Source organism: Genypterus blacodes, unplaced genomic scaffold, assembly GCF_046128005.1.
Source record: "Genypterus blacodes isolate CSIRO-AG114 ecotype Tasmania unplaced genomic scaffold, CSIRO-AGI_Gbla_v1 ptg000043l_1, whole genome shotgun sequence".
In the NCBI taxonomy this organism is placed as follows: domain Eukaryota; kingdom Metazoa; phylum Chordata; class Actinopteri; order Ophidiiformes; family Ophidiidae; genus Genypterus; species Genypterus blacodes.
Genome location: NW_027466856.1, coordinates 278123 through 345718, shown reverse-complemented (window position 1 = coordinate 345718; position 67596 = coordinate 278123). Strand labels below are relative to the sequence as shown.

Genomic DNA, 67596 nt, shown 5'->3' with positions numbered 1-67596 from the left:
GTTATCAATCAGAACTTTACTTAGAAATCCAATCCTCTGTTTGCTGCCAGGATGCTGTGCTATGGATCAGACGTATAGAAATACAGTAAAGATCCATCAAACTGGGGAACAGAGTGAAGCCGAGTCACAAGTCCTCAGCTCTAGTCCGCACCAAGTCATAAATATGATGATTTGCGGCGTTGGTTGAGAGAAGTCGTGAATATTTTCCACTTCAATACAAAATATTCCAAATGCACCTAAACGTTACACGCTTACATCCAGAACCCAGAGTCCAGAACCAAAGTGCTCGCAGCTCAATCTAAAGGAGGCCCAGCTGGGTATTAGGTCCTGGATTTGTCGCAGTAATGGACTTTGTATGTGGAGTGTGTGTGTGTGTGTGTGTAGTAGTAGTAGATTTGCACTATGCATTCTTTATTTTTCTTCGGAATAACCTGTTTTTGAACTCTGTCTCTCTCTCTGTCTCTCCTGTCTGATATAAATGGAGATGACACCTTAGATTAGCTCAGAGTGTAAAGATGCACTCATACGTCAGTGAAAGGCGGTGAACCCTCTAACCCCGCGTCATCGTCCCTCCTGCAATCCCGCTGCGTCTCCATCCTCTCTCCCCCCTCCGGAGCGTTACATTCATGTAAGCATAACCTTTGTGCTTCACAGCGGGGGAAGGCAGATTACTCAGCGACGCTCCCTGCGATGTGTTGCCAGATTCAGCTGATGTATGGCCCATAAAGTCACCGCAGGCACTAAAACAACACCGGGGGACGAGCGATACAAATGTCTACTGTAGCAACACAGAGCGAGACCCTAACTCGCAGCTGTAAAAGCAGACAGTCGGCCACACGCCATCACTGACAGCAGCGAGAGTTATGTGGATTGTATAAATCGGATCAGAGCCTCCTTCAGGTAAACAGTCGCTTTTCCACTTACGCGTCAGTCATTTGCATTTAACTTTACATTGAGGTAAATTCAGGGTCATCGCTGAATAGGAAAGTACAGCCGTTTGGTTTGCATCTATATCATCTCTATATCTCTCTGTGTTCTGAGGGACGAATCCAGGAAGTGCATCTACTCAGCATAGAAGAGACTCCAGATGGAACCAAAGAGGAAACGGCACAAATGCCCTCGCTCAACGTGAAAAAAAAAAAAAAATAGAAGCGCGTCAGCACCAAAATCTTATTATTGGATCCTTGGCCCGTGGCTTCACCTTACCAGGCGGAAATCTGTTTACAAGCGTGTTCAGAAACTCTGTTATAGCTAATTAAGCGACCAACGGCGACCTAAGGCGGGGGGTGGGGGGGCGGGGCGTTAACCTCTAAAGATCTTTCACCACGTCACAATATTAGGATGGGCTCAGGCTCGGCACAGGACCAACTCGACGCTTCACCTCACTTAGTGAATTACAACGAGCGCGCTGCAGCTAATGGAAATGAGTGTAATTAAAGGGATAGGGAGGTGATCTGGAGATATGATGGGCCTCACAATGAGTAGATTAATTAGTCATTTAATAGGAGATGCACAGCAGGCCCGGTGTGTGAATGAAACGGTGATGTCACTCATGTCCAGGAGAGAGTGACGCTCGCTCCGCTAAGGTTATTTTCGAGGTTTTGCTCCTCGGTAGAAATCAGTTTCCAGTCGAACCGCAGACGAGACGGGGCAACCAACAGGTCTGGTTTCTGTTTTGCGCAGGTGGAGAATCCAGAGGAGGTGCAGGTGGAGGAGGAGGTGCAGAAGAGCAAGAGAAGCCTGAAGAACGAGTGATAAAGGTAAACACACTGAACTTGAGAAGAAGGACACGGTGATAAATGTGTTTGTATTGACTCCATTTCCCATAAGACTCAGCAAGGTGACCAGGCAGAGTGATGTACAACCTGAGCTCCGCTTCCCTCTCAACACTGCAAGTTAAGAGCTGGAATACCACCTGAGTCTTTGGTGTATTTCCAGACAATATTTGCGGGGATGAAAGAAGAGGCGTGCGAGTTTGTAGTTTCTTGAGTCCTGGCAGATGAAGAGGCAACGGAGAAAAGAGCAGGATTGTCTTGTTCAGGGATTCCTGCACGTGCCAGAGTATCCACACTCTCTCTCTCAATTATTAGTCATGAACTGTGTTGATAAAGCCGAGAGAGAGAGAGCGAGAGAGGGGGGGGAGGGATGGTCTAACTAACGCAGACGCTGTGAGGAGGAGCTCTGGTGTCATCTGTCATGGTCGGGTCGAAAGCTAGAAAGTCTGATACGGATTAGAGCGATCCCACTCTGACGGGAGCTGTTTTTGCAGTTCATGGAGGGTCTGAGGGAAGAGATAAAGGGATCGTCCAGAGTGTCAGGCCAAGAGAGTAAAAAATGGAATCAGGACAGATAGGAAGTTGGAGGAGAGAAGCCATCCTGGGTGCTTTTGGCTATATACCAGGCACATCCATGGGACAGACTCAGGATTATATACAGAATATCCCGTCCTGGACTGGGAACGCCTTGGAATCTCTCAGGAATAGCTGCATGACCTGAACCTGCCTCCTCTGTGGTCCGGACGTAGATCAGCATTGAAAAATGGAGGGAGAATAGAACAGAATAGACTAATCTGCTCCACACTGTCAAATTGTGTGCCGCTTCTATAAATAACCCCTGGCAAGACACACACACACACACACACACACACACACACACACACATTAGTGACCGGCGTCATCTTAGAGGCCTGCTGACATCGATCCATCCCTGAGAAAAGCCAGCCAGAGAAGCAGCTAATCACTCAGATGGATCTGCCCGCCTGACAGCCGTCATAAACTGCCAGAGCTCTACTGGATCACTACCTGCCAACGCTGACACACTCACACACACACACACACACACACACACACATTGCTATTCCTGCCAGGGCCTGGACTCAGACTCAGACTCAGACCTCCTCTGCATGTTTGCTTAAATCCTAAATGTGCAAACGCTTTAAAAGCAAAGCGGCGGCGTCGGGTCGTTTAACGGCTGGTTGTTTTGGGGGGGAGGGTTCCTGCGTTTACAAGAGTTGAGAAACCTGAAGTGTCAGCATTTGGCAAAGTAATTGTCAAGTCACCGCTATTGATCAACGACCCCATTAAACCGGCTGCAGATATATTATGGTCATTTTGTACCGGTGGATAGTAAAAAAAAAAGAATTTATGAGGTTTGGGTAGCCGGGTTTCTCTCCTGGCTGTCGTCTCTTTGTCACTCTCATTCGTCTTTTCTGCCTCCCTCTTTGTTACCATCACCTCACGCCTTTTCATCTCTCTCTCTCTCTCTCTCTCTCTACTCTCTCTTCCCTCTTAATTCTTCACACTTCCCTTCCTCTCTCTGGCTCTGGCTCCCTCGCCCCCTCGCCTGCCCCGCTCGCTCTGTTTTCGCTCTTCCTCTCGCAGACAATGGGCTCCTCTGTCAAAGTCTGGCCTGGAGGTGAAGGTATTTAAAAAGCGCTCATTAAAAAAGCATTGCAGAGGTCCAGACTCCCCCAGCTGGAGTTACAGTCCTCCCGTAGCCACACCACTTAACCTTGTCCTGTTCCGGACGGCGCCGCTGAAATATTCATCCGGGGCCCGAGCCGCGTTTAGCTGCAAATATGGTGTCGGCCTTGCAACAAAAGTGGCAGTATTCATCCAGCCAGAGGGGACGAATCTCATTTACGCTCCATGTTTCCTCTTTCTATAAAGATATGAAATGTAAATCCACTCCGGCAAAGCAACCCCCCCCCCCAAGCCACACACACACACACCCACACACACTGACACATCCCACCTCCCCTCCTGGAGGCAGTCACCATAGTAACACTGGCATGGGATGTATTTTGACAACATAATCAAGCAATCACTCATACATATTGTGAAAAATCGCACATAAAATAACCTTTGGCTCTCTTACACACACACACACACACACACACTCTCTTATTCATCTGCACACTCCTTTTGATCTTACTGGGAACTTCAACGGCATCAAAAGCAGTTTAAGGTTAATACCACTTCTTCTGAGTGGACTCCTCCAGCATTTTAATAGTGTAGTGTGTGTGTGCGTGTGCGTGTGTGTGTGTAACTGAAGTCAGACACATTCACAAAAGGATAAAAGTCATGTGTGTGTTTCTAATGGAAGCAAGGTTTAGGTCAAAGTCAACAATGCCTCGAACAACTGAACTATTCACACTTCCCTCTTGGTGCTCTCTCCCTCTCTCTCTCTCTCTCTCACACACACACACACATCACACACAAACAGGCCATTGACTCAAAGCTCTCTCATGCTCTCTCTTGCTTCTCACCTCTGTAACGCCTCAGCTTAGCGGGTCTGACAGGAGGAATCATTTATTTAGCGGGGGCATCCATGGCAGCGCGGCCTCTGACTGGACCCCCCGCCGGGCGGAGAGGTCGACTCCGCCCCCTGAGGACCCCGTGGCGGCCGTGGGCAGCAGGTTATCACGCCGGCGGCCTCGAGTCGGAAAAGCTTAATAAGTGCCTGCTGTGATTTCTGCTAGGAAGTGTAGTAAGTGTTTGTGCGCTGGTGTGTGTGTGTGTGTGAGCATTAATATTTATCCATCGCCCCTGACGACCGCAGATCCCCGCATGGATTCTTATTCATCATGATGAGTCTTCCACACACACACACACACACACACACACACACAGAGATAAAGAGCCCCTGCTGAAAAGAATGTTTTGAAAAAGATTTGGATAAAACTGGAATATTTTGAATTTAATGTTTTTATTCAAGTTGCCTCTTCACATTCTGACTTGATTCTCATACAGGTTTTGACCTTTTTCTCAAAAATCACAACATGTTTGAGAAAAAGGTGAAGTTGTTATTAGAACCAAACTCTGAAACAGAAATGTAATTATTATATAGTCCCACTTAACGCTCACATTATTCCCGCGAAGTAATATTACAGCTTTATTCCCGTAACGTTTCAGCTATTTGACGACATTATTCTCGTTAAAATGTCAACCATTATCTTGAAATGTCACAACTTTATTCTGGATCAATCTTTAGAGGATTCTTCTCCGCGTGTTTGGACTTCAGCCTCGGCCCGAGTGTGCGTCACCTCTCTCATCTCTCTGCCGTTCCAAGTGTTGATCTGCTGGATTCACGGTGTGAGCGTCTTCCACCTCCATGCAGCATCCTCACACACTTCGTCTGACGGTTATCGAGCTGCAACGTATAGCGATACACTCCGAACGCACACATGCTGAGATTTCTATTTTGACAGTGACAAATCTGGCTCCACAGGCGAGGTGTGTTTGTGTGTGTGTGTGTGTGTGTGTGTGCGTGTGCGATGGCGTGTATTCAGTGAGACAAACAACCGCGACTCTACCGTGCAAATCGCTGCTCACAATCTTTATGATCTTCTACACACTACACACACATAAACGTCTAGACATCTTGAGAGTGCTTGCACTTACTGTACTTGTACGTGAAGAGCAACACAATGTAGTGGACACCTTCACTTTAGCTGTGTGTGTGTGTGTGTGTGTGTGTGTCACTGTGCCCCTCTGTGTTACTTAGTGGAAGGAGTGCTGAAGCTGCATGTCCTCAGTCTGGGCTGCCATCAGCAATGACAGGAACGTGTGTGGGTGTGTGTGTGTGTGTGTGTGTGTGGTAGACAGGGTAGAAGACAAGGTAATTACCACAGGACCCTTCATCTGGTGCTCAGCTCTCAGGTTCAACAGAGCAACTAACAGGAGCTCTGTCAGCCCACAGCAGAGACACTGAGCAGGTGTGTGTGTGTGTGTGTGTGGCCTACAAGGAAAATAGGAGCAGAATTTTTTACATTAGCAAAGCACGAAGGACCTTTGCGCGCACACACACACACACACACACACACACAACAGGATAGATAAAACACCTGCGAGTGTCTTCTCTTGTCGTGGTCCTCATCTCTGCCTGTGCACCAACAGTGCCGCGTGTGTGAGTGTGTGTGTGTGTGTGTGTGTGTTATCGAGCCAGGTGCAGTTGTCTGCACCCTGCTATGTACATAATGGTTTGTGTTCAGCCTGTTCTCCGCTGCAGCCGCCCTGTCTGCCACCGCTGAGATGCTGTTCCTGATAACTCCTCCCCCTCGATGGAGGCTGGAGCGCCGAGACAGGGCCAAGCAGATGTGAGGAATTTTGCCTCTGTGCAGCCACGCGGCACACACACACACACACACACTTATCTTGTCTCCACCAGCTGCCCCCAGATGTTTGCTTAGGTAATTGAGTTAATGTGACTAATGCGTGTGTGTCCATTTGTGTGTGTACGCGTGTTTATCTGTTCAGAAGTTCAGAAGTTAATTAGCTGCTCTGTACGTGAGGTTGAGATGGGATTCTTTTCCCGTCGTAAAATGTTGTGTTGAAGTGGGCTTGTGTGTGTGTGGGTGTGCGTGTTGTGCAAATTGATGGCCAACGGTCCCCATGGTGACCATATGGCCTTTTAATGTCCTGCTATCCATCATCTGGTGCGAGCAGGACTGCCAGGGGTGTCAAACAGGGACAAAGTGATCCATAAGGGTAAACTTATCTCCACACGCATCCTAACTGTGCGTGTGCGTGCGTGCGTGTGCGTGTGCGTGTGTGTCGCCATGAGATGCTTTCCTTCACTGACCACAGGATGTAATGATCGTCTGCCGCTGAAAACACAGCAGCTATTTCAGGACATAACAGGACAGCAGAGGGACCTTTCCTTTCCTTTCCTTTTCTTCCCTTTCCTTTCCTTTCCTTTCCCTCTCCTGTGGGGTTCCTCAAGGCGCCGTATTAGGTCCATTACTTTTTTCATTCTACTTTGTTTGAAAACAGCCAACAAAACAGAAAGTCCATTGGTAGACGTTTACATTCGTGAATTTATGTCACCTAGACCAGACAAATGTTATGTTTTGTTCTCAGGCTTCCCAAATTACAGTTTTAAGGACTCCAGCCTCTGAGCGTTAATTAGAAAAGTAGATGATGAGATAGTCGATATACTGAATCTTTGACCATAAAATAGTTATGTTCCATGATTTTAATACTTCATTCCCTCTTTACAGCTTAGTCTGCCATCAGTGTGCCGTCTGTTTGTTTGTTTGTCACCAGTCTACTCCACACTGTATGTATCTGATATTATAAAATCTAGTGGCAGAGCTCCGACAGTTCGCTTTAAAGAAATGTGCTCACTTGTGCTGCAGTGCCCTCCAGCAAAAACACTGAATCCCCACCAGCTCAGGTTTTGGAGAATAATACCTCTATTTCATTGTTCATTATCTTCAAAGTAGAGAGGATGACACATTTGAAAGTGTTATAATTTGTCCAACCAAGGGCTGAAATTGCCCATTTGTGTTCAGAATCTAACATCACTTTTGTCCCATCCGTCATTAGATGAAGTGCCACTTTTTTAGATTGGTCGTTGCCTCATTTTGAAGTAAAACACTTCAAGTGATAAACGCTTTTCTGGTGCAATTCATAACGCTAAGTGCCGGCTAGATTGGGGCGTTTTTATCCCAAATGATATTGCTGCCATATGGACAGAGGAGCATGATGGGAAAAGGTCATCTCTGTGAATAGTAATGTAATGTAGTCGTTCCCTGCTGACTAAAGGACCTCCTCTGTCCGTCTGTGTCTGGATCCCGCTGCATCAAGCTTAACAGCAGCTGGTGGTTGGGGTTTGAAGATGTTTGTGCCGGCTTTCACAAGGTTAGGGTTGGAAAAAAAGGAAGAGAGAGAGAGAGAGAGAGAGAGAGAGAGCAAACGAGCAGAGGCAGAGGAGTGAATCTGACGGACGGAAGGTGGTTAAGTGAGAGCGGTATAGGCTGAGTCTGTTGTTGTTCTGCGTTGAACGTCCTGGCCGTGCGCTGCAGGCCGCTATCGATCGCCCGCTTGCTTTGTTTTTCACTCTTCAGTCTCTGCAGCTCTGGGGAACAGAGGAGAGACGCTGTGATTTACGCAGCGTTCTGATACGATTACGTTTGAAATATTCACACGTTTTAAATTGCAAGAGTTACTTGTGCTCGGCCCCGGACGTCTCATTGTAAATCCTGATGTTTATGCGAAGGAAAATTGAATATTTAAAAAGTGAAATACAGTTTCCAGAACAGTAGGGAGGGAGCGTTTTGTGCGACGTAAATTGGACTCAACGCCAATTTCCTGGCACGGCATCCTGGTCCGGGTGGGTAAACATGAGCGTGTGCAATGCACTGATGTTACCGCGGATGATTCACGGCTATTGAAATCAGAAATTCAATATAGCTTCAAATAGCTTCAATTAGCTCCCGCTCACCATCGAGAGCCGCCAAACTTGCAAATGTGCTGGTGCGGTTGTAAACTTCCCTCCTGTTGTGCCGTTTCATGTCGGTCCTGCGTGATTCGTGTTGTTGATACGAGCCCGTCCACCAGATGGGTAATTCTTTATTGCGTGTGTGAAACGACTCGCTATCACCAGCAGACCCCCAGGAGGACGAGTGCGTGTGTGTGATGAACATTTTTTTTCCGAGGGACCAGAATGTCTATCGGAGGCTCTGACAGTCCCATAAAAAATCTTACCTGTGCAAATTGTATTCAAGGTGCTCCTGAGCAAGGCATTCCCCAGCAAATTGCTCTGTGGTGGAGCGGCCATCACAAATGGCTAAGCAGCTCTCAGGTGTGAAGGCTCACAACTCTGAGAAGTCAAGCCGGGCCACTGCCGAAGTGCCGCCAGTGTGTGTGTGTGCTCAGCAGAAGCGCTGCCCTAAATAAAGGGAAGGTTTAAAAACCCTCCCGCTGCCTTGCCCCAGGCGAGCACAGACCATACATTTCATCAATACTGTAAAAGTCTGACTTCTGCAGCCATATCTATGAAAGCTATTAACAGCCTTTTCTCCCAGATCACTCCCCTGCTGCTTCTGTCTTTGCTTTTGTTTGGACAAATTGTGTGCCAGCATCTAGAAATAACCTCCTTACGTTCCTCCATTTTGCCCTGAAAAGCTGGGGAGAAGTGCTATCGTTTAATTTTCGACTGCCGTACCGGCCGGTGGCAATACCGCAATTTCAGCATCGCTTAGCCCGGTGCGGCACCAAGCCTGAATATTGTATGACGCCAATGTCACCCAGTCGAACAGTGAATTGTATTACCTGCATGAATCAAGTTGTCATTTCCCATTTATGAGGGAGCTCAGCATTCCCAGCACAGGGCCGAGCGAGACTCTCCACTGCCAACCCCTCGGCAAAGACCGACTCTGTTTCTTTCGTTGAGGTCGGTGACACGACAAAAACAAACCCAACGCGGCTCAGGAGGGCCGCGCTTATCTGATGGCTCAGCAAACAAAACAAACATTGGCTTTGTAACGAGGAAACGCTGCTGTGTGTCGGCGCCGCTCTCCTTTTCTTCATGCAGCTTATTCACCCTGTCATGCTGCACAGCGTCAAAGCATTCTAAGCTTCCTGTAGCCTTGGACGAGAGGAAGTCACGGCATGTTAGAGGTATAAAGGGTGAAATGTGTCGCTGCGGGGCGATCCACTATTAAATAGGTGTGTCAGATTTGTATGTGGAGACTGTTTCCTACTGTGCCAAACAGACCCAAGGACAATTATGCCTGATTGAAGAAGTGGTGGACTCTAACAGACCCAAACAATGGCAGCAGAACAATGAGCCCATAAACCATTATCGATGCAGTTTCACCTCACATTATTCCTGTTGTCTCCATTTTTCCACCTTCCCTTTGTGAGGCATTGAGGAGCTGATGGGGCGGTGGGATGAGACCTATCACAGCCCCGAGTCCCTGCCTCGGACCTGATCAGACGGAATCTAATTTGGACCTGGCCTGACTCGCTTTGCTGGAACAGAGTGGACCCCCGAGAAGCTTTGAGAGATTTTTTATCGCTCTTCTGCTCTAAGTGAAAACAAACGCTGAGGGCTTTGCTTAGCTTTGCTTGATCTGAATCGCCCCCCCCCCCCCCCCCCCCCGGCACAGTTTAGGCCCCGGGGTTTGCGCTGAACTTGGGGTGGGAGCCTCTTTTTTCAGAGGCCCTCTGTGCTGTAGCCAAATCTGTTGGCCATTATTGATATCCCATTTCCCCCTGTCACTCCTAAGCTGCTTTGCATTCAGAGACTTTGCGCTAAGCTCAGCCCGTCCAGCCTGTGGCCGCTAATACTGACTTTACAGAGGGCTGTGCTCCACAACAATCGCTGAGCCCTTTATTATCCAGGAAAACAAAAGCGGTGCACGCGCCTCACTGGGAACCTTCCAGCCCTGACATTTTAATTGTGCCTTTCTAGTATTAGGTGGAACGCTTACCAATTCAACCATCCCATACACATTAATTCCTCTTTTGAATGTTTAGAAATTGGCATAATGGGTTTTAGCCTTGGCAGAAGATTGGAGGGAAAAGAGGATGAAACGCTGAGCAGCCGACTGTCAGCTTGTTTTTCTACGCGAGCAATTATGAACCCTCCTGTTGAGCTTATCGCATATTGACCAGCGTGAGCTCCAGATAACGTGTAGGAGTGACGGGCAAAGTGTGCTTACGTTTGAAAAGTGAATGTGCAACATGGCGGCGCTGAAGAGTTCTGTTTTCCCCCTCTCAGGAATCTTTTGTTTGTTCAATAACAATGAGAAAACAGAGGCTGTAATTATTTTCAGTTTTCATTTTCCACTTCATACATTCTGTCAAATGTTACACGAGGGGTCGCAGCGAGCTTTCAGATGCCAGGCGGTCCCCGTCGTCGCGCTGCAGTGTAAACAATTTCCAGATGCCTGTGTTTTCCCTCTGCCAATCATGAGATCTGTTCTATTGAGGCGGGCAGGGAGGATGTAAGATGTCATCTCTGAGCTGGGAATAAGATTTATTTACCTTTTAGATCAGCCTGCCCTCTAAAGCTGCCTGGGCTCACACAGATCCACTGTAAATTCAAAGATGGCAGATAGATAGTAGACGGATCAGAGTCCATTAATCTATTTTGCTGATAGACGTCTGTGCTGCGTGCCTCTCTCTCTTCCCCTCTCTCTCTCTCCCTCCCTCTCTCTTTCATACACACACACACACACAGCCATCGCCTCCTTAAGCAAGGTCACTGGATGTCGCACTAATGACTGCAATCAATTATGCGGTGCAACATAAAACAAGACTGAAACTCCCACATCTCTGCAGCCCTCTGGCTCTTTGCTCCACGCTTATCGAGGTCGCTTGATTGGAAAGACAACAGAGTGGATGAATCACCATTTTTTGAAAGTGTGTGCTCTTCCTAGAAATATGACTAAAACCCCAACACAGATTTGGTGGTGTTATTGTTGTTGTTGTTAAGAGTTACTGGCTCTCCAAAGGTCGTCAAGGTTTACGATTGAGTTGATTTTAAATGGTCTATTCAGCGATTGGGCGAATCCTTTGCGACCGTCCTGAACAGTTGAACAAGGTTAAAATTAATTACGAATCTACGTAGGTTAGACCCCTTGAGGGGATCTTGAAAGCTTTTTCGGTGAGAGTTCCACCTGTGGTCTCACACCGACCCTCTGTGTTGTTAGTGACGTCGTTGCGTTCAGAGTCGAGTCGCTCGCCTCCAGTTTCTCTGGTAACAACTTCACACTTTCCTTTGCCCAAATTAGCAGAGGTGTAAATGCGAGGTCTTAGGCGTCTCCTGAAGGCGATGGCGTCGGCGTGGATACGCGCGAGGCGTAATGGAGCGGCGGCCGCTGCAGCTCAGTGTGAGGCTGCTAAATTGACTTCCCAGCGGGGCTGCGTTCAAAACAGTTTAACACTTAATGCTGGCATGCAGCAGATTGCATTCCTCCCCTCACTGTCTCTCTGACTCTCCTCTCTCTCTCCACTGCCCTATGGGTTGTCACAGTGCTGCCATGACAACCAGCTTCAGATCATTAGCACTAAGCACTATGAATGGGCATTAATTATATCTATAATGACTCCATCTTTTATTGGTTTTCTTCGCTTTTTTACACATTAATACCTGCTTTTACTGCAATGTGGAGTTTTTCTGTCATTCTTCCTGCGGCGTACTTTACTCACCTTTTAATCATAATTATCATACACTAATCCAAATCGCAGGGGTCGGATTTAAATCAGGGGAAATGTCGATGCAATGCAAACACCAACTGCTCCGTCCTGCTTCCATCATCTCTGTAGGATGAGAAATTTCCTCCGAGCTACGATGTAAACCAACGACAAGACAACGTGATCGAAGCTACAAACGATATCAATTTAGTCCAGGAAGAAGCCAGGCCCCAGGTCGTAACGCGGCGGTGGCATATTGGTTATTCGGGGCGCGCTCAGCAGTGGTGTGAGATAATGAAACCAATAGACTCTCTGACTTACCAGGATGTGTCGCAGGCGAATAACAGAGCTTCCTCCGGCTGATCGGTAAGCAGGAAGGGGGTATCGAAGGGAGGGCCAGGTCAAGGAAAGGGGGCGAATGCGATGATTGACTGACAGAGGGAGGGAGAGAGCGAAGCGGAGATTAAGCGGCTTTAGATGGACCGAATGTGTTCAGAGAGGATATTGGAGTGCTGCTGGTAGGGCGGAAGTACAACACGGCGACGGCGGCGGGAAATGACACGGAAAACAGAGCAGAGGCGGCTTGTGTGAAGGAAGAACAAGGGAATGCGGAGAAAGTTGATGCGGGGAAGAAGACATGAGAAGGATCAAAGTCCAGGAGAGAGACAGGGTGTGTATGTGTGAAGAAAATAAGAGAAAGACAGAAGAGGAAATAGAGTGACAGAGAGAGAGAGAGAGAGAGAGAGCGAGGTAGTGAGACATGTAAAGATGGATCAAACACCCGCTGGAGTAGAGAGAGTGATTGAGAGGATGAGCTGGAGGAGGTGTGGAAAAGCAGCCGTGATGAGATGGATTGTACTGGACCGTGAGATTGATGACTCCGCTCTGCGAAAAGAGGCGGCGATGGAGTGAAAGAGAAGAAAGAGATATGATGGGGAAAGGAGGAGGGAGAGGGGGGGGGGGGGGGGGGCGTTCACCATCACCACGCCCGCGGGATCCGGAGGTTGGAAATCTGGGATTCAGCCGGCTTCGAATCTCCTTCCCTCCGTCTCGAAGGCAGACGTGGCGATAGAGGAAGCGTGCCGTCTAATCTCTAATGGGATCCGTGCAATTTCTTGTTCGTCATCAGTCACGATTGCGACCAAAAAAAGCACAAGAATAAAGAGAGAGAGAGAGATTATGGCTCCAGCAAACACGGAGCGGAACGGGATTAGATGATGTTTGACGTTCAGACATCAAAAAGCTGTACCCGGGGAACATGAACGATTACGCCAACAAGGGTTTGTCTCTGATATGTGGAGCCATGTCTAATATTTCTCCCCCCTGAGAGAATTCTCCTCTTTCACCTCGTTTCACTCCATCTTCTCTCTCTTTCTCTCTCTCCCTCCCCGTCTCTGGTTGTTTTGCGGGGCCGAGGATAGCATCCAGATAAACATGAGTGAGTAAGCGGGGGAGAGAGCGGGCCGGGCCCAGGCAGAACACGGGGCCCTATCAACACGGGGAACCTTCTGGGATGTGTTTTCTTCAGACGGCGATGAAACGATAAAGCCAGCTGTGGCGCTCTGCTGCTGGACTGATGTTATGAGCTGTAACGAATAGGAGAACACCTAAATCTAGTTAAATATATACCCTGCGTGCCTGTGTGTTATAAATTCCTTTTGCAGAAGAATCTAGGATGTGTGTGTGCTGGAAGTTCCGTCTCCTGCCAACTTGCTTATCTAACTTTAGGGATTTCGTCATGCATCTGCAATTAATTTAGCTCCTGACTATTTCTCTCTTCTTTTTTTAGATGCTGTCAACAGGAGGCTGAAAGCATCGCTGTGAGCTGCCATGGAACTCAGCGACGCTGTGGCCACCATGAGAAATCTCCGCGGCGCTCATTTCCAAGTGGAACACCGACACTAGACCGTAGCGAGGTCCATTATCTAAAATTAATGTCAAGCGTGTTGTGGAGGCAGCCTCAAGCTGCGCCGCCAGAACTAGGACAACCCGTGGAGGCATGGCCTCGCAACGCTGCTGCCACCGCTAACGCCAGCCAAGTGAACAGCGATGCCTTCAAAGGTCTCCTGCCTGTACGTACTCACAGTGGTTTGCTGGGCTAGCGCTCTGTGGTACCTGAGTGTGTCGCGCCCCTCCACTTCCTTCTTGGGTCAGGTCACCATCCCCATCCGCAAGACGCCCACGCAGCAGAAGAACGGCACCTTCAGCAACATCCGCACGCGCTCGCTCAACCCGCACGACTTCGACTACCTCATCAACGAGGATAAGAAGTGCGAGCCGGAGGCCCCTTTCCTCGTCATCCTCATCAGCACCACCCACAAGGAGTTTGACGCCCGGCAGGCCATCAGAGAGACGTGGGGCGATGAGAGCACCTTCGCAGACGTGCGCGTGGTCACGCTTTTCTTGCTGGGCCGCAGCACAGACGGCGTCCTCAACCAGATGGTGGAGCAGGAGAGCCAGATCTTCCACGACGTGGTAGTGGAGGACTTCATCGACTCGTACCACAACCTGACCCTGAAGACGCTGATGGGAATGCGCTGGGTGGCCACCTTCTGCTCCAAAGCTCAGTACGTCCTCAAGACGGACAGCGACATCTTTGTCAACATGGAGAACCTCATCTTCAACCTGCTGAAGCCCGCCACCAAGCCCAGGAGGAGGTACTTCACCGGCTACGTCATCAACGGCGGGCCCATCAGAGACATGCGCAGCAAGTGGTACATGCCCAGAGACCTGTACCCGGAGAGTAAGTACCCTCCCTTCTGCTCGGGCACCGGGTACGTCTTCTCAGCAGACGTGGCCGAGCTCATATACAAGACCTCCTTACACACCAGGCTGCTGCACCTGGAGGATGTGTACGTGGGTGTGTGCCTGCGTAAGCTGGGCATACACCCCTTCCAGAATAGCGGCTTCAACCACTGGAAGATGGCGTACAGCCTCTGCCGCTATCGCCGCGTGGTCACCGTCCACCAGATCTCCCCCGAGGAGATGCACCGCATCTGGAACGACATGACCAGCAAGAAACACCTGAAATGTTAGCAGGACCCGTGGAGGATCCTGGCGAGGAGCGAGCGGCGTCTCATGAAAGCGTCCAGGCATCTGCGCCGTCTGTGCAGCGCCAAAGCAAACTGCTGTGTATTATTCCTTCACTTAAGTGTTTGTAAGTGCTCCTAGCGCAGAGATAATTAGGCCCAAAAGCTGAGACGTGATTTCAAATGTGATCAAAGCGGATGGCTCAGGTGCCGGTAAGAACATTCATCCCAGAACACAACCTGCTCCGTGCAAACACACCCACACACACATATTTTATAACACACTGTTTCGCCCTCTCTGTGTTATCGTCGGCTGTGCTGTTCGTCGCCAGGATCACGGTGAGTTTGGGAGCGTAACGATCCCCTGTAGGTCATTGAAACCACGATGTCGGACACACACACCCACACACACGCACACCCCCCCCTCCCGAGTTGTAACATATTCTTTTCAGAATCAGACGTATTTTCGTACAGATGATATTTGTATGGTGTGTAGATTTGTGTGAGGGGGAAGTCCGTCTTCTTCAGAACGAGCAGCTCTTCACTCCCAGACATCTGGAGCGGCGTGAGAACGTGCTGTCTGCTCGCGTTGGCAGGTGTGACTTTTTACGTTCACGTGTAATGTGCAGTTATGTGTCCCGGGTGGCGAGAGCAGGCGGCAGACTGCTCGATTTTCTATTACTTGAACCTGAAGAAGAACAGAGAGCAGAGGTACGATCAGTGGATGTGAGTGCTTTCTTCTTTTCAATTACTTGATTAAATAAACTGCTTTTGTAAGACTGATATTTGTTCTCAATGAAGATAATTACACACACGCACACACACACACATGCCTTAACGTGATGTACCTGATTGAATGTATGGAAAACATGATTACACTGCAGAATGAAACGCCGGGAGAAGACGTGGAGGTGAAATAAAAAGCGGCCTCATTAGCACCGCCGCTCGCTGCAGCAGCTGTGCTCCGTGTGACAGCGACGCCTCGGCAACAGCACTGACGGGTGAACACTGGATGCAACACGGCCGCACTGTCATCCCTGCAGGTGTGTGTGTGTGTGTGTAAAGGCAGTGATTAAGCTACAGTAGATGCAACAACTGGCTGCTGAATGATGGACTTTGATGTTAACTCGCTATGTTTTTCAGGTGAAGAGCTCGAGCTTGAAGTGTGTGTGTGTGTGTGTGTGCTTAATAAGGGGTGCTGCTGGATGTCATATTGTGCTACACTGAGTCAGCACTGGGCAACATCACTGTAATTAGGTTGCTCTTGCCTCTGATGCCTACAGGTGTGTGTGTGTGTGCGTGTGTGAATATTGGATATGTGAACTCTGTTTGGGGCGACGCTCCTTCGGGATGAGCGCGAAAGGAAATGAAAAATGCCTCCTGCTCAGCTCTGGCGGAGACAAACACGAAGGCGGCGTGTGTTTTTCACCGTGTGCGTGTTCTCAAACAGCTTTGTCTGGAATCTTTCGGGAGCTCGTCGGCAGAGGAAGCGGCGCTCCCGCTCTGATTCTCTGGTAATAAACAATTCCCAGTCGGTGCCTCGGCATCAAACGTATCCTTCAGCTCAGACCGGAGACGTTTTGTAAGCTTGTAACAGCTTTAGACACATTTATTTCGTAGCATTGTTGCAGTAACGCTTCATGTTCTCTACACGCTGTAAAACCTCCACACGTAGGCCGACATGTACACCTGGAATTATTGTCACTTGCAGCTTTTTCGTCCTCTGTGCTGCGTTGGCCGTTCTTCTGATCACCCCCTATGGCAATTTGATACAATATGCTGAGTAATAGAACGGCGGCTCTATAATTGGCTAAACAAACCCAGTGGTGGAAGCGTTTAAAATGGCTAAAGCTCTGGGAAAATGAAACAGGAGTGATTATTCCGGGGATTGTGGTAAATGAAGCTCATAACGAGCGAGGCGGAGTGCGAGACAATGGGGAGCGCTCCCATTTCAAAACAAAGGAGGAGAGAGCAGCCCGTGGCGCCCCGAGGAGAAATTGATGACGATAAATAATATGAGGGCGCTGGGCGGGCGGGGGCGGGGCGAGGCGAGGCGGGCGGGCGTCACGGGTGAGTAACACGTAGCAGAATAACACGCCAAGATGGAAATATGGGAATAGCTGGGAATATATAAACCATGACTCCCTGTATCCTATATTCCTGTGCGGAATCTTCCTCCTGGATCAGTTTGACCTCTCCCTGACCCCCACAACACAGATGGGGAGCTGCTCTTCTTCCTCCTCCAGGATCGCCACGGGAAAAGGCAACCAGGCAGCGAGTCATCCATAATATTAGCTCCGTCTGTGTGCGTGCAGGTATGGACTTTGTGTGTGTGTGTTGTACATATGGACTGTGTGTGTTCAGGTGGACCTCACAGCTGGACTCTTTCACAGGCTCAGAACCAAATCAGCCAGCTAAAGGTTCCACACCTGGGAAATACTCAACCAGAGGATTTGCACGGTTCACTGAAAGGCGCTTCTGTCTGCCGGCGTTTGAACGTTTGCTGAATATGAATCAGTCCTGAAATGATTCCGCCTCTGACAATGTTTCGATTTGATTTCTCTGCAAAACAAACATGGCCGAGCGTCCCCGTCTGAGCGGCGTTCACCTTCTCCTCCAGCTTTAATACGAAGAAGCAAACCTGGATATTGATACCTCTCATCTGTATTGATAACCGTCCTTGTCCATGCCGGCATTTCAGCGGCATGAATTTCCTGTCATCCGCAGTAGATGGATGGGATTTAAATAGGAGGCATAGATCAGGACGGGACAGCGACGTCCCACATCCAGAACCGAGCCGTAAATTAACTCTTAATGTCCAGGGATGGATGAGATGTTTGGGGACTGATGGAGGAGCGGAAACCCCCCTGAAAGCGGCGGCAGATTCATATTTATGACCAGCTGTGAGCTCGCACACACACACACACTCACACACTCTCCAGGCTTTCACACAGCAGCATCTGCATACGAGTGTGAGCCCGGAGAGGAGCTCATAAATACTTGATGGGTTTCTGAATAACAGTGTTCATAACCATAATTCACTCCAGAAAGCAGACGGCGGAAGGCGGAAGGACGGAGCATTTAAATGTGAATCTAAGGCAAAGAAGATTCTAGATGAACTTAACGGCCTGAAATATCTACAACATCTATCAAAATCTAATCACCCAGTTTCTTGTTTATCAGCTCAACAAATGAATTGCTTGTTGTAAGTAATTCTTCCATTTTAAACACGGACATAAAGTCTGACAAACATGAAATGCAGCTGAATGAAGCAACAAATAAGCCAGAAGTATTTTTACATAATGTTTACACTTAATTATTCTTTTTTATTTGAGTGAATAGTAATTGGTTTTGGTGAGTTTGTAGTGATTTGTTTTCATTTTGAATTGAAGAATTTACCTTTGTGGCACTTAATGTCATTTATTTGTATCCATTTTATTTAAATGTTATGTTTTATAAATGTAGAGTACAACATTTCTTTAACAGAAATTTATGTAGGTAAGTATTACATAATTTTTCAGAGTTTTTATTTTATTTTAATCCCTAGTTTTCACCGTTGCACTGCGGTACATTCACACTGTTATAGATACAGGACATATGGAGATGAGCTGCAGTTACTCTGCATATGAAGGCCTGGCTGTGCTTCAGTATGGAGATGGGGAGCTGGACAGACATGTTGGATAGGTAAGTCTGAAAAACACAATGTGTCGCTTTCAAAATAAAAGCCCTGGCTGAGCAAACACCAGGAATTATAGGAAACGGTGAACAAACAAACGTAAAGAAAAAGTAATGTCCGTCGTTTGGATATATATGGTGAATGTAAGGTAATGGTTCTGTGTGTGTGTGTGTGTGATTCACTACTACACACCGAGGCTTCATTATCATACATTAACCGCCTTTATTACTGCAGTGAGGTGCTGCATTTTAATACGGCGTGCTTATTCCCAAACTGTCCTTGTTCTTTGCCGGTCTAATTGTGTTTGTCCACTTTATTTGTCCTTCAGCTGCTGTGATGGGAGGATATTAAATCCTTGTTGTGTTAATTACATCTTAGTGAAATCAAAGCACTGTGGCCTGCTGGGAACAGTTTTAATGAGTTATTATTGCTCACACTTAGCGCTAATTTAAAAACATCAGCCCTGGAACAGCTTCATCTGCTCCATCTTCGTCTTCTTCAACACCGCAAGTGGACTTCTGCGATTTCCCGGAGATCGCTGACTAATTAATTCGTGATCTCCGTGCAGCGGGCCTCGTTTCTCTCCGATCGCGTGATAATTATCCACCGGTCTAGAGACAAACGCGTTGACAGAAGGTTAAATTTGTTAAGATGCGTGTCATCCTACGGCTTTGTTCTCTCTCCAAACTCCCACGGTTCAAATCCTGTTCCGGTCTCTACCCACAGTCCAGAAACATGTTAGTCAGTCTCTCCGTCTCATCTCTGAGTCGGCCTGGTGATGCTCCACCAATCGCAATGAATGCTGGGATAGGCTCCGTCCTGCGTTTTGATCTGACCTGCCTGCTCATTCATGCGTCCCATCGCGCCCCCTCACCAGGACGCTTGTTGCATTCTACGCATGTTCTACCCTCGTCTACCTCCCTCTCCATCCGTCTGTCCGCAGGCCTGTTGATCTTTGCGTTAACAGCGGGTCATTGAGTCTGTCCAGTCTTCCTCACAGCCGAGCGTGCAAAGTCTTTTAGCATTGATTTATCGTGCTGGGGATGCCTCGGCCCGTCCGGGGTTACGAGGGAAATCCGCTCCTCATTTGGGACGTCATTAATCTCCATTACAGTCACTTCCACCTGTCTTCACCTGACCTGCACCTCCATGCTTCACATTACAAAGCCAGTGGTGTACTTAAGGTAGCAGACATACAGAACAGAGAAGAAGAGGGAAATGAACCTGTTTTTGAGGTAAGATTCCCCCAAAATTGGACAAAGGAAGGAAACAGGAAATAGACGGAACAGTAGGAAGTACAGTCTTTCTTCTGTTCCGTTTGCTTGGTGGCGCTGGTCCACAGACTGGGGGTTCTATTTGTTGTCTCGCATTTCGTTCTCGTTCATCAGCTTCAATCGTCTCCTTCCTGTCAGTTTCCCTCTGCTGCGTTCAGGTACACACGGATAAAAGAAACTGGCAAACGTGACGCCTGAGCGGATGACAAATCCGGCGCGGTGTCGAGGCCGCCGTTATGGAAAATTCAATCAAACCTCAAGTGTGCGAGAGATGAATGGCCACCATTATTCACTCTTGACTCAAAGGTGCTCAGCGTGCGTGAACGTGAGAGATGAAGACGTGGATGATGAAGTGGGTTACGTCTCTTTCGGATTTTTTTTATTTATACACAGAAATACCAACGCCAGGAAACTGCATTACCCAGAGGGCTTAGAGGCAGGAGAGGTTGACGGAAAGACAAAGTCAACTACTCCTCTACAGTTCGAGGTAGAGGAGTAGCAGTAGAGGTCGGCTATTCCTCCTCATTCCTCACGCCTATCGCTTCCAATTTACTTAATATGGCAGAAGTCTTCCTCCCCGCGCGCTCACTGAGAGATAATCGAAAATGAAATTAAGCAGCGGCGGCGGCGTCTTGTGCCAGAGCGGAGGATGACAGCTGGGGGCTGATGGGAGATAATGGTCAGACACTTTAAGAGCTGCCAAGAGAGTCGCTCGGGGCGACGTTATGGTCCTAATAACGATACGTTCAGTTAGACACACACACACACCTGAACACACACACACAACCGGCACTTGGGAGTGTTTACTTTTTACACTGCAGCACTCTTTCCAGTGTGTTTAGAATTTTAGTTTGCTAGTCATGCTAACGTCTCTGTGAGGCCGCCGCAAGATGACTGCAGCCCCAAACCGTAAAGCTCTTCCTCCTCATCTTCCTCTTCCTTTTTTGGGGGCTACTCTCCCTCCACAGAGGCTTGTACGTCGTAATTCCGTCTTCTTAACACGTCCTTGACGGCGATTAGCGTGGAATTAAGGCCACAACAAAGCGAAACGATCTGCGTCTGTCTCTGTCTCGACCGTCTTATTCCTTGACGATTCCTTCTAATTTGGTTTTCATTCAAATCAAACACCGCAGTGTCGTGTCACTCTTTTCAGGACGGCTGCCGCTCGATTCGTCCTTTTATCTTTCAGCCGAGGAGCGAGTCAGGAAGGAAAATGGCTGATTGTAAGCGGCTGACGCATTATTATCACAAACATCTACAGGGAGGGGACGTGTGTCGTTAGAGCAGTCGGACCACGTTCCCGCCTCCTGATATCGAGTCCCCGAGGTCTGAAAATCTGCCAGAGCGGCGAGACGTTTCCAATACTGATCACTTTTGTTCTGTAAACAGCGTTCTTCTTCTTCTTCTTGCGTGCTTGGCAGAAAAGTTTAATCGAGGTAATAGTGGTGTTTTTTTTACACGTTTACTCGCAGAACAATTACAGTAAATCTGAAGCACCTTTAACTTTTAATTAGAAGTTTTTACTCTTTGGAGGATTCTTTATGATTCTTCTTTATCATCATGGTCCGAGCGACTCGCTGAGCTTCGATTTGTATTCCAGATGAATCTCGTCTTGTTTATTCTCTGTAATATGTCGCGGCTGCAGGTTGAATATCGAATGCAAATGCTCAATATCCTTTTTTTTTTCAGGTTTTATATTTAGAATTAGAATTTGTAGGACCGTCCACCAGGCAGCAAACCTTTAATAGAGACGAGATGATAAAATCTTGAGATATGAACTGTAGAATCACCTCCAGCTGGTCTCCTCTCCCTCCCCCTCCTCCTCTTCCTCCTCCTCCTGCACCTTTAAAGCTGAAACTGTTTGTTTTCAGGTGCATCTAAGCGAATCCGAGCTGCAGATTCATGTGTTGAACTAAACTCCCCTGCTTGTGTTTACATCGATTAGCTTTGCATCGGAGTTACGCGGCACAATGTCAAACAGTGTCACACACACCCCCACACACACACCCTCCTCTCCCCTTCCCCTTCCCCCCCGCTACTGAGTGAATTGGCAGGAGAAGACGAAGAAGAAGGATAAGAAGAAGCCGAGGGAGATTAGATTGCATCGCAGGAATGCTAATTTAGCCGGCGACCGCAGGCCTGGAGATGTTGTGATTAAAGACTCAATTTCCCAGAGGTCAGCGTGGTACGATCACATATTACCACTAACTGATGGAGTGCCTCTGACATCTGCACTGCCACGGTGTGTGTGTGTGTGTGTGTGACGTTTCCGTCAGTGCCGTTTCGTTGGGTCGCAGCGTTCTCCAGAAAGTAATGGAAGACACCTGACATAGAACAGCTCAGTCTTTATTAGAAGAAACATATCATCCTCTGTCACACAACAACCTACAATCTGACAGCCACACACACACACACACACACACACACACACAATCCCCAATATGGTCGTAAGTTAACAGCAGAAAATATAAACAAACATACATTTTCATATTAAATCCTGTAATCTAATTAAAGCTCCACCCATTGAAGGGTTTCAGAAATATATGAAATACTAGTTTCCAACATTTTTAAAAGGATTAAAGGAAAATTGACACAATAATTCATCTCATCAAACCACCACATCCCTGTTCCACCCAGAAATAAATACAGTGAGAGTGGGCGAAGGTGATGAGCTCAGACGCCGCCTCGCTCGTTATGGAGTCTGATCTCTGTCTCCTAACGTCCTCGTCCCCCGCCGGCCCGAGCTGTTAGCTGATGGGTGCTCCCGTGGTAACCAGCTTGTAATACGCCCCCTTCAGGGCCATGAGGTGGTCGTGCCCCCCTTGCTCGATCACAAAGCCTCTGGACATGACGGCGATGATGTCCGAGTTCTGGATGGTGGACAAGCGGTGGGCGATAACGATGCAGGTTCGTCCCTCGCGGGCTTTGTCCAGCGCTTCCTGCACGGTCTGATGAACACACACACACACACACACACACACAGAGGCTGTCATCAGTTTTCAGACACAGCAGCACAATTACAGCAATTCACAATCATTGATTACTGTCATTAGAATGTTCCCGTAGAACGATGCACTGCAGAGGCGTCTCTGCTCGCAGGCTTCAGCTTTATGAGAAGCTGCAGCTCATAAAGCCCTCCGAATATTTACATCTGCGAGCTGTACGCCATTTATAATAGAAATGATGACAGATGATGACAGATGATGATGATAACCGCCTGTTCCTCTTGTTCTCTGCGTGTCGCTGTGGAGACGGCGGACACGTTTATTCTGAGCTCTCTCTCTCTTTACCTTCTCGCTCTCCGTGTCCAGCGCCGACGTGGCCTCGTCCAGGAGGAGGATCTTGGGATCGCGTATGATGGCCCTGGCGATGGCGATCCGCTGCTTCTGACCGCGGGACAGCTGAGAGCCCTGGGCGCCCACGTTGGTGTCGTATTTCTGCAAACCAAACAGATTGAATACTACCGACTTCATTGTAAACGATCAGCCCAGGGCGCCCGGCTGATGTGGAGTCGTATCCACATCTTAAATAATCGTCTCAAAGCTCTTAAATCATCCGACGCCTCGCTCTCCTGCTTTGAGATCTGTGTGAGGTAACGTTTACCTGGATTCACCCTTCAGCCTCCATTGAAACCATTTCAGGAACATGTTGTGAGTATTTTCATTAGATATCTCGTACCTCAGGAAGCGACATAACAAAGTCGTGCAGCTGCGCTTTCTTGGAGGCGGAGAGGACTTCGTTCATGCTGATCTCCCTGGAGTTGTCGCCGTATTTGATATTCTCGCCGATGCTGCAGTCGAACAGGATGGGCTCCTGCGAAACGATGCCGATTCTGGAGCGCAGGAAGGGGACGTTGACTCGGGTGGATTCGTGGCCATCAATCAGCTGTGGGCGGGAAGCCATCGATTTTATCATTAGTACACGGCAGAATAATAACAAAAGACGAGGGAATACAATCAGCGTAATGACTCATCACGCCACGATCTATAGAGTGATTCATTCTCTGAATTAACGGCCAACTGTGCAAAGGCCATCGGCTCCTTCGGGATTCTGCATCAGAGTGAATCAAATGCATTTCTGGACCACTTCCAGCTCATTTCAGGGCCGGTGGCAGAGATCCGTCACTGCCACCGACCTGCAGCCCAGGTGAGCGTAAACGTTGAGTCTCTGCTACCATCTAGTGGTAATCTAGTGTTAATGCAGCACAGCCAGTCTGAATGGTTGTCTGTGGCGTCAAGATAATGATGTAATAACTTTAAAACTATAACTCACATACACCTCAAAATCCATCAGAATCTTCCTTCACCCATAATTCACCTCTTCGCAAAGCATCAAAATAATCCATCCTAAGAATCTGAGTTCTGCGAATCTGAGAATCTTTAGTTACCTTGGCAACACCCACGCACTAACTGAGGCTCCTTAAACAAGAGGAGAATAAATGATACAAGATTTAAATGCATCTCAAACTAATTTAAGCTATTCTCCCTTTTTGCATATTCCTATACTTTTACATGTCCTTTCAATTCAATTGTTTTCATTCATGCTGCAGAAGAGTCTCACAGTGGTTCACACCTGTGACACTCAGCCAAGTGTAAGTTTAATTGAAGTCATTCCAAAATGAGATAACACACTGTTACTTGTTACTTCTGTGTGTGGGTGTGTGTGTGTGTGTGTCTGTGTCTGTGTCTGTGTGTGTGTGTGTGTCCTCCTCCTCACCACTCTGCCATGGTCGGGGTCGTAGAACCTCTCCAGCAGCTGGACGCTGGTGCTCTTCCCACAGCCGCTGCTGCCCACGAAGGCCAGCGTCTGTCCGGGCCTCACCGCCACGTTCAGGCCGTTCAGCACCTGGATGTCTGGCCTGGTGGGGTACGTGAATTTACAGTCGATGAACTCCACGTTCCCCTGGAAGTTGTCCTGAAAACAAGGAATCGGAGGGTGTTACAGCGCCATCTCCTGTCCACAAACGGCAGCTCAGACTCTTTGTTCCTTTAACACTGTTCTGCTCTCAAACATGAACACTCCAGACTTGTGTGACGTGTTCGTGTAGAGTCGGAGCGTAACATGTCGGCAGCCTCGTACCCATTTGTCTCCCTTGTCGCTGTAGACGCTGATCTTCGGCAGGCGGTCCAGCAGCTGGAAGAAGCGCGCCGCTGAAATCTTGGCCTTGGCGTAGTCGGGCGTGTAGGAGGAAGCTCTGCCCAGGGCCGTGCCGCTGGTGACGATGGCGGAGATCACCCTGCCCGAGACACAAACACCATCTTACCTCGCCCTCCTTACCGCAAATCCTGACCGCGCATCCTAGCTTCCTCTCACCTGAACACCAGGCTGAAGTGGAGGCCCTCCTGCCGCACCAGGTAACCTCCGAACCTGTAGGAGGCGGAGTTGGTGAAGAAGACGATGCACTGGGCGAAGCCGTAACAAGCCCCGTACACGTTGGCCTTCTTCACTGCGGCGCTGTACGGCCCGTCCAGCTGCGCCACGTACATCTCCATGAAGTTCCTCTCCTTTCCCAGGCCGGCGATGGTTCGGATGTTGTTCAGGGCCTCGCCGGAAATCTGAGCGTTGGATTAGAAGGGAATAGGCTCCATAAACAAGAAGAAGTGTGTGTTTTTAAAGTCTAGAAGGAGAGCTGAATACTGATAAAGTATTTGCCACGGTCTTATCTACAGTATATCCTATTTTCTGCTGCTGCGGTAAGCCACTTTGCCCACATCGGGATCGTTAAACTCTCATCTAATCTCCTTTATTTGGGGGAGCAGATGGGTGGAGTTTACTGCCTCTGGATAATTAAGATAGTCGAAAGTGAGTTCACAGTTAATTGACTTTAGAATACTTTGATTTGATTGTGAACTTTCTGCCAAATCACACCAATGCGATGCCGAGCAGGAGATAATCCCTCAAACACACACACACACACACAGACACACACACGCTATAAAACCATGCAGTGTGCAATCTGACGGAGGCTTTTATCCACGGTGGCTTTTTATTACGTCTGTAGTGTTTTCAGCTCGGGTGGGCCTGGTATGAACTGGACCCTGAAACATGACAGCCTTAGCACCGCGTAACTCACCGAATTACAGGAGCGCTTAATAAATAGCTGCAGGGCCTGGATCTGCTCCCTTCAGCGACTGCACATGAGAGAGCGGCTGAAACCCTGAAGCCATTGTTACATGTGTTATCCCACAGATAAAACGCCTAATCTCACTTCAGCACCTGAAAGTGTGGCAGCATTGTTGTGATAACGCCTCGTCGCATCGCTCATAATCTGGATATAACCTCGTGTGTGTGTGTGTGTGTGTGTGTGTGTGTGTCTGTGTGTGTCTGTGTGTGTGTACCCTTCCGGCGGCCTCCATGGCCTGCTTGTCCTGCTTGGCGAAGCCGGTGAGCATCTTGGCCTGGACGGCTCCCGACAGGGCGATGAAGGGCAGGAAGCAGAGGATGAGCAGCGTGAGCTTCCAGCTGAAGTAGAAGGACATGATGACGGCCACGCCGATGTTGGTCAGCGAGTTGACGATCATTCCGATCTGCGTGCCTGTGGCCTGCAGGGACGGAGGAGACATTTGACTGCTGGCTATAAACGTCAGGGTAAAAACTTCTTCTCGTATCATGACCCGTCTCTCTCTCTTCACTCTGATGAGATTTGAACTCGACACTCTGACTCACCCCTTGGACCTGCGAGGCGTCGGTTGCCAGGCGTGTTGTCAGCGCCCCGGGGCTGTTCCTGTGGTCGTCAAACCAGCCGATCTCCTGGCCCAGCATGGCGCGAAAGCCCAGCCGCCGCAGCCTGCGGGTCAGCAGCTCGCCAGACTTGGAGAAGGCGTAACCCTGCAGAGAATGCATCAGTGACTTCCAGGTCAGGAGGTGAAAGGTCATGGGTAAATGGCATTCATTGTCAGTTTCAGCTCAGTCTTGGTCTACCTGCAGCATCTGAGTGAAGAAGGAGACCACGCCCACCATGAGGAAGAACAGGCAGATGCTGTCAATCTCCTTCCTCTGGATCTCAGGGTCTATTATTGAGAATGTCTACACACACACACACACACACACATATACACACAGTGCATGGGAAGGATGTATAGATAACGATCAATAAGGACATCAGACTGTTTTCTTTGCGATCTGGATCTTACTGCAAGGATCTGACTGAACAGCAGCGAGTAAACCGGGTTCACGCCTCCGTTGATTGCGGCGCCCATGGACCCAAACAGCATGTAGGGCCACTCAGGTGCATTATACTTCAGGATCCTGGTGACGGGAGCTGGCTCCGCCCTCTCCTCCTCCTCCTCTAGGATGGCGTCCTGACACACACACACACACAAGCAGGCGAGTGTAAGCAGAGGTGTGTCTTTACCAGGAAATGTCACAACACCTGATGGAACATGCGATTTGAACTCCAGCGGCAACCCTGAGGTCGTCGACCCAGCTAATCTGCACACACACACACACACACACACATCCATATACACATACACACACGCCCACCTTGACTTTGTCTCCGTGTGAGACAGAGTACGCTCTGGGGCCGAGTTCTCCGGCGAAGGGGACGGACGACTCTGGGAGGAGATTGGACAGCTGCGACCTGGAGCGCTGACGGATGGAGGCTCTGCAAAGGTGACAGAATGAAGACAGAGCGCCAGAGACAAAATGTCTTCACCTCCACCTGTCACCCCTGTGTGTATGTGTGTGTGTGTGTGTATGTGATACCTCAGGCTGGCCCGGTAGCTGCCTGCTCTGGACAGATTGAGTCTCTCTGTCTCTTCCTCCTTGTTGGCCACTGATGTGTAAAGAAGAAGAAGATAGCATTGGTCAAGGCTCAGTTCAGGATGAGCTGGACGTTTCCAAGATGACGTCGTCGCCGTCTTACTTTGCCGCGCCTTCTCATTCAGAGCTTTGTCCCCTTGGCTCTGCAGGGTCACCAGGGTGAAGTAGACGCCCTTCCTCTCCAGCAGCTCGTCGTGTCTGCCTCGCTCCACCGCCCGGCCGCGCTCGAAGCCCACGATCACGTCGGCGTTCTTTATGGTGGAGAGGCGGTGAGCGATGGAGATGGTGGTGCGTCCCATGCGTACCTGTGAGCGCAACAGTAACACACGTTGTGATGTGGAGATCGCAAAAATACCCTCAGCCCGGGTCAGAGGTCAGACTCACTTTATCCAGAGCTTCCTGAACCACCGCCTCGCTCTCGTTGTCCAGCGCAGACGTGGCCATGTCCAGCAGCAGGATGCGAGGGTTCCTGACCAGGGCGCGGGCGATGGCGATGCGCTGCTTCTGCCCGCCGCTCATCTGACCGCCACCTTCCCCGACCAGGGTGTCGAATTTCTATCCAAACGTCACATTAGAGGAGTTAGAACCGACCCTGATACCTTCTCATCCGGCTCTACTGTCCAGCAGATCCACCTGTGGGAGGTCCATGATGAAGCTGTAGGCGTTGGCTTCCTTGGTGGCCGTCACGATGTCATCCAGGGTGACGCCGGGGCGACCGTAGCGGATGTTCTCGGCGATGGTGGTGGCGAACAAAACGGGCTCCTGCTCCACGACGCCCATTAAGGAACGCAGCCATTGGATGTTCAACCCTCTGATGTCATGACCGTCCAGGGTGACCTGCAGCGGGGGGGAGGAGGGAGGGAGGAAGAGGAGTTTGTTTTTTTGGCGAAAGTTGATGGATGACGCTATTAAAGCGCTTTGCTGGATCCTGCAGCAATCCTTATTTCCAAATGATAGGGTTGTTAGTCTTGTGCGTAACCTCTGAGCTGCAGAGCTAAAAGAGGCCATCTTCTTCTTCACACGGAGCTAAGAGGGTGAAAGTGAAGTGTGTGAAGACCTCTGATTCTAGTAAAAGTGAAAAATGAGACTATTAAAGAGCCACCGGATGAATAATGTAGGAGATTATCTCGTGCGCTGATCAGCCGGCCAGCAGAAGGATTTCTGAAGACGGAGAAAAGCAGCAGCTGGTGTGGAAAGAATGGAAGTGGAACGTCATGTAGGTTTTGCCGTCTGTTTGGGAATGCGAGAAGCCACGCCCACTCAACTTTGTCAGCCGGTTATGACAAAGATATTGTGACAATTTACTCAAACTTGTAGGAGGAGTTACAAAAATGGGCGTGGCCTACATGAATGGAAACTTAGGGTTCAAAGGTTTATAGGCCAACATGTGTAAGTGGTTAGGAAGAGACCTCCACCCACCATGCCCTCTTTAGGGTCGTAGAAGCGCTGGATGAGTTGGACGGCGGTGCTCTTGCCGGCGCCGCTGGGCCCGACGAAGGCCGTGGTCTCCCCCGACTTCACCGCCACGCTGAGCTGGTCTAAGATCTGCAAAGAGACGTTTGTGATGAGTCGCACCCTGTTGTGTGTGAGGACGGGTAGGAGAGGATGCGAGGGGACCGTACCTTCACGTCGGGTCTGGAGGGATAATAGAAGCTCACGTTGTGGAACTGGATGTCACCTTTGACCCTGTCCAGTTTATATCCGGCCTTGGACAGACAGTCGATCTCCGGCTCCTGGCCGAGACGAGACCGAGATGAGTTTGTTCCTTTATGAGCGTTTTGTTGTAAAAAACTGTACAACCTCGTAAATAACAACAACACAATCAAGTGGCCTCACCCGCTCGATGGTCTCAAAGATGATGGTGGCGGCTCCGCGGCCCGAGGCGAAGGCTTCCAGACACGGAGAGGCCTGCCCCAGATTCATCGCCGCAATCAAAACACCGAAGAAGACCTGGAATGACAAAAACAGGCGACGATGATGACTCCGACATGTTAGTGCGTTTCTTCTTCTGGTGTGGGGTGCGTGTCGGTTACCTGCAGTAAGGTTCCTGGCGTGTACTCCTCCGTGTCCAACACCAGGCCGGAGCCGTACCAGAAAGCCAGAGAGTAGCAGAGGAAGATGATGAACCACATGTATCCAGTGAAGAAGCCCATGATCAGACCCTTCCTGATGCCCCAGCGCTGCGCCGAGGTCAAGTTCCTGTCGTATCTGCGGACGAGAGGAAAAGAAGAAGAGTCGACGAACTCAATTGAAGATGCAGCTTTCGCGCAAGTATCGCCGGGGTTTTCTGAAGTCCCCCTCACCTGTCCACCTCTTTATTCTCGCCGCCAAAAGCAGCCACGGTCCTGATGGAGGACAGAACCTCGTCGGCCACGGCTCCGGCCTTGGCGTAGGCCTGCAGCTCCATCCCCGTCAGCCGGGCCACGAACTGAAGACAGAAACAGTGAAGTTTATTGATTCGAGGGGGAGAAAGAAACAAAGTAGACAGAGAGAGAGAGAGTGATGTAATGAGAGAATGAGAGGAGGCGTAAGGACGTCTCACCACAGCCATGAAACCTGCGCCAATGCCGATCAGAGGGCTTGCCGCCACGATGACGAGGGTGAGCTTCCATCCCTTCACGAAGCCGATGGAGAAGCCGCACACGAAGGTGGTGAAGCGCTGGATGAAGATGCTGACTTGATCAGCGATGGCGTCGTTGATCTTGTTGATGTCGCTGCAACGCAGGCAGATGAGACGTTAAGCGACGAGCGCAGAGTAAGAGAAACGGCGGCGGGGTGGCTTCGTCCTCACTCACTCTGACATGCGGGTGTTCAGCTCCCCCACTGAGTTACAGTCGAACCATCCGATCTCCATCCTCATCACTTTGCTGAAATACAGTTTCCTGATGAGCTGAATCTGCCGAGCGGCTGATTTCACCCACAGGGAGATCTGCCAGCCCAGAGATACACAACGTTCATAGACTGGCCTTGACCTTTAACCTTTAGGATGCGTCCTGATACGAGCCCTGTTGACTCACCTGAAGGTATCCCAGCAGGAACACGGCCAGTCCGATGCCCACGTAATAGTAAGCAAATTGGGTCATTTCCTGTTCGATGTCCAGAAGTCTGAACGGATTCACCCACACACACAGTAAATGGCACATAACTCACCATCATCACCATCATCATCATCATCATCATCCCATATGTCCTTCTCCACCCACTCACCCACACGGCAGCCCCTTCAGAGGCGTGAACATCTCCCAGGTGCCGTTGTCCCAGCTGCTCTGGTTCAGCGGCACCTCCCAGCCGGTGTAGTTCCTCTTCCACTGGATGGTGTTGTTCACACACTCCTTCCTGTCGTCCCGCAGCTCGTTCAGCTCGATGTCGTAGTCGATGAAGGTGTCGGTGAGCAGGCCGAACACCAGCAGCATGAGGGGCTGGGCAGAGCCGTGCAGGACGGCGCACATGGAGCCCACCACCATCATCAGAACCTCTCTGCTCGTGGAGAAACGGAACTGAGCACACACACACACACACACCTGCGTTAGATGGATGAATCTCTCAGATATATAATCCATATTCTCAGAGATAAAACCAGATATACCAGCTGGAAGAAGCCGACCCTGATCGCCGGTTTATCTGCCTTTTCTTGGTCTCTGATGGAGAAAGAACATTTTTATAATAAACAACAAAGTATCCAGGAGAAGCCGAAGGTTTGGAGATGTTTGACTCACTTTTGATCCTCCTTGGAGGCCGTCATGGTCCTGTGTCACCGAGAGAGCAGACCAAACACATGATGATAAAGAATGACAGGAATGTATATCTACACACACACACACACACACACACACACACACACACACACACACACACACACAAAGTGTTGGATACTTACATGTAGGATCCCTGTGGCTCTGTAACACAAATGTACAACAAACATTAGACTATATTTGTTTTAGGGGTGACATTTGTGACAGTAAAGCTCAGTGACCAGAGGAGGGAGCAAGTCACAGTCAGAAGCTTTGAGTCCTAAATGATTCATGGGCTCTAAACCAAATGTCCAGGTGATGTCACAACTCGACAAGCGGTGTTTAGGTCCAATCTCATGTCACAACATCATCAACAAGCATTAAGTAGTAATATTTGTTTGATTTTCTGATTTAGCTCACCTTCTCCCGATCTCTCATAGCTTTGGTTTTCCTGTCCCAGTTTCTTGATGCTCTGCAGTTTCACTGATCCACTTGGCATGTTGACTCATCTAGGAGAAGCAGAAACAGAAGAGCTCTTTCCTCGTGTCCAAGAACACTGCGCTGATCCTGCTGAGATCTGAATCCAGCTTCAGATTACATCGATAAACTTCAGGGTAAATAACAGATTCTGCTGCGGACGCTTGGGTTGTGAATCATTAACAATCTGTACCGATTTTGCATCCTTCAATGATTACATTCTTATTTGTATCCTGAATCAAGAGTCAAGGTGACATAAGGACAGTGACACCGTCGTCCAACAAGTCCCACTTACTGACATGTAGCTGCGGTGTCCAGCAGGCAGATTGTCGTTTTGGCAGCTAGCGCTCGTGGAATCGCAGAGTAAAACTGCAGACCGCGACGACTCCACACAGCGCTTTAGCTCTGCCAACACGTGCTGTTATTGGACAACGGCGAACTTGATTGACAGCTCGGGGTCATCGTGCGCAGTCGGAAGGTTATTGTCCTGTCGGTCTGTCCTGCTGTCAAAAAAGGCTGATGACTGATGACACCCAGCACAGATTTCACCTGCTGAGGCCTTAGAAAGATTCACTACGCAATGCTTTCATGTCTGTAACTGAGCATGATACTAAGGCTAAGACGCTCAATCCCAATGCATTCAGTTGGTCGATTTGTGGAAAATCATCAAAATGTATTTATTATCCTTTATAAATAGGTTCTGTGCTCCATTCCTCTAGCAGAAAATCACACTTTTCTTGTCTTTTACAGCATTTTAAAGCATTGTTGTGCTTTTGTATGGGTTAAGTTGTTGTTGACGCTGCAGCAGAATGTCAGTTGAACACACAGGAGGTTGTTGCCCTCAGCTTGACTTGCAGGTCAGCTTCACCTCCACACTCCACTTTTTCTTTTCAGCATTAATATGGCAAGATGGCAATCGTTGAAGACATTTTTGTCAGGAATAATTCGAAAACGCACTTTATTTGCATACTGCTGAGCAAAGCCAAAACAGGAATAGTGGAAATATGAACTTTTTTTTTTTATTGAACACACACACACACACACACACACAGAGAGAGAGAGAATTCGCAATAGTGCTTAATACGTGTTCAGAAGCAAGATTTGTACCTGCTTTGCTGAATTGTGACATTTGGAGTTTGCAGAAGTGATATAAGAATTGACCTGAATTTTATTTTTCTTCATATATTTTTGTTATCGTTACAGTTATTAACGTACTACCAGTAAATACAAACTCAATCATTTATCTTCAAGTTATTACAACATTAATTTCCTAAAGTAATAATATTAATAAACACATTTTATCGAGGTTTTCAGTTTTCAAGGCGACATCTGGCAACAACAGGAAAGGAACCAACCAACAACACTGTCGCCACCTAGTGGTAAGATATAGAAACAGCAACGGTTTGCCGCACGTGCCTCTATTTTTGTGACATTTGTAACATGAACATTGTTATTGTAACTATGGAACAAAGACATGATGTCATTTGTAATTATGTGCCCAAAGGGTATCCTGTCGTGTAATGAGACACACTGTCCACATTGCGGGGTAAAGGACGGGGTGCGGGCAGCGGGGCGGTGTTTAGAGGGAGCGGGAGGCGGCGAGCGGCGTGTCGAAGTCCAACTAGTACAATCCACACAAGTGACACAACGTCTTACAATTGTGTTCGTTTCCGTTTGTGTCCTGGTTCCCCGCTTCTCTTCAGGTACGAGCCTCGGCAGCGGCCTGCTGCTCTTTCACACACACACACACACACTCGGTCACATTGTCTTCCTCGTTCTAGACGCGCTGTTGTGGAATTGTTACGAGTTTTTGATTCACAAATGTAAAAGAAAACACATGACGCGTGGAAACGTCTGAAACGCTTTAATTGTCGCAATTTGACCGCGACCGCGCTGTTGTAAGTACAGGGGTGCGTTTGTTTTTCTGTATAGATGTCGCAGTTAAGCGATCATATAACGGGACATTTAAACGAGCTGAACTACATAGACGTGCGGTTGCTAAGCGATAATATGAGATTAGTTGAGTTTCTGCGTATTAGCTTGATGCTAAACACAACAGCTTGGCATTTGATTTGTGCTGTATTGAGACATAATAAGTGTTTGGGTTCACACTCCCTCAACTTACTAACTGTGATCCCTCTGCCCCTCTGACTCTGTTCTGGGCATACCCCTTCCTCCTGTGGTCCCGCCTCTGTGCAGCCATGTTCCTGCTCCTGCTGGGCCTGCTGGTTCTCTTCTATCTGTACCGCTGGGTCAGGGAGCTCCCCAGGGTCGCCGACAAGGCCGGCAAGTACGTGTACGTCACGGGCTGCGACTCGGGATTCGGAAACCTCCTGGCCCGACACCTGGACGGTCTGGGGTTCCGGGTGATCGCCGCCTGCTTCACGGAGAAGGGAGAGGAGGATCTTAGGAAGGCCTGCTCGGGAAGCCTCACCGCCACACACCTGGACGTCAGATCCAACGAGAGCGTCGCCAAAGTTGCGGCGATGATCAAGGAGAAAGTCGGGGAGCGTGGTGGGTGTCCGTGTTCTTTTTACGCACATGTATGTGTATGCCATGTTCTGTGACTGACCTGTGTGTGACCTCCCCAGGCCTGTGGGCCGTGGTGAACAACGCGGGCGTGGCCGTCCCGTCCGCCCCGTGCGACTGGCTGACCGCCGACGACTACAAGAGCATGCTGGATGTGAACCTGAACGGGGTGATCGGCGTGACCCTGAGCGTCCTGCCGCTCATCAAGAAAGCCAGGGGTCGCGTGGTGAACGTGGCCAGCGTGTTCGGCAGGATCAGCCCCACCGGAGGGCCGTACACCGTGTCCAAGTACGGCGTGGAAGGCTTCAACGACAGCCTGAGGTGAGAGACGAGAGATGTGCGTCAGTGGAATTCCAGAGTTTGTGCAGATAACTGATAGAACTTCTGGTCTTCTTCTCAGGATAAACATGATGCCCTTCGGCGTGAAGGTTCTCTGTATCGAGCCGGGATTCTTCAAAACAAACGTGACCGACGCCGGCATCCTGGGCAGAAGCATCAAGACCATATGGGAGAAAATGCCGCAGGAGGTCAGAGATGATTACGGACCGGATTACCTGGAGAAGGGTAAGACTTCACAGCTCCTCCATGTTTCAGAGGAAATATATGACCGTGCTGACTGACTGATGTCTTTCCCTCCTAGTGAACGTAGTAATGAAGGACAAAATCGCCAAGATCTGCGACGCTGACCTGATGAAGGTGGTGAACTGCATGGAGCACGCCGTGTCCGCCGTCCGGCCCCGCATCCGCTACTCCGCCGGCTGGGACGCCAAGTTCTTCTGGCTGCCGCTGTCCTACATGCCGTCCTGCGTCAGCGACTACATCCTGAGCAGAGAAGCCATTCCCATCGCAAAGTCTATAGAGTAAGCGGCGCCTGCAGGTCAGAATCCTCCAGGATCACACGCTGCACGTCCACATGCACCAAGGCTCAGCTGGCTAGTGTTCCTGTAGCACGTCTGCAGGACAGTAATTGCTTCGTAATGTCACTCAGCCTTCCTTTGAGCGAGCAGATCCACACTTATTTCCTCAAAGAAGGAAGCTATCTGTTCTCTCAAGGTCAGGTTATCTACAGGCGCTGAGCTTTTCACATTTATCTTTCTGGCCTTGACCCGGTTGGTATGTGTAGGAAGTAAAGCAAAGATCAACAGCCCATAAATCGCTGAACAGAGAGTAGAGTCATGGTACTTTGATGCTTTAAATGTCCTCCTAGTTTAGAGCTGGATCAGTGTTTCTGCTCTTTTAATAGAATCATGACCTTTGGACTGACTGACTGTTTAAACTGATGACCCACTTCTGTTTATTTTGATGCTTGCAGTATCGACTTGACTCCAAATAAACTCCAAAGACCAAAAATCCCAGAATTTGTCCACTGGCTTTATTTCAGTTTGACAATCAGGCTGCATCACAGTACAGAGAGCTCAACACGGCTCAACACCGCCATCTAGTGGTCAGGATGGGTGAGGACAGCCATGAACAAGAAATCAAACCCAGGGAATATACAGTGGAGACCAGCTGGTTTGTGTAAAGACAGAATTTTATTCCATTTCTTCCATTGGAAACATTAAATAGAACTTTCAGGATGGGACAGACAGATACATTTGTATTTTGACATGTTTTACAAACCAAGTGCTCCTAAGCTGCAGGACCTCCTTTCTGTTTCAACTTTCCTCAACAGCGCCCACGACAAAGTTTAGATGTGATGTTTACGAGTGCTCCTCCGCCAGCTTCTCGGCCTTCAGGACGACCTCCTCGATGGGGCCAACCATGTAGAAGGCCTGCTCGGGCAGAGCGTCGTAGTCGCCTACAGGGACATTGAGGTCAAGTTAATTATCTGAACCAGTTACATGCTTCAAGAATGAGTTGCAGTGATCTTTACATACCGCCGAGGATGCTCTGGAAGCCCTTGATGGTCTCTTTGAGGGGCACCAGTTTGCCCATGTGACCTGTGAAGACCTCAGCCACCTGGAAGGGCTGAGACAGGAAACGCTGGATCTTGCGGGCGCGGGCCACAGTCAGCTTGTCCTCCTCTGACAGCTCATCCATACCCAGGATGGCGATGATATCCTGCAGAGACTTGTAGTCCTGGAGGGAGGAAAACACAAAGACCGGTCAGTCGATGAATTCAAGGTAACCTGCGTCGAAACTGTGAGCTGAAGCGTTCCGTCTGATTCTCAGACCTGGAGGATCTTCTGCACGCCACGGGCGATGTCGTAGTGTTCGGCTCCGACGATGTTGGGGTCCATGATACGGGAGGTGGAGTCCAGGGGGTCGACGGCGGGGTAGATGCCCAGCTCAGCGATGGCGCGGGACAACACAGTGGTGGCGTCCAAGTGAGCGAATGTGGTGGCGGGGGCGGGGTCAGTCAAGTCATCAGCGGGCACGTAGATGGCCTGAGGAGAGAACGAGGCTTTAAACAAGATGCTCCGACAAACAGGGACAGGAGCAGCCTGAAGCGTCTCTGCTCACCTGCACAGAGGTGATGGAGCCCTTCTTGGTGGTGGTGATCCTCTCCTGCATGGTGCCCATGTCAGTGGCCAGGGTGGGCTGGTAACCCACAGCAGAGGGGATACGACCCAGCAGAGCAGACACCTGACAGGAGGAGAGCAGGTTAGACAGATCAGCCTTTAGCTCAGACCGGCACGTTGAATCAAAGACGTTAAACTAGATTGATCATGGCTGCTGTGCCTCGTCTCACCTCAGAGCCGGCCTGTGTGAAACGGAAGATGTTGTCGATGAAGAGCAGCACATCCTGACCCTCCTGGTCACGGAAGTACTCAGCCACGGTCAGTCCGGTCAGAGCCACTCTGGCGCGGGCGCCTGGGGGCTCGTTCATCTGTCCGTACACCAGCGCCACCTAGCGGGGAAGGGGAGGGAAGGGAAGGTGAGCTGAGCGTACAGCAGAGACACAGGATGCATGTCAGACACAGGGGGGGCTGCTGTCCTCACCTTGGACGTGGTGTCCTTCAGGTTGATGACGCCGGACTCGATCATCTCATGGTACAAGTCGTTTCCCTCACGGGTTCTCTCGCCCACACCAGCGAACACAGAGTAACCACCGTGGGCCTTAGCCACGTTGTTGATCAGCTCCATGATCAACACAGTCTTTCCCACACCAGCACCGCCGAACAGACCTGTGTGTGCGCAACAACAACAACAAAGATGAGTGTTTGGTGAAGTCTTACAACACTTCAGGTCCGACTCGTGACTCCTCTCCTCCACGTACCGATCTTTCCTCCCTTGGCGTAGGGAGCCAGCAGGTCCACCACCTTGATGCCAGTCACCAGGATCTCCTGCTCCACACTCATGTCAGTGAACTCAGGGGCCTCAGCGTGGATGGCAGCGGTCCTGGAACACAGGTTGAACAACGGTTTACTAGAGTCCATCTTACTGTCTAAATCTGTACATTGCAAGTTTAAGAAGTGAACTCACTGCTTGGTGGAGATGGGACCCCTCTCGTCGATGGGCTCACCGATGACATTCATGATCCTGCCCAGGGTCTCGGGGCCCACTGGGATTCTGATGGGGGCGCCGGTGTCCAGCACTTTCTGTCCACGAATGAGACCCTCAGTACCGTCCATGGCAATGGTGCGCACCGTGTTCTCCCCTGAAGAGACGACATCAGATATGTGAGCACTGCTGATTAGTTACTAGCTTAGTTACCAACACACTGCTGAAGGTCAGGACCGGATGTGCTCACCCAGATGCTGTGCCACCTCCAGGACCAGCCGGGAGTCGCGGCCGGCAACTTCCAGGGCGTTGAGGATGGGAGGGAGGCCCTCATCGAACTGCACGTCCACGACGGCACCGATCACGGCCACGATGCGCCCGTTAGCGATGGCGGCAGCGGCGGCGGGTGCAACATAGTCCCTGCCTGGAGAAGGGAAATCCAGAGGGCGGGCAGGTTTAGATGAGGGACCGAAACAAAATGTCCTGCGCCGAGAGACAGCTGCGTGTGTGTGGCCGCTGCGAGTCTCAATGTCAAGCGGCGGTGATCGGCCATGTTATGAAGCAGCTTAACCGCAACCTTCAGACTAAAGGATTCATGCAGACAAACTGTTACATTGACAGCTGAGACATAAAGGCTCCGATCTGCGTCACATATGAGAGCTAATCTGTGCAAACTGTGAGCCTTAATGAATGAAGTGTCATGTGAGCTAATGAGGCTAATGCCCCCGCTAACGACAGCTGCACGACATTGACTGACACGAACCTCCACATCAATAACAGCGTAACAATAACGTTTAATATGAACTTTAAATCAATTGTGTTCATGTGCGATAAGTCTACACGCAAGTGTTGTAACCTTTCTAAGCCGTTAGCCGGAGCTAGCAGCCCGTCATGCTAACTTACTCATGCCGTGACACATAAAGGTCATTTGTGAAGGAGCGAGCAAAGACACTGCCCGGGTGAAAAACAACTGTCATGGGGTGAAATATTCCCAGACGGCACCATTTTGCATTAAGAAACACATTTAATCATTATAATATTTGACATATCAACATTACGGCCTCCGACACGGCGCGAGCGTGCTGCTAACTCCAGCTAACATTAGCACCCCCAGAAGGCCGGAACTTCTTTTTTGCTAAAACTACTGTTCCACAAATGCTTCAAAGCGGTGCAGGACTTACGTGAGAGCACGGCCGGGGATCCTACGAGAGCTTTGAGGGGCTGGACCCCGGGCTTGAGAGCCTGCAGAGCCCCGGTGCAACAGCGTCCCACGGCTCCTAACATGGTTAAAATGGCTGAAGGTGGAAAGAGACAGCGGAACCTGCAGCTTTATAATGAATGACCGAGGAGGATTACTGCGCATGCGTGTGACGTACGGAGGGCTGGACTGAGCATGCGCAGTGAGGGTGAGCGCATCCTAGCTGACATTGTGCCCTCCACAGAAAGAGATGATGTCCTACATGCTGGAAAAGCGACACACAAAGGAGGGAAGCGTCATGGCGGCGCTTTCAACACGCAACAAACACACGCACACACGGTGACATGTCTGATCCTCCTCGTCCAATACATTTGTAGGTTGTAACACGCGGCTCAGGCCTTCCATTGGTCTCGTGGTCTGGTGTGTACACAGTGTTCTGACACGAAGGAGAGGAGAGGAGGGACTGAGCTGCACCCACACCAGGCCAAGGGGGGCTGGGTGGGTGCTCCGGCCCGGCCTGGGTGCTCCAGGGCCCGGGTAAAACTTTCTAGGAGACGGTATTGATCAATCTAGCTCCATAATTGTTGGATATCAGTTGAAACTTCGTTGATCTGCCGGGAAACACAACTGATTTGTGATCGATTTAGCTGTCATTGACTTGTAATCCCTCTCGTGCTGCTGCTCTCTCTGCTCATCAGATGTGTGTGTGGATGATTAGTCATTCATAAGGTTTGTATTATTCTGAAACATGTTCTTTCAGATGACATCACTGTTGTAATTGTTGGTTTATTGGATGACATCATCGTTGTTGGTCCGATGGCATTACTTCTGACATTGGAATTGGAAGCAACACAATCTATTGACATTAGAAAGAAACAGTTGAACACACACTTGACTTTGTAATTTTGTGTTTTCGGAATAGATCATACAAAGGGAAGTTACGACAATAAACATACATATTTACATTATATACAGGATGAAGCAAAGCATTCGTTTAGAGTATAAATTCCCAAATATTCCTGTTGATAGTTTCCCAGTTTACACTTTGACATGCAGCAAAAACACACACTTTAAATAACTAATGTAATCAATAATGAGGCAATATTAAGTTAAAAATGTTTGTGCATCTGGCTCACCTAAATGGAATGGAGCCGCAATGGAATGTCAACAAAAGGCAATCAGATCTACCAAATTAATAATTATAATAATATACATTTTATTTATAGTACACTTGTGTTTTTACTCAAAGAAACGTCTAAAACAAACGAGAGAATGAATTTGTTTAAATGTAGTGTAGAGAATTACTGGAGTTTTTATTGTTAGTGATCTGCTGCACCAAGAAGCGGACACGCCCACTGTGAAACAAGCAACAAGTGTGTGTGTGTGTGCGTGTGTGTGTGTGTGTGTGTGTGTGTGCGTGTGTGTGCGTGCGTGCGTGCGCGCGTGCCTGCATGTGTGTTTAAACTGTCAGAGAAGAAGAATGAGAAGAAGTAGAAGCGTGTTTGACAGAAATGCCACAACAATTAAGTATTCAACTGGAAAGAAATGTGGAAAATTGGAACAGAAAAGACGAAATTCAAACCAAATTAAACATTTGAATCAGTTTAGTTTGTTTCTAGATTGACATCAACAAGAGGTGAGTAAGATTGATTTATGCTGACATTTTTCCTGCACGGGGGCAGTTCATGAGTTATAGTTTGTGGACTTTGTGGAAGTTTTCGTGGATTTTCACTGTAACTCAGTATTAGAGGTGGGTGCAAGATATGGACACTAGAGGGCGCTGCTGCACTCCAGGATCCTCCTATACAGACGGATCCTATATAAAGTGTGTGTTTGTGTGTGTGTGTGTGTCCTTTTAAACTACATGTAAACACAATGTTCTGCAGTATAACAGCCTGTTATTATTTAAAAATGATTTACGACAAAGAAATGTACAATAACAATTTAAATACTTTTCTCTCAACCTCTGTTTCCAGCTCATTAAACACTCTTTAGGACAGTCTGTGGCGTTCTTAAATCCCCCGGGGGGCCGAAAATTCTTCAAATTTCACCCATGAACATGTTTGCGTTGCTTCTCACGAGAGGTGTTTCTTTCATCTGCCCACATATATAAAACCACCGCAGAGCCGAGAATGCATAGATGGGAATCAGCGAGAGGAGATAGTTAATAAATCTCTGTCATCAAAGGCGTTAGCATCATGAAAGAGTTATTTAAATGTTTTACATTAGTGTGCTTTCAGTGTAATCAGCCCTCAATGTGCGCCAGATAAAAGCTTGATATTCCTTTGAAGAAACCGATGATGATTTCCCTCGCTTCTGCCTCGGTGCTTAATGTGCGTCGCTGTTACCTACACATCAGCATGCAGGGATCCATCTGCTCCTTAGTGAAAACGTGGCACGTACTTGAATCGAGCGCATTGTCTGTGCGGTGAGACCCGGTCCAAGATATCTTTTTTTGCATGGTTCAGCATTTGTGGCATTCGTAGTTTGTTTGGATTGTGACAGGCACCTACACGAATCAGGAGAAGACAAAACAATCCGCTGCCAACTATTCCCCCCCTCGTGTATCACTTGGCAACGTTCCCCCCAGGAGTTTCCATGCGTTTATCGTCTTACGTGGGCAGACAGGTACTCACGGTGGAAACGGCGGACCGTTGTGCGGCGCGATTGTCGCCGTAACCACAGCGATGGGGTTCAGATGAGTTCAGCGCGAGAGGCCGTGCATGAAGGGGCACGCAGCCTCGCCACGCTTTCCTTTAGCGTTTCACACTTCAAACCCGCGTCGGATTCACTTTCCCGAAGAAGAGTCGAATCCCATCTCAACACTCCCTCCTCCCCTCGACCTCCCTATCCCACTGTCAGCTCTGTGCATCGTCTCCTTCTGACCTCGACCTGCACTTGACAGCGAGCGGCGACCCTTGACCTATGCAGACATTTTCCATTGAGGCCCGCTGTCAGATTTTTCCACTTTCACAAACGTTATGGTTGTTATCAAGGTCCTGTGTGAGTGTGTGAGGGTTGAACATTTACAAAACAAGCATTAATTGCAGTTTTGGCTCAGATCTGCGGTTGAAGCTGTTTCCCTTTTACACCAGTCAGGTATGTTAACTTGTCAGGACATACGTGCGTTGTCTTATAAAAACAGTAATTGTGCTAAATACGGTATAGGAAAGACACCAGGAGGGATTGAGGGGAGTGTGAAGGAGCTAAGTGGCGGCTTCAGCAGGGTCATAAAAGACCCGCGCGCTCTGATTTAACTACAGAGAGGCTCTACGTACAAAAAGTTCCAGCTTCGATAAAACGATAACAATCCATCTGCATCTATTCTGATTTCTCGAGTTCATCTTTTTGAAGGCGAAACGTGACTCGATGAAAAGGAGCGGTGAAAGATGAGGATCGTCAGGCGCTCGCTTGTCAATTCACACGACACCCCTGAAAACATCTGCCAAGGTGTTTTGTTTATCAGGTTGTCATGAGAGTCCCACTGGACCGCATGTTTAATCTTAGTCTCTCTGCCACATTCTGTGCTCAGCGTAAGAAGAAAACGGCGTCAGCTGCAAAGTTCCAGTAGCTTCAAAAACAAAGAGGTCAGAGGTCAACAACAGGAGCTAATCCCCCCTCCTCCTCCTCCTCCTCCTCCTCATCATCATCCTCATCACGACAAATTAGTTCCAAGTTAGATCTGCCTGTGAAGATGAGTGAGGTAATTCCCATAAATCTCTACTGCGCCCGCATCAAGACGTGAGGAGCTGCATGTTTCAGGGGCTGCATTCTTGAGTGACAGCTCAGTTTTTCCTACCTGCAGGACTCCTGTGAAGGCCCATACACACACATACACATACACACACACATGCCGTCACCCCTGCTGCGTTATGCAATTCTGATTCCCCGTTCTGCTGCACGCTCACTCTGGATCCCTCTGATCCGGGGTCAAAGGTCTCTCAGAGGTGTGTCGGCCTCCATCATGCAGCTTTGAGTCGAAGCCACGCAGATCTTACATGACATGACATTGATTTGATTTCACTCGTTTGCAGCTTTCAGTTGAAATATCTCTTTACAGTAAATCTTGGCAGGAGCCTCCCCCCCCGTCTGTGTGTGTGTCTGTGTGTGTTTTCACAGGTGAATAATGGAACGCTGCTGCCCCTGCAAGGTGTGTCGCCTGGAGTTCCAAACTCTTCCAGCTCTCCCTGATTGTTCTGCGGTTGAGACGCCCGCGAGCGCAATCAAAAGAGAAAGGCTGTAAGTGAAACTGGAGCTCATAGAACATGAGCCAGACGACAAACAGGACCCGACAGAGCCGTCGTCCTCGTCTCTCAGAGGGCGTCTCAAGGGAAGGAGACACATTCCTCCTCTTCACTTTCTCCTCCTGCTCTTAAACACCAAGGAAAACAAAACTACAGTGACATTCCCTGCGTTGCTCTGTCATAAAGTCGTTCCCGCCCTTCCAACACCTTGACAGGGATCTCTGGTGTGTGTGTGTGTGTGTGTGTGTGTGTGTGTGTGTGTGTGTGTGTGTGTGTGTGTGTGTGTGTGTGTGTGTGTGTGTGTGTGTGTGTGTGTGTGTGTGTGTGTGTGTGTGTGTGTGTGTGTGTGTGTGTATATCCCCTCCCACACCGCCCCCTGAAATGGGAGTGAGTTAAGTTTTAAAAAGGGCCGGTCTATTCCTTCATCTCACTGTCTGGTGTATGTGTGTGTCTCAGTGTGTGTCCATGTGTGTGTTTGTGTCTTTGTGTGTGTGTGCAGAGGGTTTGACTCTCCAGCAGACGGTGGGAGCGCAGAGCACAGATCCCAAACCCAAAGCCCGGGAGGAGGACGCACGACTTTGATGCTCAGGAGTTAGAGAGAGACCTCGTCTGACGCTTTCCCCCTTTTGCACTTTCTGTCTCTCTCCGTCTTTCTGTCTCTCTTTCTCTCTCTCTCCCTCTCTGCATTTCGGGGGAGCCGTACAGAGCAGTAGAGTCCTGACTCAGCAGTGCTGCATCGTGAGTTATGCGCTTTGATGGCTGCATGACATTAACCCACGCCTGTTAAAGCTTGTTCCGTCTGCGTATTAAGATGCTAAGACGCGTCTCTGTGTGTCTCCCTGTCCTCTCCTCTCTGTCCTCTATGTCTCAGGGCAGTCGTAGCGGTGATGTCCCCCTCACTGCCCTGGTTGCTGTTGCTATTATGGGGAGGACTCCAGGGTCTCCGGGCGCAGGACTTCGACGAGGACTACGAAGACGAGCCTGTGCCCCCTAAGAGGAAGAACAAAGTGACTAATTCCATCGCCTCAAATGGCAGACGTAAGTGCAGAGACTGGGAGGTTAGTTGTGAAGAGTATGTGTGTTTGGTTTGGTTTGGTTTGGAAGGAGGTGTTTCCACAGGTGGGGAAGAAGTGGAACAGGATTCCTAACGGGGGCATCGCTGCAGGAGAGCATCCAGGTGGATTGATGGTCTCTCCCCTCTGAGGCGTTTAGGTGCCATCCATCTCCGGCGTGACCGCTCTGTGCTCCGCTACGCAAATGTTTTATCCGCTCAGAATTCCGTTCCCCCAGGCGCATTCTCTCTGTGACACATGTTTGGGCGAAGATGAATGTGATTCATCCTCAGCCTGTATTAGATCTGTGCCACGCTTTCATCCCTGTGCCTGAGTCACGTTCATGAACTCGTCCCGTCAGCCAAGGACCTACTTTCAGATCGCTCAGTAAATCACCTGTGACCCTCTGCCAAAGGCTCCGCCGCAAACTTTACTTGACTGTCAGTGTCGTACTTGAGTCGCTAAAGTGGCAGAGCGGCGGACAGATGTGTCTTTATGTCTGGCGAGACGTGAGAATAATCACTGATGTTGTTAAGATGGACAGCTTGGCAACCAGCCTGACAACAGCTGAGGACAAATATTAGGAGGTACAAAGCCAAAAACTATAACCAACAGCCAACAACCTTGTCAGGGCCTGAAACTGTAACAACGACCTCGCTAATGCCTTTATACTAACGCGTCAAAGTTCCTCAGTTGAAAGTGTTTTTAACGGCTTCCTGCTCTCTGTTGTCAGCGCTAAACAAAGAGGAATGCAGTCTGGAGCTGGCCTTCCTGGTGGACAGTTCAGAGAGCGCCAAGGACAACCACGACCAGGAGAAGCTCTTCGCGACGGCCGTGGTGGAGCGTCTGCAGGGCCTGAGGCTGCAGACGGGCCGCGGCCTCATCTCCCGCTCGGCCCTCCTGCAGTACAGCAGTCACGTCATCATCGAGCAGACGTTCAAGCAGTGGCGCGGCGTTGACGACTTCAAGGCCCGGATCGCGCCCATCGTCTACATCGGCCACGGCACCTACACCACCTACGCCATCACCAACCTGACCCGCATCTACCTGGAGGAGTCGGAGCCCAGCAGCATCAAGGTGGCCGTCCTGCTCTTCGACGGCATCTCGCACCCAAGGAACCCCGACATATTCTCCGCCGTGGCCGACGCCAAGAACCAGGGTGTCCGTTTCTTCACCATCGGCATCACGCCTGAAGCGAAGGAGCCCGGAAACTTAGCCCAGCTGCGGCTCATCGCCAGCTCGCCTGCATCGCGATACCTCCACAACCTGCAGGACCAAGGCATCGTGGACAGAGTCGTCAAGGAGATCGTGAGTACATAAGCATGTTCTTTGAAGGGGAAGTTGGGGATCCGTTCAGAGTTGGTGGTTTGGTTCTGTGAGTCCTCAAACTGGCCGGCTGCCTGTTTTGTTTTTTTGCTTGACATTTTGAGTCCATCATAGAGAGATTCTTAAACGGTTGTGAGTCAGAGATTCACCTTTTCCTCAAAGAGCTCAGAGGAAAATGTCTCATGCTTCGACTTGCGTTCTGTCTTTGTATCTTTTTGATAATTGCTTCGTAACCGCGGCCAAGATTTTACCAAATATGCAACAAACAGAAACCTAACAAAAGCCCAAATGAATCTAAAGTCAATGACGTTGGCTCCTATGTGAAAAAGCCCGACATACGCGTATCCTCTTAGGGTCACTGTGTCCACACCTGCTACGTGCTGCCATGGCAACAGACGCTCAACTACCACCACTGCTGTGTGAAACATCATGAAATCTGACATCCGCTCTGAAATTACATGAAAGACGTGACACGTTCCTGGATTGCTGCTCTGGGACGTTACCATGACGTCCCTCGCGTGTCCAATTCCCCGTGTTTTGCTCTCGACTCGAGTCATTAGTATTACTTTGATCTCGTAGACGCAACTCAGACGCTTTAGATCGGTTGACTGAGAACATCTGCTGCACGTTAAAGCTCTTTGTGGGAACGCCGGGCGCAGTAAGACAAGAACCAGGACTTTGGACTGGGGTTTGGTTGTTGACACAGGTGGTGCACATCTAAATATGATAAAGGAAACGTTACAGATGGATTCCTGCTGCATGAACCTGACAGTCAACAGTGGGACTTTCATCTGGCTGCAGTCGGCATCTGTAGGTCATAACCAGGCGCTCCCGTCCCGCCTGACCTCGTCTTTGGTGGCTTCAGAAATCACGCCGGCTATTGGCTCTGGACGCATGGGAAGCGGAGCCGTGGCCGCCACGTGTTTCCTGTTTGCGCAGAGAATGTGGTCGGCTTTCAAGTAGAAAGATTAAAAAAGGAGGGGGGGGGGGGGTGCTGCATGTGAGAAGAAGATGAGGTCCGAGGCGAAGAATCAGGCAGGCGGAGGAAGGACTGAGGGCTAAACTGAGCGCCAGCCAGGAGGGGAGGGGTTTAAAGGCGTGAATATGGATCACAGGTGTTGATGTTTTCTCTCTCTCTCTCTCTCTCTCTCTCTCTCTCTCTCTCTCTCTCTCTCTCTCTCTCTCTCTCTCCCTCTCTCTCCTTTTCTTCCTCCACAGACGGACCTGACGGACGAGGGGGTAAGTATCATCCGGGGGAACGTCTTGATCTGTCTCCCTGATGTGTCGGCCCGTGTGACCGTGTTACGTCCTTCTGTCTCCCCAAGTGTCCCCTGGCCCAGGCCGCGTGCGCCTGCGAGAAGGGCGAGCGAGGCCCCGGCGGCCCCCCTGTAAGTCTACACACTCCCTCAGACTCTCTGTATACCACACTCTCCTTCTTCTATAGGCACCAAAGAGACAATTAGCCCTCACATGGCTTCCTTTGAAGGGACGAGGACAACGAGACGACTCACAGAGACGCTCTTAATGACACCAGGCTCCATAATTGCAGGGTTTGGGTCGGGGGGGTTTTGGTAGGGGATCTCTGGGCTTTGAGGGGTTTGCAGTGGATGCCTCACATTCCTCTGTAGGTTTATCTTGAACAGGCGAAAAAAAAAGAGATTTTACACGCGACATTAGCCCAATCTCTTCAGAGGGAGTCCAGCGCTTTGGGATGGTCTGAGGACACGTGTGACAGATAAGACGTTGGTGACGTGCGGCTGCGTCTTTCTTTTGCCAAAGTTGTGTCGCTGCGTCTGATTGCGGTGAAGGTCAGACGCAATTTCCCTGCGGGTTTACGCTTTGATTTGGAGTAATTACCCCCTCAAACTTTGATGCGGCGAACAAAAAGCTGTTCCGCATCACTGACGACACAGACACACACACACACACACACACACACACTGCAGGAAGTGAGGGGGAGAGAGAGAGAGAGAAAGAGATTCACGCACAGTCCACAACACATATGAGCATACATAAAAACACAGAGAGAAGCCAGACGGTTGCCATGGTAAGTAAGTTCTCTCTTTCTCTCACACACACATACACACACACACACACACACACTGGCTCATCTGTTCTCAGTCACACGATACGCAACTCATACATGTTGCCTTGATGCTTTTCGCCGCAGGGAAAGAAGGGTCGACCAGGAGAGGATGGAACTCCCGGCTTCAAAGGACTAAAGGTGCGAAATGTTCCCTTAACTTCTCTCTCTCTCTCTGTCTCTCTCTCTCTCTCTCTCTCTTTTACTTTTCCTTGGAATACACTCACTAACTCGATTGGTTGTCCTCAGGGTGAAGGCGGGCTGAGTGGACTTCCGGGTCGAGAAGGATCAGAGGTGAGTGCGGCGTCGTCCCTGTAAACGCACTTCCAATGTCTAACCTTCCTCACTTCCTGTCTATCCGTCTGTCTCTGCATGACCTCACCGCCCTGTTTTGTCCACACAGGGAAAGCCGGGATACAAAGGAGAGAAGGTAACGGAACGGATCCTCTTCTTTCTTTAAGTTCTTTAAGTTTCCTCTAATGAAACTTCGCACACACACGGAACAAACTACAAAAGTCACATTTTTTTCCCTCCCAAATCAGGTAAAGTGATGTGCAACCACGCGTAACCTGAAAATCTTTGGAAATACCACGACATTTACTTCTTTCACACACCGCTTTTGTGTTTAATGTCAAACTCGTCTGCTGCTATCTTTAATCAATTCACCTTTTAAAGGAACGTTACGCCAAATTTCTCAATGACATCTTATTATTACTCCGCCGTAACAACACGGCGCCGCTTACAAACATCGGCGAGGCGAGGTGACGGTGAGACCGAGCGGCAGCACTCGGGACATAACTCAAGTGTGTTTTGATTCCTCACAGGGTGAACGAGGAGAGTGTGGCACGCCGGGTGTTAAAGGAGACAGAGTACGTCGCCCTTCGCTCATATGTTCTAAATCAAAGTATAACTGGAGTCCCGACTGTCACACAGCTGCTGTATCCTAATGATGCTGTTGTTCCCTTTCCCAGGGTCCTGAAGGGACGATCGGCCTGAGAGGAAACCGAGGTCTCCAGGTGATTGATTCTCTCCATCGTCTGATCCCGCTACGCCGCTCAGTGTTCAAAGACGCCACCTTAACGCTGTTCTGGTCCCGTTTCATTTCAGGGTTTGGCTGGTCCGGCCGGCGACATCGGGCCAGAGGGTCCCATGGGTAAAAAGGTGAGTATCCCTCCAACACGACCACTCATGGGGCGGTGTGTGTGTGTGTATGTGGGGGGGGGGGGGGGAGAATCATCTCATCCCTCATTGATCAAAGTTGACCTTCAGGATCAGAGCAGACGCATACCTGAGCAGAGTGCCTGCTGCTCTGTCGGAGGCATTTACTCCTCTTCCTCCTCCTGCGTCTGTTTCACATTATGTCTCTTTTCATAGCGAAGCGAAAGGGCACCGATGTCATCGGATCCATCAGCACAAAGAAAAGGAATAAACCTGTTACACCAAGTTAAAAAAGAAAGAAGGAGAGAAAAGAAACCTTTCTGTTCTATACGTTTCCGAGGCGATGACTCTCTTTCTTCCTCATTCATTCCATTCACGAGGTTGACATTTTAAAATGCATTTAGATTAAATCGATTTATCACGGCCATAAATAACATAAATGCCATGTAGCAGGTCAGGTGGCCGTACATCTGGACACTATGGGCTGGAATAATAACAGAGTTTGTGAGTTATGATTCCATCAGCAGAGGAACACGTGAAACTCCTCTGAAGCTCCTCCGCTGTTATTAGCTTGTCAGTCTATTTGTCTGTTCCCCCCCCCCCCCCCCCCCCCCCACCCCCCATGTTATAGCTGCCAATTCCTCCGCGAGCCCTCGCTCCCCCGCCGAGCGCTCCCTCCTTAATTATTTTGGAAGAATGTTAGCGTTGATTGTCTGCCTGTCATCCTATATCAGCTGAATGGCAGACTAATGTCTGGCTTTAAATCGCGCTGTCCCGACTTGTCTGAAAGGGCAGAGGGGGGGCGGGGAAGGGGAAAGGGGGCCAGGGGGCGGCAGTATGCACCTACTAACACTTTCACGCTGAGTGCGTCCTCCTGCTGCACACGCTGACGGATTTACAGCTTCTGTGTGAACGCGTTCTTTACCAATAAACTCTTAACTCGGGGGATTTCTACTCAACACCCTCCCCCCCCCAAAAAAAAGAAATTCAGTAGAGGAGGACGATCAACGTTGGCCGATGCAGAGGTGTGGGCTCTTGCGGGGCCCCTGAGGTGAACATTAGTCTGTTGTCTTCCTCTGATGCCTCCACCCGCCTCTGATTGGTCCATTAAAGCAGCCCTGTGGGGTTTGGACCAATCAGGATGAGGTCATAGAATTTGAAAGGGCAAAGCAGATCTGTTTACAGGTCTGTTCTACCATTATTATGTCAGCGCCTTGAGGTGTGTGTGTGTGTCTGTGTGTGTGTGTGTGTGTCTTTTGACGTGTCTGTCCCTGTCTGTCTTTTATAGGGAGATAGGGGACTTCCTGGGCCACCTGGAATCCAAGGGGAAACCGGGATAGGCCTTGCGGGACCCAAGGTGAAGTTCTGGAAAAATAAAGTCACGAGGGCAAAATCCTCCCCCTGCTTAGTCTCACTGCCCCTCTTCCTTCTCCTCCTCCTCCTCCTCTTCCTCCCCTCCCTCATCTTCCCTCTCTGCAGGGCGACGTCGGCTTGCAGGGACGTCTAGGGCCTCCGGGGCCTCCAGGACTCGGTGAACATGGACCACCAGTGAGTATAAAAGCATAATCCACTTATTCCCCATCAAAGCGCAGAATTGTGCGCGTTCCTCCAGTTTTCATCTGTGCGTTTCTGTTTCACTCAGGGGCCTCAAGGGCCACAGGGGATCAGCGGAGAGAGAGGAGCGATTGGAGAAGGTCACCCCGGACCCAAGGTGAGGTGGCGTTGGTGGCATATGTCTTATGTCTCTGCCGCTCTTCCTGGGAAGATGGAGAACCTTTAAAAGCTTTGAACCCTCTCAACCTGGTTTCTTGTGTTTGTCTCCCCCCTCACCTGCAAGTCTGCGCTCCAGATCCCAGGAAGTGAAGACAGGAAACGGACAGCGTTTATGGTTACAAGATACAATAATACAACGCAGAAGCTGTAAACTTGCATTACCTCAGTCTATCATCTGGAGAGGGAGGGAGAGAGAGAAAAGGGAAGAGAGAGAGAGAGAGGGAGAGAGGGAGAGAAGGAGAGTGGCAGGGAGGGAGGGAGGGAGGGAGGGAGGGAGGGAGGGAGGGAGGGAGACCCGGACACCTTGAGACATGAAGGAGTGAGTCACTCAGTGAAAGGAAAGAATGAGTCCATCCCTCCATCTGTGTCCTCTCAGGCTGAACACACACACACACAGAATCACGTAACTACATTTGCTTCTTGTTGCAACTCTTCTCTTCAATAGTTTGTAATTTATTTAGGCGTTGTCTGACGTATTTATCAGACTTTGACTGATCTCATTGAAGTATTTCCACTTTAATTACATGTGTTTTCTTAGTTCTTAATAGTTTTTGAGCAGCTGCTTCCATCAGGTTGCCATGTCGGCTCTACAAGCAGGAACGCCGCTGGTTAGTTTGTCGTGGCGGTCGCAGGAAAGATCCAGAGATTCATGGCGTGAAGCAGCGGCGACACATTTACCTCAAACCTCGTCTTTGTTTCGTGTTAAATCCATACAAACCGAATCAAATGAACGTAATGGCGCCTTGGCTATTCCCAAGAGGGTGACGGCAACATTCCATCCCCAAATAAACAGGCAGGAGGAAGAGGAGGAGGAGCATCATCTCCCACCGTTTGATATTGGCCTCCAGGTGCTCCTCTCTCTGTTTTGACCGTGCAGATGGCGTTGGTGTTCCAGAGTTTCGTGCCTCGACAAGCTCCAGATTCGCAAGAAGCTCCGATGCACTATCGCCTCCTCCCCCTCTTCCTCCCACATCATTAGCACCTCTCAGCCCCACACGCCCAAATTAAATATCCGAGCGCATTGCACCAAGATGACGAGATCTGTAGTTTTCCCACGTTGATACGAGGGGCGCGGCATCGCCATGGTGATCTGATTTGACGTCGTCCCGGGACGACCTTCTCTGAGGACAGGGGGGGAAGTTTGCTGGAGGCAGAATTTGACTCCTGAGCGGACTTTTCCAGTTTTCCAGCGGTGCTCTTTCCCCTTATTGTGTTAACTGTCAACCCGGATTACCGTCCTAATCCTTCGCCGCGTTCACCTTCTGACTTATCACATGTTTTAAATGCTTAAAGTCAGGTTGAAGGCTCATAACGTTTACAGTGGCTTTGACTCTCTCCACTCTGGTGGTTTGAGAGGTTTCCGTGGTGACCAGTTCCAATTTGTTCACAATCGATGCCAAAGCAAATCTAGAGTATCGTGTCTCCTTCAGCCGGGTGGTTTCAAACATGTTTTGTTGCGTAATCTTCCTGTTGTCCATCAGCGGTTAGTGTCTCTGTAAACAGGCATCAAGTCTGGCGTGTCGACATCAACATAAATAGGAATTAAGGCGGAATGTTTGGGAGTGAAGCCCAGTCTGTATACAAACTGTAGCAAACTGTGGTAGAGTGGTTTTAGGAAATATGGCTCCAATTTCAATGTTTTCATTCTTTTTTTCCCTTTTTTTACACTTTTTCTTTCTTTCTTTTCCTTTTTTCATTTGATTTGCAATGCTTTGTTTTTCCAATTCCCCCTTCAGGTCATTGTCTTGACTTGATTTTAACTCTTTAATCTCTCTCTTCTTCACAGGGGGAGCGAGGCTTGGAGGGGCCAAGGGGGACCAGAGGACAGCAGGGCGCCGGGATCAAAGGGGACAAGGTAGAGCTGCAGAAAGAGAGAGAGAGAGAGAGAGAGGCAGTAAATAAGTGACTAACCTTAACCCACACACGGTCTCAATCTAGATCTAGGTCTAGACAGGTATCGACCGGACAGAGCGGAAGGACTGAGACTCGGCCAATCTGACCTGATGAGGCGCGGGAGAGTTTGCGAAAGCGTCGCATTGTTTTGTGCGTCACGGCGGATTTGCAGTCGCAGACATCAGAGGAAACCCCTCCAAATATGTGAACATTTAAGACGGATACAGACTTAAGGCGGTTTTGCAGCAGCCATGTGGTGGAGCTCACAGATTGTTGCGTTTGTTTTCATGTGGTCTCTACGGCGACCCAAACCGAGCCTGCTGCGTTTGAAGAGAGATGCTGTGAATGCGTCTCAGCCGCTCTGCGTTGACGCAATAAAGTTTATGGTGCGAGTTTTTGCGTGAGACGGATGAAAAGAAGGAAAAAAAGCCGTTTCATGTATCAAAGGGTTTAGAGGGATTTGTGTTTTTAGTGCAGAACAAAGAGGGAAAATTTTGGTAGAGAATCACAAATGTTCTGAAGCGTGTTGGATTTATGGGTTTGACAGTCACTGACCTGCATCCTCATTTTGACCCTGAAGGGGGATTTTGGCCATGCAGGTCTTCCAGGGCCCACCGGCCTCCCTGGCGCCGGCATACAGGGCGAGAAGGTAAGTTAGCCATCAATAAACACAACTCTCTGCTACTCATTTCCAGCATTTGTTCCTCACAATCCAATTTCGCGTTCTCCTCTTTTCCTTGCAGGGAACTGAGGGACCAAGGGGGCCACCGGGGATCAGGGGCCAACCAGGGGAGGGCTTACCTGGGGCCAAGGTCTGAACATATATTAGGATGATGACATGATCATGAGATGAAAGGTGGTGATGATTCTTCATTGTGGTCGTGTCGTCTCACACAGGGAGACCAAGGGTTGCCGGGGGAGCTCGGCTCGCCCGGAGAGAGAGGAGCTGGAGAACCCGGCTCTAAGGTGAGTCAAAGCCCACAGGCCAATTCAGCATCAGAGCCGAACGCACTGACACCGATCCTTCAATCCGTCCCTAGGGCGAGCCGGGATCAACGGGAACGTCGGGTTTACCGGGTCTCCCGGGAGAAGACGGAGCTCCTGGGCAGAAGGTACGAGGCAAATCACCTTGCATGCGTGCGTTTAGACAGGAAGTCTGCCAGTCGTGATGTATTGAATGATCGTGTGTGTGTGTGTCTCCGCAGGGCGAGCCAGGAGCTTTAGGTGTGAGGGGTCCAGATGGAACGCCTGGAATCGGCACCCAGGGGGAAAAGGTAAATAATCAGTCGTTCCTTGATCACACCTTTCACTCATAATCAACACAGTAATTGACCGCGTTTGTGTGACTTGTCAAGGGCGACCAAGGTCAAAGGGGGATACGAGGCTTGTCGGGTCCACCGGGCATCGCAGGACCCTCAGGACCCAAGGTGAGAGACATTTCGTCCACTATCGTCGTCCATTTCATGACGTATTGACGTGGAACAATCAGTTTAACTGCTTTTGGTTTGAACTCCTCTTCATCAGGGGGAACCAGGGATCCCAGGCCGCTTGGGTTTACCCGGATTACCTGGACGGGGAATCATGGGACCCAAGGTGCTGCTCAGTCTGTTCAGATCACGGCCAAGTCTTATTTTCTATCAGATAAACAATGCGGGTGATGTAGTTTTGGTTGATGAATTTGTGTGTGTTTCTTAAAATGTCCTCCAGGGCGATCTTGGTCCAAGTGGTCCTCCTGGTCCAGTTGGGGAGAATGGCTATGGACTTCCTGGTCCAAAGGTAACAAAATGTCTTTGGACATAAGCTGATGTCATGTTAGAGTAATTTGCCTTTATTAGTCATACAAGTGCATACGTTTGAGGAATTAGTTGTGAAATTAACATAATTGTAAGCAGATGGCCATGAATGTGTGTGTGTGTGTGTGTGTGTGTGTGTGTGTGTGTGTGTCTGTGTGTCTGTGTGTGTCTGTGTGTGTGTGTGTGATCCCTAAAGATAAACCAAACAATTACTCATATTTTGGACATTGCTTGACTTACTGCAATGGTGTCAGAGTCGGAGCAGAACATTAGATCCGTTCTCCTCTACATTCCACTTCCTCACTTCTTCTTTGTGTCCTTTGAGTGGATGAGTTGTGTGAGTTGTGTGAGTTTCACGTGTGGCTCTGCTCTGTAGGGAGACCGTGGAGATCATGGCCCAGCAGGTCCATTTGGCCCCAAAGGCGACGGCTATCCGGGCCCCACGGTGAGGAGCTCATGGAGATCTGGACCTCCTCAGATGTCAAACCCATAAATCTCCTTGTTCATACTGTCTAACTCCACCTTACACCTTGTCATCCATCCATCTGTCCTTCCTCTTCCTCCTGTAAATCCCTTCCTGCCATCAGTGTGATATTTATGACCTGAAGTTACAGTAGAGGTGTTTCTCCCTTTGTGTGTTTCAGGGCCCTCCTGGTCTGCCTGGGCTTACGGGAGAACCTGGACTTGAAGGAATCGGCATTCCGGGGCCAAAGGTGAGAGAACTGGGAAGCATCTCGGTATTTGTGAAAACCTGCACTGGAATAACTGGAAATCTGTCCGATTGATGATCTTAGCCAAGATTCAGATCCTTGCTGAAGTTTATCTACTTTGTCAGCTCCGTGTAAGGATTCCTGCTCTTCCCTTTGTTTGCGTCTCTGCAGGGGGATATCGGGTTCAGAGGGTTGCCTGGATTACCAGGACCTACGGGCGAAGGCCTCCAGGGACCGCTGGTAATTCATTACTTTCACCTTTTCAGATTTCAGATGAGATTACAACATCGTCTCTTTGCTTCAAAACTTCACTCAGTGCCATTTTGTCTTTCACATATAGAACATACTTTTGCGAAGACAAAGTCAAGGACAGAATTTTGATTTGTTTGGTTACGCTTAGAGCTTCCTGTGATTTTATTTGACATCCATCCAGATGGTTGAGATTGAGCCATATCCTCTGAAGAGCTGCGTGTTTGTTCTACTCAGAGATCCTGATTTGAAAAGGAAAAATAAATAGATCTTTACTGTGTGTGTGTGTGTGTGTGTGTGTGTGTGTGTGTGTGTGTGTGTGTGTGTGTGTGTGTGTGTGTGTGTGTGTGTGTGTGTGTGTGTGTGTGTGTGTGTGTGTGAGAGACCTAAGAGAGAGACAGAACATGCCAGTCTACTTAACATGATCCTCCGTGCGGCGCTCTGACTCTAATCAGACACACGACGTCCTAACCCGGGCAGCACCTGGCGCCCACGCGTCCTCTGGTGTCACATCCTGCGTCCCTGTCACACACTGGATCCAGTGGGCAGGATTTAATTGAGGGCTGCAGCAGTCGGGGATCCTGCGCTCGTCTATTTTGAGACAACGGCGGTGTCAGAAATCCACGAGTCAGCGTTATGAACCAGAGACGAGCGTAGTGTTACACAGAATAGTGACGCTCGTTCGCTTTCCATCACTTTGGCTCCATGTTAGAGGCTTCAGATGCATTATTAATGGAAATTTGGTTGCAGTTTTATATTTATTGCTTCCTTCTAATGTGAATCTACACACTCATGACTGCATCACTTCCTCTGGTTATGTCAATCATCACTTCCATCCTGCAGTTTGTGTTATTAAAGTTGATTTTGTTGACGCAGGGCAACACCGGACGACCTGGACCTCCAGGGCCAACGGGGCCGACAGGACAGGGAATCCAGGGACCAAAGGTAGGCTACACATCACCATCACCCGCCTCTTCCTCAACCTGCAGGAGACATGAAACACATGTTACATCTTTCACTCCCTGGTCTCACTCAGGGGGAGCAGGGGCCACATGGTGTGACCGGGCCGAGGGGGCTACCAGGCGAGGGCTTTCCTGGAGCTAAGGTAGGCCATCTCGTATACTGCATGTGTGTGTGCGCGTGTGTATTTTTGTGTTGTAGTGCGTTACCTTCTGATGTGTGTGTGTGATAGGGCGACCGTGGATCTTCAGGGGAGAGGGGGCTGAAGGGAGGCAGAGGAGATCTGGGAGACCCTGGAGTCCCTGGAGAATCCGTGAGTCATTCCAATTCTTCCTTCCCATAATTTGTGTACTGGTGTGTGTGTGTGTGTGTGTGTGTGTGTGTGTGTGTGTGTGTGTGTGTGTGTGTGTGTGTGTGTGTGTGTGTGTGTGTGTGTGTGTGTGTGTGTGTGTGTGTGTGTGTGTGTGTGTGTGTGTGTGTGTGTGTGTGTGTGTGTGTGTGTGTGTGTGTGAACCTCCCCACTCATTAACGTGTTTGTATCACCTCAGGGCCGACCCGGGCTTAAAGGTGAAACAGGCCTCACTGTGAGTCTTCTCGTCTCCACGCTCACCTTCACAACATCACCACAAGCTTTTATAATGTGTGTGTGTGTGTGTGTGTGTGTGTGCTCATACTGTTTGTGTATCCGTTTCAGAGGGACGACATCATCCGGATGATCAAAGAGATCTGCGGTAAAGTGTCTCGCTGTGCTCCTGCTCCAATGTTGGGTTTAGTTTGTGGACACGAGCTCCTGCCTCGTGTCAGACTCATGTGTTCCCTGTAAGACATCAGGTCACATCCCAACGTCTGTCACGTCTCACACACTAATGTCATCTCCTTTCAGGATGTGGTATCAAGTGCAAGGAGAGGCCCATGGAGCTGGTGTTTGTCATCGACAGCTCCGAGAGCGTCGGCCCAGAGAACTTCGAGATCATTAAGGACTTTGTCACGGCGCTGGTGGACCGGGTCACTGTGGGCCGCAACGCCACCAGGATCGGCCTGGTGTTGTACAGCCTGGAGGTGAAACTGGTCTTCAACCTGGCCCGCTACGCCACCAAGCAGGACATCAAGCAGGCCATCAGGAACATCCCTTATATGGGCGAGGGCACGCACACCGGGACGGCCATCCGTAAAGCCACGCAGGACGCCTTCTACAGCTCGCGCTCGGGGGTCAGCAAGGTCGCCATCGTCATCACTGACGGGCAGACGGACAAGCGCGAGCCGGTGAAGCTGGACATTGCGGTGCGAGAGGCGCACGCCGCCAATATCGAAATGTTCGCACTGGGGATCGTGAACAGCACGGACGTGACGCAGGCCGAGTTCCTCCGAGAGCTGAACCTGATCGCCTCTGACCCGGACAGCGAGCACATGCTCCTCATCGACGACTTCAACACCCTGCCAGGTACGCGGGACCAGATCTTTGCATGGGAACGTTCATTTAGTTTAGTCTAGTTTAGTTTAGTATGTCTCAAAAAGGCTAAATCCTCTATAAATTACTTCTAATTCTGATGAAAGCGTTCAACATGAAGCTTCAGGTAGATCGTTTTCCATCCTTCCGGGCAGCCTGGTTTCCCTTCGCGCAAATATGGTCGGAATACCAACTTGCAGAGACTTGAAACTTTCCTCAGATGGGCGATCAATCACGGCGAACACATCACTGATTTTAATCTATGTCGAGGCGTCATAATGCAGGTGCCAGCAAGAGCGTTATGGAAACTCGTCCACATGAACCCTGAGATTTTTGGTATTGTAAAGCACATGTCATCCATCAGTCACCTGCAACAAGAGTGTTTGCTGCCGTCCCACACAGCAGGAGTTGATATGATGAGACATTAGCCATCAGGTGTCTTACATAATAGCCTCGGCTCAAAGCCAGCGCATGTAATCATCCTTCAGCATCCTCAGGCAGTGGACATAAATCCTTGAGACGGCACATTAATGACCAAACTCTCTTCGCTCTGCATCTGTGTCTCTTCTCTCTCTCTCAGCTCTGGAATCCAAGCTGGTAAGCCAGTTCTGCGAGGACGAGAACGGCGCGCTGATATACAACCGGGTCACCAACGGCTACAACGGCAACAGGAACGGCCTCAACGGGAACTACGCCGTCGGTAGCTATGGTTACCGGCCAACCAGCGAGCAAGAACTCCTGAGCGGGCGCCACACGGGCACCGGCAGCACGCACGTCCAGCACGGCAGCACCGGGTCCAGCACCGCACATGTAGGAAGCATGTTTGGTAAAGCCGCCATGAGGCAAAGCAGGGGGCTGTGAAGTAAATTGGGGTTTTTTTGTCGTAGGGTCACCAGCAGGGAGGAAGAGGAGGCACAGGAGGAGGAGGAGGAGGCGGAGGAGGAGGAGGAGGAAGAGGACAGACGGAGCACATCGACTCAACAAACTGGGGGACCGTGCGTGGGGACACTTTCCACCCCAGCACCGTGTCCATCAGACCCGCTCCCACCCCCGCCAAGGCCTCCGTCTCCAACACAGGGGAGTCTTCCTCATCGTCGTCTTCTTCATCGTCCTCCTCGTCTTCATCTTCATCAACAAACAGAACCATATCGTCCTCAGGCGTATTGGTCCAGCGCATCCCTGTACCAAGGCCAGCGCTTCCCAGAGGTAGACACATTCTATTCTGCTCTATTCTATTCTGCTCGATTCTCCAGAGCAGCTGTGTCACAGATTTGCACGTGTTTGCGATTTTCATGAAATTTGCATCCGAACCAGGTCGCAGACTTTCGTTTTTTTTGGTTGATTCTGGTATCCGTGGCGATTGCGGGGGGGGGGGGGGGGGGGGGGAGTGGCTGACGGCTCTGATAATGAGGTCACACGGGTGAGGAGCCCGGAGGCCAACTCCCTCTGCGTGAGAAAACAGATGGAGCCGCTCGTGAAAGAGAAGGAGAGCGAGCGCAGTGCAAGAGGGGGGAACAGGTGGGAAGGCAGGGGTGTCGGGTAGAGGACGAAATATGAATCAGGTGGGCAGGTTCTCAAGAGAGGAGGCATGTACTGAATGCAGCTCTGACCTCTCCCTTCCTTCCCTCCTTCCTCCCTTCCTTCCTTCCTTCCTGCAGAGATGGCGCCCTTGGACCCCCGCTGCTCCCTGGTCCTGGATCAGGGTCCGTGTCGGGACTACAACATCCGCTGGTACTACGACAAGCAGGCCAACGCCTGCGCTCAGTTCTGGTACGGCGGCTGCAACGGCAACAGGAACCGCTTCGACACGGAGGACGAGTGCAAGAGGACGTGTGTGTTGGCCAGATCCACCGGTACACACTCGCACTGCATGCATATTCACAATTTGTCACTCGCACCTTTTTGCCTTCCCTTCCTCCTCAATTTCCTCCCTCGTTTTCAGGCCAAAGCACTGTTACTCCAACTGAATGTTTCCAATTATTAATCTGTCATATGGTTTCCTTTCTCAGGCGGCTGATTGAAGGCATCTGCTATAGATATGGTTCCAAGGAGGGCGCAGCTACATCCAGCCAGCTTCTTTCTTCTGACTTATGTAAAACCAAGAGTTTTGCATATTTCCCAGACACATGCTTGTACGCGGATCAACGTTCCGTGTCAGGATGTGATTTGGAAAGGAATTGCTCACCATTTTCCGTCTTCATACCTCCACCCAGCAGCAAATCGCCTCCTCTCTGGCACTTATTGTACTTATATATATAAATGATCCCCTCTATCCAACTCCGGCGAAAGAGAATCGGAATCCTTTTTTTATACGTTAGATACCTCTGATGTTTTTTATGCTACAGAATCTACATCAACATCTCACATACGGAGAGATTCCATCGCTCCTACTCAGGAATACAGATCCCAAAATATGGGACGCAACAACCAACACAGGACTGTTTCAATCAATCTATACGCTGTAATCACACCGTAAGATAATATCGGTGTTTATGTTTAATCACAATCATCAACTCTGTCTCTTATATCATGATTTTGCTCTTATTCTCTCTAAAGAATGGATGCTCTGTATCTTTGAGGAACAGTCGGTTGCATTTGAATGTGTTTTTTTTTTATGTTTTGAGGTTTTTCCGAGTGAAATTGTGTTGTTTTGTGTTTGTTTTCGTTGCATTGTTTCCATTTTTTAATATGAATATACCTAAATTGAAGCCTGAGTCTCACCAGTTTTGACTAAAGGCGTACATACACTGCCCTCTACTGGCCGCTGAGGTTAGTGTTGAGCTTCTGACAAGGTAGGAGCTACTGTCACTGAGCTGTACTGGCGACAACAAATCCATCCGTTTGTACTGAGCCTTCCAGCCAAACTGATGTCAAACACTTCAATAAATCTGCTCTGAGCTGATTTCTGTATCACGTGCTGAATCTCCTCTCTCTCCTCTTCTTCTTCTCTTCTTAAGTTGCGCCTCCTCGACAAGTGCATCGTCTGCTCTATCTTTAGCGCTGCCCACGGGAGAGCTGTTACCAAAACGCTACACACTCCTCACACGTCACCAGGCCCACAGTAATGGAACACGGTCGCGTCGTACCAAAGCGCACGTGAAAGCAAATTAACACTGTTTATCTTTGTTTACGTGGATAAGAAGCATAAAGAAGGGGTGAAATAACCTCCTCAACCTGAGAATAGCGACACCTTCCAACACACACACACACACACACACACACACACACACACACACACACACACACACACACAGAGAGAAGCGGCTGATCTCACACTGTTGGAACAATAAACCCAACAAGGAGGTGTAGCAGCAGCAGCAGCACTCATAGGAGGACAGCCGCTGCCTTTCACCTGTTTCCTTACACAGCTGCCGCACGCGCGCACACACACACACACACACACACACACAAACTTTAGTTCCATTTTTAGCACAAAGTTTCTTCCCTTCTATTTTCTTCTTCAAGTGAATCTTACGCGATTTACACGACGCTTTGGTCAGAAGGTTGAGCGTGAGAAAAGGATAAATAGCTGAACCGGCTAGAATCAGTGTATTGGTTTGTGTTAATGAGTGAGTGAGTGAATCAGTGTGGCAGTGAAGTCTGTGTGCACCCCCCCCCCCCCCCCCCCCCCCCCCTGCTCCCCCCCTGCCCAGGCCGAGCTATTCGAGGTCGTTGACAGCATTGTCTCCACTGTCAGGCAGCCACATGACACTTTGGGAGCTGAATCATGGTGGCATCTCCCCCAGCCTGAGCAGCCAGCTGCTTCTTTCCGTCTGTGACAGCAGCTGCTTGAGCCCTGGCTTCTTCTCTGATTTGGCCCCCATCTGATTCCACTGTCGGGCTGAGAGCAGGGGCGGGGATGAGCGGGGGCGGCGAGATGGGGGGGGGGTCTATATTTAGAGCGGGACAGGATTAAATTGCAGGGTCTTCTCACCGGGAACCTTTTCCCTGCTCTGCCTTTTCCAGCCAGGCCTGACTGCCAGTAGGACCTCCGGCCGCTCTGTCTGTCCCCTCCTGACGCACCATGGACCCCACAGCCATCAAGGAGGAGCTGCGCCTGTTTCAGAGCACCCTGCTCCAGGACGGCCTGAAGGAACTGCTCAATGAGAACAAGTTTGTGGACTGCGCCCTGAAGGTGGGCGACCGCAGCCTGCCCTGCCACCGGCTGATCATGGCCGCCTGCAGCCCGTACTTCAGGGATATCTTCTTCACAGAGGACGGTAAGGAGGTGGAGAACACCAGGGAGGTGGTTTTGGATGATGTTAACGCTTCTATCCTGGACATGATCATCCAGTATCTGTACTCGGCTGAGATCGACCTCACCGACGACAACGTGCAGGAAATCATCGCGGTGTCCAGTCGGTTCCAAATCCCCTCCGTCTTCACCGTGTGTGTCAACTACCTCCAGAACAAGCTGTCCCTCAGCAACTGCCTGGCCATCTTCAGGATGGGCCTGGTGCTCAGCTGCCCCAGGCTCGCCGTGAGCGCACGCAACTACGTAGCCGACCGCTTCGAGCTCCTCCACAAGGACGACGAGTTCCTCAAACTGGCTGCCCACGAACTGTTTGCCGTCATTGGTGGAGACACGCTGAATGTGGAGAAAGAGGAGCTGGTGTTTGAGACGGTCATGGCCTGGGTCCGCTACGACAAAGACAAGCGCATCAAAGTCCTGGGAGACGCTTTGGACTGCGTCCGCTTCCGCCTGCTGCCGGAGAAATACTTTCATGACAAAGTGGAGAGCGATGACATCATCAAGGCTGACCCGGAGCTGCAGAAGAAGATCCAGATGGTCAAAGACGCCTTCCAGGGGAAACTTCCAGAGAAACCCAAGAAGAAGGAGGGCGAGGAGGAGGAGGAGGAGGAGGGGGAGGGAGGTGAAGAGGCGGACAGCCAATTCCCTGGTTTCCTCAACGACACCCGCCGCCACGGCATGTATGCACGCGACTTCATCCTAATGATCAACGATACGGCCGCGGTGGCGTACGACGTGGCCGAGAACGAGTGCTTCCTGGCCGCCATGTCGGAGCAGGTGCCCCGGAACCACGTGAGCGTCGCCACGGACAAGAACCAGCTCTACATCATCGGGGGGCTGTTTGTGGAGGAGGAGAACAAGGACATGCCCCTGCAGTGTTACTTCTTTACAGTAAGTTGTTCACAACAAGCTGATTTAGTCCGGATGTGTGCGGACGCCGGCATGGGATCACTGAATGCTGCTTTTCCTAAACCTTTCTGCGATCTATGTGTGGATTATGTTCCCCATGTCGGCCATCTAAATGACGTGGACAATGAGTAGAGATCAGAGGGAAAGAAGGCCTCTAATCCTCAGCGCTTTACTGCATAATCAATACCAGATCGCTCCATTTCGCAAAGATTCATCCTCTTCTTCATTGCCAGATGAAGACGGAGGGCTAATGGGTACTAAGAGGGTGCTTTCTCTGCTCTGTGTGTGTTGATTTAACGTTGGCTATCCCCCCCTCCCCCTCTCCCAGCTGGATCAGCTCACGTCTGAATGGGTGGCACTGCCCCCCATGCCCTCCCCCAGGTGCCTCTTCAACATTGGAGAGAGCCTGGGCCTGCTGTTCGCTGTGGCCGGGAAGGACCTGCAGACCAACGAGTCCCTGGACAGCGTGATGTGCTACGATGTGGAGTCAGTGCTCATCTCCTCTCCTTCCTCTTCTTCTTCCTCTTCTCTCTCTCTCTCTCACTCTTAATGTTCTCTCTCTCTCTCTCTTTCTCTCTCTCTCTTTCTTTCTTCCTCTCACTCTTTCTCTCTCTCTCACTCTTCCCTTCTCTCTCTCACTCTCTCACCCCCTCTCCCTCTCACTCTTTCTCTCTTCCTCGCTCACACTCTTTATTTCTCACTCACTCTCTCCCTCACTATTTCTCTCTGTCTCTCTCTACCCTCTCTTTCTCTCTCTCTTTCGCTCGCTCACTCTTTCGCTCTATCTCAATCTCTCTCTAACACTCTCTCTCTCACACACACTCTCACTCTCTCACTCTCTCACTCTCTCCTTTGTTTCTTGCTCCATCTCTCACATTTTCCAAAACATCTCAGGTGATAATTAACTGGAGGAACTTGCAAATGAAATCACCTCGTTTCAAAAACACAACAAATGAATATGTGTGCAGGGTTAATTTGATCTCACTTCAATCATCAATCCGTTATATTCCATATTTAACAACAACCTGCAGAAGAAAGAAGTTTAGGGGAGAAAGAAATCAGGGGCGTAGATCATAGCTGCATCAAAGTAAGATAACAATAAGAACACAGAACGCTTCCAAATCCTAAACTGTCCCCCTCTTGTCTCCCCTTGTGTGTCCCCTTGTGTGTCCACTCATCATCAGGAAGATGAAGTGGAGCCAGTCCAAAAAGCTTCCGCTGAAGATCCACGGCCATGCTGTCGTCTCCCACAAAGGGCTGGTTTACTGCATCGGAGGAAAGACAGATGACAAGTGAGTGAATGAGCCTGTGTGTGTGTGTGTGTGTGTGTGTGTGTGTGTGTGTGTGTGTGTGTGTGTGTGTGTGTGTGTGTGTGTGTGTGTGTGTGTGAGAGAGAGAGAGAGAGAGAGAGAGAGAGAGAGAGAGAGAGAGAGAGAGAGAGAGAGAGAGAGAGAGAGAGAGAGAGAGAGAGAGAGAGAGAGAGAGAGAGAGAGAGAGAGAGAGAGAGAGACCTTATGCTGTGAGCTGCAGCTGTTAGTGGTCTGTCACTCTGCCAGAAATACAGAGCAGCACAGAACGTCATGGCAACAATTACACTCTTAGTCCTGCTCTGTTACATATGTTCCAAGAATTGAAGAAATAATAAATAAAGTAAAATAAAACACAATTTGATTGGATAATCAAATGGAATTGACTGAAATAGCTTTTTCATTTGACACAGATTACAACACAGATTCAGATGAAACCCTGAGGACAGGCGAGCGCATGAAGCAGCTGCTAATGAATCTCCCTCCTTCCTCTCCGCAGCAAAGCCCTCAACAAGATGTTTGCCTACAACCACAAGCAGTCAGAGTGGAGGGAGCTGGCGGCCATGAAGACCCCCAGAGCCATGTTCGGCGCCATCATCTACAACGGCAAGATCGTGGTAGCCGGCGGCGTGAACGAGGAAGGCCTCAGTGATTCGTGCGAAGCATACGACTTCGGAACAAACAAGTACAAACCCGTCCGATCCTGTTGTGTTTCATTTCGGTAGAGGATTTGTTCTTCAGCCGTCTCTCTTAATGCTGCTGCTGCTGCTGCGTCTCCACAGGTGGGAGCCCTTCACCGAGTTCCCTCAGGAGAGGAGCTCGCTCAACCTGGTGTGCAGCGGGGGGTCCCTGTACGCCGTGGGGGGCTTCGCTATGGTCCAGGCGGAGGACAAAGAAGTGGCACCTACCGAGGTCACAGACGTCTGGCAGTAAGTCCAATATTACTTCCTTTATCCAACTTTAATCCATTATTAACTTTTTATGAACATTTTTTGAGTGCAGTCTTGATGGATTATTAAAGCGGCAGAGCATGAATTAATTACATGCAGACGTTTATAACTGCGGGTCATCAAGTCTGCTATTAAAAACGTGTTAATGCGGTTGTATAAATGTCGTAAACTTCCCCTCTGTGTGTCCGTGCAGGTATGAGGACGACAAGAAGCAGTGGAGCGGCATGCTGAGGGAGATGCGTTACGCCGCCGGCTCCTCCTGCCTGTCCCTGCGCCTCAACGCGGCCAAGATGCCCAAACTGTAAACACAACTCCCCCCTTGTCCCCCCGCGCCCGGGTTGACCTTTGACATTAGATTTTTCTCTGTGATTTTGATCTCTGCTTCCTCTTCATCAAAGACTGCACCATCCGTGTTAAGAAAAGAAAATAAATGGGGAAAAAAGGAAACCGCAATTTTAGACGCACCTGTAAAAGGTCAGCGAGCATCGTTTCTATAGCTCTTCTTTTGTAAAATAAATGTTTGTAGAATTCCCCTGCCTCCCGCTGTGTTGAATTAGAGAGAGAGAGAGAGAGAAAAAGAGAGAGAGAGAGAGAGAAATTGTGAGAGAGAGAGAGAGAGAGAGAATGTGAGAGAGAGAGAGAAACAGAGAGAGAGAGACAGTGAGAGAGCGTGAGAAAGGCAAAAGAGAGAGAGAGAGAGAGAGAGAGAGAGAGAATAGAGTCATATGTCTGTGGTTTCAGGTTTGAGATTGCAAACAAGGAAGTGGAACTGCTTTTAAACAACGGCCCCTGTGTGTGTCAACAACATTGTGATTTATAGTGTCTGCAGTCAAACAGGCTAAGGTTACTACTGTTTATGTGGTGATCTGTGAAGGGAACTCACCCGGAATCATTTGTGCATCAACACTGAATGGTTTAAGTGGTTGGAGATCTATTCATGGCATGTTTATGTCATTCTGTCATGGACTGCACTTACTGTATATACATTATACATTAAACATATTATCATACTGAGTATGTGATAAAAGGGTTGCGAACAACACCGAATGTTCCCCATAGAAATATAATGAAAAGACTGAAAACACCTTTTATACATGAGTGTATGCATCAGTGTGAGTCACCTAACGAGATTATTTATAGAGAGGATCTATATTTTTCTTAATGGCCCCGTTTCCTGTCAGGAGCCAGAATTGAGAAAGATTTCTCCTTCATGGCATCAAACAATGTCTCCTATCTTGTTTTCCTCTCAATTTCTGTTCATCAAATCCAAATTAAGTGTGTATAAGTGTGAAATCCAAATTGTTCCCAGGATACATTGATAATATCTTGGATTGGCTCACACAGACAGGGAGAATTCCGGATTGGCATTCTTGGCGTTTTCGAATTTCCCATATTGAGCAAACTTCTTTAATGAGAAACTTGAGCCATGTGTTTGTGCCAAATTTAGCTCCCGCACACACACATTCCTTACTGTGGAATACCACTCTTGGACTCTTGGACCCACAAATAAGAAATGTCCTGAGCTTAAATTTATCGAGAACTGAAAATGCAGCCAGACTCGTCTTGCCAATTTTTCCAAGCGAGTTCAACTGAAACCGCCTGCGTATGGATTAAATAGAAGCCCTGAGCTGTGTCAACACACAGCAGACGGGTTTGAAACAAAAACACGGTGGGGTTTCCCTCAGGTGGGAGAAACTGAACTGGAATGGGAGGAGGAGGAGGAGGAGGAGGGACAGAGGGAAGGGGCGTGCAGGAGATTAGATCTGACTGAACACTGATGAGGAGGCTGTGACTCAAAGTGAGTAGAGACTTTTCCTATTATGGCTTTATTTACCCACTCTGGTCTGTTTTTTAAGGGGTTCAGCATCGTGTGTTTTCAATCGCCGTGGGCACGTGACGCCACGGTGACGGCAGAGCAGAGTGAGGGCGACAGCTGCCATCAACAGCCAGGATGCCACCTAGGGATCCTGTGAGGAAAAAGTCAAATATTTACTTTGCGTTTGCTTGAATTTTTTAGATTTACATTTTTTGTCCCGTTTCTAAACATGTAGTTCTAGAAAATGGATATGAATGAAGTGAGGAGGAATTTATTCATACCTGCAAAATCAATAACATAACCTGATAATCTGGGCGTTAATAGGTAAAACAGGGTTGAGTGTCCATGAAGTCTAAATATACGAGTGAGTATGGAAATTATGGAAAATAGATGGCATGGCTTCCATATCATATAATGTAATAAATAATCGAGTTAGGCGCCAGTTATCTTACACTCCGCCGCATGACTCAGGCAGAGCCGTCTCCCCTGATGATACAGGAGGAGAATCTATTGGTCTGATGGAGAATGAGGAAGAGATATAGCGTGTTTACATGCACCTCAATACGCTGAGAGAAAAACGGGTTTTGATCTAAAAAACGATAAATCCAGGAAAACAGGATTACAC

The 67596-nt window shown here is 49.5% G+C and overlaps 7 protein-coding genes across 8 annotated transcripts in view; 5 read left to right on the top strand and 2 right to left on the bottom strand.

The window, feature by feature from the left end:
- Positions 1 to 13976: 13976 nt before the first annotated feature.
- Positions 13977 to 15037, top strand: LOC142999324 (beta-1,3-galactosyltransferase 1-like). The gene has a single exon (XM_076148821.1). The coding sequence runs from the start codon at positions 13977 to 13979 to the stop codon at positions 14961 to 14963; it is 987 nt and encodes a 328-aa protein (XP_076004936.1). The 3' UTR covers positions 14964 to 15037.
- Positions 15038 to 22236: 7199 nt separating this feature from the next.
- abcb11b (ATP-binding cassette, sub-family B (MDR/TAP), member 11b) lies at positions 22237 to 32298 on the bottom strand. 2 transcript variants are annotated; one of them, XM_076148771.1, is made up of 29 exons: positions 32174 to 32290; positions 31822 to 31910; positions 31548 to 31566; positions 31387 to 31416; positions 31257 to 31308; positions 30878 to 31167; positions 30688 to 30775; positions 30466 to 30599; positions 30213 to 30384; positions 29974 to 30098; positions 29704 to 29878; positions 29507 to 29620; positions 29293 to 29403; positions 29090 to 29215; positions 28304 to 28507; positions 28055 to 28225; positions 27774 to 27975; positions 27614 to 27683; positions 27392 to 27512; positions 27040 to 27207; positions 26828 to 26932; positions 26573 to 26734; positions 26245 to 26448; positions 25220 to 25461; positions 24986 to 25142; positions 24623 to 24820; positions 23585 to 23791; positions 23197 to 23343; positions 22237 to 22854 (listed from the first exon to the last, which is right to left on the bottom strand). In XM_076148771.1, exons 2-29 carry the CDS (start codon positions 31898 to 31900, stop codon positions 22654 to 22656), a joined length of 4074 nt encoding a protein of 1357 aa, XP_076004886.1. In that variant the 5' UTR covers positions 31901 to 31910; positions 32174 to 32290; the 3' UTR covers positions 22237 to 22653. The 2 variants fall into 2 exon arrangements, with proteins under 2 accessions (XP_076004886.1, XP_076004887.1); XM_076148772.1 differs by lacking the exons at positions 22237 to 22854; positions 23197 to 23343; positions 23585 to 23791; ... (4 more) ...; positions 26573 to 26734; positions 26828 to 26932 and having other exon boundaries at positions 27116 to 27194; positions 27382 to 27512; positions 32174 to 32298.
- A 1734-nt stretch (positions 32299 to 34032) lies between these two features.
- Positions 34033 to 35757, top strand: LOC142999297 (retinol dehydrogenase 7-like). The gene is made up of 4 exons (XM_076148780.1): positions 34033 to 34392; positions 34470 to 34728; positions 34808 to 34971; positions 35048 to 35757. The coding sequence occupies exons 1-4, from the start codon at positions 34080 to 34082 to the stop codon at positions 35269 to 35271; spliced, it is 960 nt and encodes a 319-aa protein (XP_076004895.1). The 5' UTR covers positions 34033 to 34079; the 3' UTR covers positions 35272 to 35757.
- A 7-nt stretch (positions 35758 to 35764) lies between these two features.
- Positions 35765 to 39181, bottom strand: atp5f1b (ATP synthase F1 subunit beta). The gene is made up of 10 exons (XM_076148779.1): positions 39033 to 39181; positions 38102 to 38275; positions 37834 to 38008; positions 37628 to 37749; positions 37351 to 37535; positions 37100 to 37258; positions 36871 to 36993; positions 36582 to 36794; positions 36285 to 36486; positions 35765 to 36205 (listed from the first exon to the last, which is right to left on the bottom strand). The coding sequence occupies exons 1-10, from the start codon at positions 39133 to 39135 to the stop codon at positions 36108 to 36110; spliced, it is 1554 nt and encodes a 517-aa protein (XP_076004894.1). The 5' UTR covers positions 39136 to 39181; the 3' UTR covers positions 35765 to 36107.
- A 4559-nt stretch (positions 39182 to 43740) lies between these two features.
- On the top strand, positions 43741 to 60613 carry LOC142999295 (uncharacterized). The gene is made up of 36 exons (XM_076148778.1): positions 43741 to 44031; positions 44165 to 44331; positions 45079 to 45653; positions 46890 to 46910; positions 46997 to 47059; positions 47842 to 47895; positions 48004 to 48048; positions 48158 to 48184; positions 48579 to 48623; positions 48726 to 48770; positions 48862 to 48915; positions 50201 to 50269; positions 50392 to 50460; positions 50555 to 50623; positions 52472 to 52540; positions 53159 to 53227; positions 53322 to 53390; positions 53476 to 53544; positions 53619 to 53690; positions 53784 to 53852; positions 53934 to 54005; positions 54103 to 54171; positions 54286 to 54354; positions 54748 to 54816; positions 55016 to 55084; positions 55253 to 55321; positions 56207 to 56275; positions 56367 to 56435; positions 56523 to 56603; positions 56839 to 56874; positions 56985 to 57021; positions 57174 to 57731; positions 58318 to 58547; positions 58625 to 58943; positions 59396 to 59590; positions 59747 to 60613. The coding sequence occupies exons 2-36, from the start codon at positions 44181 to 44183 to the stop codon at positions 59752 to 59754; spliced, it is 3723 nt and encodes a 1240-aa protein (XP_076004893.1). The 5' UTR covers positions 43741 to 44031; positions 44165 to 44180; the 3' UTR covers positions 59755 to 60613.
- Positions 60614 to 61626: 1013 nt separating this feature from the next.
- On the top strand, positions 61627 to 65647 carry LOC142999338 (kelch-like protein 41b). The gene is made up of 6 exons (XM_076148837.1): positions 61627 to 62880; positions 63227 to 63384; positions 64083 to 64190; positions 64705 to 64890; positions 64988 to 65134; positions 65349 to 65647. Exons 1-6 carry the CDS (start codon positions 61762 to 61764, stop codon positions 65458 to 65460), a joined length of 1830 nt encoding a protein of 609 aa, XP_076004952.1. The 5' UTR covers positions 61627 to 61761; the 3' UTR covers positions 65461 to 65647.
- A 1275-nt stretch (positions 65648 to 66922) lies between these two features.
- Positions 66923 to 67596, top strand: part of LOC142999340 (2-oxoglutarate receptor 1-like) — a 2369-nt gene continuing 1695 nt past the window's right edge. The window contains exon 1 of the mRNA XM_076148839.1: positions 66923 to 66953. The gene's annotated coding sequence lies outside the window, so the exon portion shown is untranslated. The remainder of the gene's footprint in view (positions 66954 to 67596) is intronic.

Bases quoted from the DNA above. Each gene is read 5' to 3' on its own strand.
- LOC142999295 (XM_076148778.1), top strand. From the start codon at position 44,181: ATGTCCCCCTCACTGCCCTGGTTGCTGTTGCTATTATGGGGAGGACTC. The intron at 48,185-48,578 runs GTAACGGAACGG...GATTCCTCACAG, and splicing joins CGGGATACAAAGGAGAGAAG to GGTGAACGAGGAGAGTGTGG. The intron at 53,545-53,618 runs GTGAGTCAAAGC...ATCCGTCCCTAG, and splicing joins CTGGAGAACCCGGCTCTAAG to GGCGAGCCGGGATCAACGGG.
- LOC142999338 (XM_076148837.1), top strand. From the start codon at position 61,762: ATGGACCCCACAGCCATCAAGGAGGAGCTGCGCCTGTTTCAGAGCACC. The intron at 64,891-64,987 runs GTACAAACCCGT...GCGTCTCCACAG, and splicing joins TACGACTTCGGAACAAACAA to GTGGGAGCCCTTCACCGAGT. The intron at 65,135-65,348 runs GTAAGTCCAATA...GTGTCCGTGCAG, and splicing joins GAGGTCACAGACGTCTGGCA to GTATGAGGACGACAAGAAGC.
- LOC142999297 (XM_076148780.1), top strand. From the start codon at position 34,080: ATGTTCCTGCTCCTGCTGGGCCTGCTGGTTCTCTTCTATCTGTACCGC. The intron at 34,729-34,807 runs GTGAGAGACGAG...TCTTCTTCTCAG, and splicing joins GGCTTCAACGACAGCCTGAG to GATAAACATGATGCCCTTCG. The intron at 34,972-35,047 runs GTAAGACTTCAC...TTTCCCTCCTAG, and splicing joins ACCGGATTACCTGGAGAAGG to TGAACGTAGTAATGAAGGAC.
- abcb11b (XM_076148771.1), bottom strand. From the start codon at position 31,900: ATGCCAAGTGGATCAGTGAAACTGCAGAGCATCAAGAAACTGGGACAG. The intron at 30,776-30,877 runs GTGAGTGGGTGG...GAATCCGTTCAG, and splicing joins CTGAAGGGGCTGCCGTGTGG to ACTTCTGGACATCGAACAGG. The intron at 28,508-29,089 runs GTGGGTGGAGGT...CCCCCGCTGCAG, and splicing joins ACGACCCTAAAGAGGGCATG to GTCACCCTGGACGGTCATGA.
- LOC142999324 (XM_076148821.1), top strand. From the start codon at position 13,977: ATGCCTTCAAAGGTCTCCTGCCTGTACGTACTCACAGTGGTTTGCTGG.
- atp5f1b (XM_076148779.1), bottom strand. From the start codon at position 39,135: ATGTTAGGAGCCGTGGGACGCTGTTGCACCGGGGCTCTGCAGGCTCTC. The intron at 38,276-39,032 runs GTAAGTCCTGCA...TCCCTTCTCCAG, and splicing joins ATCCCCGGCCGTGCTCTCAC to GCAGGGACTATGTTGCACCC. The intron at 36,795-36,870 runs GTGAGCAGAGAC...TTCTCTCCTCAG, and splicing joins GCTCCATCACCTCTGTGCAG to GCCATCTACGTGCCCGCTGA.